General features: G+C 35.4%; 1 long non-coding RNA gene across 1 annotated transcript; it reads right to left on the reverse strand.

Annotated features, from left to right (window-relative positions):
- Positions 1-35,358: 35,358 nt before the first annotated feature.
- LOC309804892 lies at positions 35,359-47,171 on the reverse strand. The gene is made up of 2 exons (XR_014294190.1): positions 44,739-47,171; positions 35,359-35,574 (listed from the first exon to the last, which is right to left on the reverse strand). It is a non-coding gene; the product is annotated as an uncharacterized lncRNA (long non-coding RNA).
- Positions 47,172-72,089: the final 24,918 nt, after the last annotated feature.

Below are 72,089 nucleotides of genomic sequence, written 5' to 3' on the forward strand. Positions count from 1 at the left end.
ATCAAACTAACTCATGTTCATAGACACTGTGGTGGGCACAATTCTGAGATGACCCTCAGATTCTGATCCCTTGGTGTACATGTCCAGTACAATCCCTTCCCCTTCTCTATGGATAGGACTGTGACTATGATGGATTTCACTCCAGTGACTAGGTTGCAATATGGACAAAAGTAAAGTAATTTTGCAAATGGAATTGAGGTCTCAAATCACTGACTGTTAGTTAATCAAAATGGAAATTATCTGGGGGTGGGCCTTACCTAATCAGGTGAGCCCTTAAAAGGAGCTGGACCTTCCTGAAAGGGGAGATTTAAAGCATGAGAGAGTCTCCTGCTGGCTTTGGAGAAGCAAAGAGCCATGGTTTGAACTGTGTATGGAGACAGCCAGGTGACAAGGGACAGTGTGTGGCCTCTGGTTGTTGAGAGCAATACCTGGCTGACAGCTAGCAGAAAAACGGTGACCTCAGTCATATAACCACAAGAAAATGAGTTCTGTCAACCTCAGTGAGCTTGGAATCAGAGCCCTCTCTTGTGGATACTCCAAATGAGAATGTAGTTGGCTAATGTCTTGATTTCAGCTCTGTGAAACCCTAAACAGAGGACCAAGTTGACCTGTCCCAGATCCTTGACCCATGAAGCCTGTGAGATAACAAGTATATGGTGTTTTAATCTGCTAAATTTCTGGTAATTTCTTACACAGCAATGGAAAACTACAGCTACCAAACACTAGTGACTGGACTACATGATAGCAAATTCACACTATCGTTATCTCACCAATAGAACTGTATGAGTGAGAAGGGTCAGTTACAATTGTTTCTAAAGTCTTTCCTCCTTTTCCTATTTTGTGTATAAATCAATGAAATATTACAGCATAAATTAGAGAAGAGTTGTTTCTATTAAAACCAAATAGACGATTTGGAACAAAACCTTGATTTTAGGAAAAACAACTTAAGGTAAAATCTTGGGTAAAAACTTTATTTGAGGTAAAATTTAGGTTAAAAGAAAATAATTTCTGTCAATTAGTTATAGATAAGTCAGCTGTAAAGATTAGAATGGGAGAAAATACCCCAAATCTAAAAGAAATCTATAATAAGATTGGTTTCTATATACCTTTAAGTCCCCTTTGCATTTTAAAGAGCTCTAAGATAGACATATATATTGATATTTAGATATATAAATATATAAAAGGTGTATATATTTATGTATCCCCATTTCAATCAATTTTATTTAATTAGCTGTATGAGTATAAGGGATTTTCCATATTTATTGAAATGCAAGTAAGACAAGTGTTTTGTATTTGAAACTGGAGTTGCAGGACAAAGATACGCTCAGCCTCTAAAACTGGATACTCCACTTCAGGATAGCCATACAGTAGTGAATTGTGTAGTACTTATTACTAATAATAAACTAAGACGTTTTTTAAATGACATGTTGTTTTACGTATTGGAATAGGTCACACATAAAATAATAATACTTTTTAAAAAAATTCAGTATACTCTCTTTAGTAGGAGAAAGTTTTTCCTTGCATATAACCCAAACTTGTGTCTTAATTTCAGCAAAAGGACTCTATTAAATATGAAGATTTTACTGGTCATGTTCAGTATGTACAAGCAAAAAATATATTTCCCTATTTCTATCTATTTATCTATCTATGTATCTATCATCTATCACTTATCCATCTGTCTGTCCATCTATATAAAAAGATACATATAACCACCACACTCAAAAGAAAAAGTTTGAACAATTCAATCCTACATAAAATTACACCAATACATATACATAGAATTCCCTCATTATATTCAGATTCATTTGTGTATTCTGAATTTGAGAATTTCTTCAAATCCTGGCTACAATCATAAATGGAAGGATAAAAGAAAATTATAAGATGACAGTCAGTACTAATTCTTAGAACTTCATCGAGTACTTATAATGAGGGAAGCATTTTACACACAATGGTTCTCAAAGTGTGGTCTGTAGACCAGCTGCACCTGATCACCTGGGAACTTATTAGAACTGCAAAATTTGGGAGCCCCACTTTAAACCTAATGAATCAGAAGCTCTGAGGGTAAGGCCTTGAAATCAGCTCCATAACAAGCTGTTTAGGTGATTCTGGGGCAACCTGAATCTTGAGAACAACTGCATTAATAATTCTCAAAATTAGTCTGTAGGTTCCTTATTATTATTAATTTAATAGATGGGGACATGAAGCAGTGGTATGTAGCTATAACTGTCAGGGTCCAATCAGGGAAATAGGAATCTCTCCATGTATTTAAAAAGAGGGGATTTAATAAAGGAAATTGATTACGTAAATAATGGGAGAAGAAGCTACCTCCAACTCCAGAGTGATGCAGAGAGATGGTACCTTTATCTGGATCTGGGGCTGCCTTGCAGAACAAAAATAGGTCTGCACCTATGGGTGCCCAGTGAGTGACTGGCTGTCCAAATGGAGCCTTGAGGCATAAAATCTACCAGAGTCCACAAGAAGCAGAGAAATATCAGGCTCTTTCCTCTCAATTTGTCCTCTAGTCATCCATAGTTCCTCCCACTGGCTGCACTTGCCCAGAAATCAGAAAGTAGAGGAGCCTAGGAAAGGTAGTTTCCTGCTATAGAAAAGCAGAATAAGAGCAGAGCAGGAAATAGATCTGAGGGCCAATAGGCAAATGGCTCACACAAACGGTTATTTAATTCAGTTTTCCAAAGTGAGTTAGTAGATGGCCGAGCTGGAACTTGAAGCAGGGAGCCTACTCACCAGATTCTGGCTCTCTACCACGCTAAGTGAAAGCAGAAACTACTACCAATTCAGCAATAATGGAAAATACTCCAGAAGAATTCGTGGAAAGAACATGTTACACAGTTCAAATATTGAGATCCCTGTGGCATCGAGAAATACATAAATAGTTTTTACTAGTTAAAGCCTGTATTTTAGATTTCCTTTATGTTTGGTCCAGTCATTGTGGTGTGTTTACAAAGAGGCAAGTAAGACAGAACTCCTGTGGTGGCCATAACTAACAGGAAATGATGTGATCCTATGACACTGGATGGTATGTGAAGATAAATAGGGCATAGTTACCAAGATCTATATTTCTTCCACTTTGATTGATGCAATGTCTAGAGAAACATTTGTGGGTGTTAATTCTGATGAATGTGTGTGTGTGTGTGTGTGTGTGTGTGTTGCACTGTTAGCACACCTTTTAATTGTTAAGCTAAGTGTCCTTGCTCTTCCTGAATTACTTTGTAAGTGTGATTATCTGAGACCATGTTGAAACAGTTTGGGCCTGCAAGAGAATTGTTTTCTTGTACCACTTAAAATAAACCTGGCTTGTTGAGCTATTGTTTTACCCATCCCTCTTGCTCTTTTCAATTTAGAGAGAACTCTCAGAGGTAAACCACAGGAAGGCTCACACATGAAAATTCCCTGAGGTCAAAGCTAGTAGTTGTGCCAACTTGAAGACTCTAGGCATATGACAGCTCTTTGGTAGTTAGTTTTCACATTGCCTGCCAAATGGGAATTTGAGATAAGCAAGGCAAACATTGGGCTTCTTGCAGCTTTACTTGTGAAGGTGAAAAATGAAGATGCTTCTAATTAGCAACAAATGGTTTGTAACAACAGTTTGAATTCCAAGTCCTGTGCTTGGTAAAGCATACATATGGAAATATAGTTAGGCTCAGTTGCCAACGTTTACAATCCATTTCCTTTCTGCAATATTGGAATCTATATGAGTATTAGGGAGATAAAATTATTGTCAAAGTGTCTTCCATATTTATAGGACAAGATAGTTAAGCTTGGGCACCTTTTTAAGATGTATTCAGGCTTAGTTTCAAAGTCCATAATCCACTTAGTTAAGGTAGAATATTAATAGGTGAATGCCTTGAGGTGATTTATTTTCTCTCTTAAAATATGATAAAATTTACATGTTAAAATATCATAAAGCAACTCAAGAATAAAAATTTTTGGTGTTCAAGGGAAGCACATTTTAACATTAAAATAAAATTTGGGTAACAGTTTGACCAAAGGGAAAGAAATAATCCAGAGAAATGGAGATTTGCCTTTACGTCTCTATTACAATAAACACAGCACATGGATTTAAGTTAGCACATAGCAACAGTAATTAAATTTATGAGTGTCCTTAGAGGTGAAGGTTTAAACTGTGAAATTCAGTTCTAAAAATTATTATAATTATATATATATATATATATATATATATATATATAAAGTATGGGATGAACAGTAGTAACATTTTTGAAAAAAGCACTATAAACAGGCCTTAATTTTTTTAGGGTTTTTTGGGATATATATATTTTAAAATTTGTACTGTTTCATTACCCACTATAATTTTCAATACAACATATTATTTTCAAAAAGGCAAGATATTTCAAAATAGGTGGATATCATTGAAATAATCTATATTTACTAATCATATTAGTAAACGTAACAAATGAACATACCTGTATTTATTTATCTTTGCTTTTCAAAAATTTCAATCAGTACGAGTTTACAGTAGCCTCCATAATATGAGTAGGCAAAAAAATACATTTAGTGGTTTGCACATGTTTTACAATTCAATTAAAATTTTTAAGTTTAAATTATTGTATTTGCAGAGATTTGGATTTTCTAATACTACTCAACTGCTAATAATTGAGAACAAAGGAAGACATCATAAACAATTATAACTTTAGGGTTTTATTTGTTAAAATCTCATTTACTACTTTTGGTATATTACAATGACCATGAGCTATGTTATCCTCATCTCTGCAGTTAAATTTGGGGTAGAATATATAAAGACAACCTTTGATAACTATGACACTTTTATAATTGCTTCTTCTAGCCCATTGGGAATCATATTCTTTTGAGCCAATTCAGAGTTTTGTGAATTCATTGCCATATTTAAAGTATATATTGAAATTTTGAATGGTAAACTCACAATTGATAATTAAGGGAAAAAATGATGTGCCTATACCACAGGTAAGTTTCTCTGGGAAGTGTATTCTGAGTTAAATATTGATGTGCAGGAGGTTTATTAAGATATGTTCTTGGAGTCCCCATCTATGGAAGGAAAGGGAAGGAAGCAGGATTGGGCAGTAAGGAAGCTGGGTTGCAGTCTCAACAAAGGCCTCAGCTGAACCTATGCTGAGCTCTGAGATTAAGAGAGTTGGGGGAGGGACTGAGCCTTCATCTCCTCATATTGATTAGTCACTGGATATGGGCTGCCTAGGAAAGAGGGCATCATCTTCTGTGAGGCAACTTTCTTTAGACAAGGCAATAACAAAATGTCTACAGTTGAGGGCTGTCTGCTCAAAGCACTACATACAACTCGGGGGAACCAGCTATCAGTCTTGAAGGGGAATTTGCCTGATGTATCATGCCGTCCACCACAGGCTTCTGTAAACTTTCTGTAGAGAAATTAAGGAAACAAGACCATTTACCATCACATCAAAAATAATAAAATAAGTGGGAATAAACCTACCTAAGGAAGCAAAAGACTTGTACTCCAAAAACTGTAAGATGCTGATGAAAGAAATTGAAGATGGCACAAACAGATGGAAAGATATACCATGTTCTTGGATCAGAAGAATCAACACTGTTAAAATGACCATACTATCCAAGGCAATCTACAGGTTCAATGCAATCCCTATCAAATTAACAATAGCATTTTTCACAGAACTAGACCAATTTTTTTTTTTTTAATTTGGTGGAAACACAAAAGATCCTGAATAGGCAAAACAATATTGAGAAAGAACAGAGCTGGAGGAATCACTCCCTAACTTCAGACTATACTACAAAGCTACAGTAATCAAAAGAGTATGGTACTGGCACAAAAACAGACATATAGATCAATGCATCAGGATAGAAATCCCAGAAATCAACCTATGTACTTTTGGTCAATTAATCTATGACAAAGGAGGCAAGAATATATAATAAAGAAATTCTCTTCAACAAGTAGTGCTGGGAAAAATGGGAAGCTACATGTAAAATAATGAACTTAGAGCATTTTCTCATACCATATACAAAAATAAACTCAAAATGGATTACAGACTTAAATATAAGACTGTATACTATAAAATTCTTAGAGGAAAACATAGGCAGAACATGTTTTGACATAAATCACAGCAATATTTTTTTGAATACATCTCCTAGAGTAATGAAAATAAAAACAAAAATAAACAAATGGGACCTAATGAGACTTAAAAGTTTTTGCACAACAAAGGAAACCATAACAAAACAAAAGACAGCTTACAGTCTTGGAGAAAATATTTACAACCAATGTTTCCAACAAGAGATTAATTTCCAAATTATACAAATAGCTCATACAGCTTAATAAAAAAAAAACTTATCAAAAAATCGGCAGAAGACTTAAACAGACATTTCTTTAAAGAAGACATGCAGATGACAAACAGGCACATGAAAAGATGCTCAATTTCACTAATTATTAGAGGTTCCTTAAAAAATCAAAAATAGAGTTACTGTATGATCCTGCAATTGCATTCCTGGGCATATATCCAGAGAAAACTCTAATTTGAAAAGAAGCATGCACCTAGTATTCATAAAAGCATTACTTAGTATAATAGCCAAGACATGGAAGCAACCTAAATGTACATTGACAGATGAATGGATAAAGAAGGTGTGGTGCATATATACAATGGAATATTACTCAGCCACAAAAAAGAATGAAATAATACCATTTGCAGCAACATGGATGGAACTAGAGATTGTCATACTAAGTGAAGTGAATCAGACAGAGAAAGACAAATGTAATATGATATCACTTATATGTGGAATCTAAAAAAATGATATGTATGAACTTATTTACAAAACAGAAATATACTCACAGACATAGAAAACAAACTTATGGTTATCAAAGGGGGTAGCAGGAGGGCAGGGGGGAGAGAGAATTTAGGAGTTTGGGATTAACATATACATACTACTATATATAAAGTAGATAAACAGCAAGGACCTACTGTACAGCACAGGGAAATATACTTAATACCTTGTAATAACCTATAATGGAAAATAATCTGAAAAAGAATATATATATATATATATATATATATATATATATATATATATATATATATATATATATATATATATAACTGAATCACTTTGCTGTACACTTGAATCTAATATAACACTGTAAATTAGCTATACTTCAATAAAAAACACTTTCTGTAAGATTCATAAACGAAATGTAAAAGTATTGAAAGTCCACCTACAATTTTTTCACTACTATTTTTCATTCACCAAAAATTTATTGCTATATTTGCCAGTCCTTAACTCAATACTTGGCACAGTAATAACTCAATAAATATTTATTGAATGAATGCATGAATACGTAATGGTCACTTTGAAGGAGAGGAAGCACTTGTGCTGAGACTTGCTCAAAGAGGTATTAAGTGCTGTTTTCACTGCAAGTAAAGTTTGTTTAAGAATTTATCTCAACCAATTTGCTTATTTCTACTCCTGTCTCCTCATTTGACTGTGTACTTTAAGAAGGAAATAACTGTCTTTCCATGTTCATAATCATAGAATTTAACAAAATTTCTTGCTTACAGAAAACATGGAATAATATTTTTTGTATCAATGGAAGGTTTAGGATGGTCCATGAATGTTGTGGCAAGTGATGTGAATTTTCTGTTAAAGACAGTGAAGGTATTGCCATTTAAAAAATAAATAACATGAAGAGTTTGAAGTTTGAGGAAATAGTATGGAAAAAGACTGGAAAGAGCACTTGATTAAAAAATTTCTGTGTTCATTACTTGGAACTGAAATTGTTGTAACTTCTTGCCCCACTCTGCTCATCCACCACTTCTTCTCCAAACATAATTCGATAGGACACTTGCGGTCAAGCATTCTATTAGGCCAGAGTTTAAGAGCATTTTCAGTAAAGTTTAATGATCTAGCATTTTTGTTACTTTTTGATGAGAAGTAATTAACATTTATTTAATTATTCTTTTCTAAAATGTTAAAATACAAGAATCACCACTTTAATGCCTCTGCTTTATAAAGCAGGTTATTTCAGAGAATGATGTGATCAGCTTCCTACACAAACAAAATTAGGTTATTTTGCTCTTCTCCTACCCTCCCTGCCACCCTCTTTCATTCTCTCTTTCTTCTAACCCTTATTTCCTTCTATTCCTACTTTTCTACTCCTTTCACCAAACAAGGAACTTGGGATTTGATATTTTTCTTTCCCTTCTCATTTGATATACAAATAGCATCATATTTTAGAGTAGATAAGAAATGATGGTCCAGCAAGCAATGCTTGACAATGTATGTTCACTTAGACATAATATGAGAAAACAGTGTATGATAACCAATACTAATAATGAGGAAGAGGAGGAGAAATCAAAATTTAACTTTCCATTTAAATCAAGCCTACATTTATGTTATCCTAATTATTTGGTGCATTGCTATATATCCCCATTTTTGGTGTACTTTTTTTTTAAGACTTTCTTTCTACTAGTAAATATAAATATACTCATGGAAAATGGGTTTAGGGTAAATTCAATGTTCCCTGCTTTTGGCCCACTAATTCCTATATGAAAATATGGTTGTAAATAAAATATCTCACATTATATTAATTTGTATGTAACAAATATATGTAAGTATGATGTTTCTGTGGTACAAATCATTGAGCTAAAAATGACCCCTCTCAAATATTCATGAACTATCAAGCTGGGACTGAAATTTTGGCTCACAGGACATTCCAGATGTGATGAAGTAGTCATGTAGTGGAGTAAAAAATTTAAAAACAAATACAAAGTGGTATGTCAGGCTGGTTTGCTTGTTTGTTTAACCATCAAACTTTGAATACCCTTGAGTTGTTAAAATTATTTCACATGTCCTAAAAATAAGACTTTAAATTCCCTCACTGTGTGTGTGTGTGTGTGTGTGTGTGTGTGTGTGTGTGTGTGTGATACCAAGGGTATGCAACAGCTCAGTGGTCTCAGTTACAGGCACTGAATGGCACTGGGGTAGCCCAGAGGAGATAGCAAATGGACGCCGAATTGAAATTACATGTTATCTGGATCTGAAATACAGTTTCACACTCACTGCTATAAATGCTAAAAATATGTTCTTTTTTTAAACTAAGCGACTTTTTAGTTTGTTTCTTCACCCATGGTTATATGGCTATACTTGAGCAAGGTATGACAAGTTGTAGACCTTCTTATTTTTATTTTGTTTATTTTAAGCAAGATATTTTCTGAAGTAACAGTTTGTAGAAAACAAAATGTTATTTGCATGTACTTCTCATCTCTTTAAAGTCAAGTTATCAGAAGGCATTTCATGAAAGGGAAAGTTATACCATATTCAATCTGTCCATTTTCATATATGTCTTCTCTCTGATTTAGGATCAAAGAATCAGAAGCATAAGAATTCACACCACTGCAATCAATCATCTCTACCCACTTTAATTTAAAAAGTGAAAGAATTCTAAAACTTACCTATATTTGGTGTTTTAAATATAAATTTGATACATCCTGCCTACCATTTAATTTTAAATATTGTTCAAATTATAAAAGTTAATATGAAAAATTAAACTATTATTCAAATGTTCTTATAACAGTCATCTATAAATGGCTTGGCACACCTTTTGATTTTTATTATTACAGAAATGTTCTAGTAATAGTTTTCTAAAATAACATTTTAGCCAATAAGTGTAATATTCAATATACTTATTGAATATTTTTATTAAACTAAACTTTTTGTAAATTCAGACATCGACAATCCTGATATCCATCTCTAAGAGTATTTAAAGGCAGGATAGCAATCTATATGTACATATACCCTGAACATTTCAATATTTGTTTTTTTAAATTTTATTGAAGTAGAGTTGATTTACAATGTTGTGTTAATTGCTGCTGTACTGCAAAGTGATTCAGTTATACATATGTATATACTTTTTCATATTCTTTTCCATTATGGTTTATCACAGGATATTAAATATAGTTCCCTGTGCTATAGAGTAGGACCTTCTTGTTTATCCATACTATATATAATAGTTTGCATCTGCTAATCCCAAACTCCCAATCCTTCCCTCCCCCCACTCCCTTGGCAACCACAAATCTGTTCTCTCTGTCTGTGACTCTGTTTCTGTTTTGTAGATATGTTCATTTGTGTAGTGTTTTAGATTCCACATATAAGTGATATCATATGGTATTTGTCTTTTTTGTTCTGATTTACATCACTTGGTATGATAATCTCTAGGTCCATCCATGTTACTGCAAATGGCATTATTTCATTCTTTTTTATGGCTGATATTCCATAGTGTGTATATACCATATTTTCTTTACCATTTCAACTGTTGATGGACATTTAGATTGTTTCCATGTCTTAGCTATTGTATATAGTGCTGCTATGAGCATAGGGGTGCATGTATCTTTTTGATTTGTAGTTTTGTCTGGATATATGCCCAGGAGGGGGATTGCTGGATCATATGGCAACTCTATTTAGTTCTTGGAGGAACCTCCATACTGTTTTCCATAGTGGCTATACCAATTTACAATCCTGTCAACAGTGTGGGAGGGCTCCCTTTTCTCCACACCCCCTCCAGCATTTGTTATTTGTCGACGTTTTAATAATGGTCATTCTGAGTGGTGTGAGGTGGTACCTCACTGTAGTTTTGATTTGCATTTCTCTAATAATTAGCGATGATAAACATATTTTCATGTGCCTATTGGCCATCTATATGTTTTCTTTGGAGAAATATGTATTTAGGTCTTCTGCCCATTTTATGATTGGGTTGTTTGTTTTTTTGTTATTGAGTTGTATGAGCTGTTTGTATATTTTGGACGTTAATCTGTTGTTGATCACATCATTTGCAAATATTTTCTCCCAGATCATAGGTTGTCTTTTTGTTTTGTTTTTGGCTTCCTTTGCTGTGCAAAACTTATAAGTTTGATTAGGTTCCATTTTTTTTTTTTTTTTGCTCTTATTTCTATTGCCTTGGGAGACTGACCTAAGAAAACATTGCTACAATTTACCTCAGAGAATGTTTTGCCTATGTTTTCTTCTAGGAGTTTTGTAGCGTTGTGACTTATATTTCAGTCTTTAAGCCATTTTGAGTTTATTTTTGTGTATGGTGTGAACGTGTACTCTTACTTCATTGATTTGGGTGAATATTTGTTTCTTTGTTCAAGTTGCTCCACTTATTCTCCTAACAGCTCATATTTACTTCCGATTTAAAATCTACTCTGTTCTCGCTGCTCCACTTTTCCATCCAAACACTACCAATAATTTAAAAGTCAGCTCAAGTGTCACGTGAGCTTCCTTCCCCATTGTTTAAGGTTACATTTTATTTCCCATATCTAATTTTCAATGCAGTTAGTATGCATAACTTATTTTGGTGCTTAAAATTTATTACCTTAAGGTGCAATGATAATAATAATAGCTATAGCATACTCAGGTGCTACTATGGGTCACGAATTGAACTAGTTGCTCTCAAAAATTAATTCTAACAGCCCTGCAAAAGTAAGAATTATTATTCTCTGTTTTACGGATGAGAAAACTGAGTTTCAGAGAGTTAAGTGATTTGCCAAAACTCACATAATTAGTGAGTGTTAGAGCTGGTACTCACCACTGGCTCCAAAACTCATGTTCTTTCTATTAAAAGCCTAAAAAATAACACATTTATCAACTTAAATAGACTGTAAGATACTGAGTCCAGAAATCAGGTTTTAATTTAAAAAGTCTTTTAACTTATGGGTACACAGCTATATTTATTTACTTTACACCTAGAAAGAGTTGACTTTAAAAGAACACAGTTAATTCTACCATTTTGCACAATTCAATTCATTATTAGTAGAAGAGTACTCAGAATGAAGTAGATGTAGTTTTATGGTTTCCCTTCATTAGCCCAATGATAACAATTTGGTGGTAGATTTTAAGATTCATGTTTCAAATTTTCCTTTGTGCTTTCAAGTGCTTTTTGATGTCTAATGAATTCTTAATTATCTGCACCTATGGGGAAAAGTTCAGGTGAAAATAGTGGTGGACACATAAAATAATTTATACTTATACTCTATTTTAATGGTATACATATGAATAAATACATTTAATATTCTGGTGATTTGCACTAGAACATAAGGCTGAATAAAACAACAAAATTAAAATGATAGGAAGCCTTCTTAGTTTTCTGTTTCTGATCTCAGGCTATGATGAAAATTAAAGATTATCTTTGTTATATGCCTGCAGCACCAGTGTGGAGGCTCCATCTCAGTTCTTCTTGTAGCAGAGAATGGTTACATGTTTGGGAAAGACTTGCCCCCCAGTATCTGTGTCTACCTCTTCTTCCTTGGCACTTTGCTCAATTACACTTCATGCAGGTGAGGCCAAAGGCTTACTTTTGGCCACTTCCAGTTCTGGTTTTTAAAACGTCCTACAAATTCTCACACTTTCTTTTCCTTGTCTTTAGGACTTAATAAATGGCCGATACACTAGATAGAAAAGAATAGACCCCTGAATGACTGTGTGAAGCAGAACACTTCCCAGCCCTCCAACCTGCATTCACTGTCCACTAACAAGTGAGCAACTCAAAACTCAAAACCAAAACCCTTGTTATTAAGGGTTAGTTAGTCTTGTTATTAAGACTAATAACTATTAAGACTAATAACCCTTGTTATTAAGTCTTAGGTTAATGAAACTTAAGGGATATTTGTTATTATAGTTAGTATACCTTGACTAATGAAAACTGAATGCAAAGTCACAGTAAGCTGCATCTATGGATTAACAACAAATGTGTAAATAACATATTTTAGATACTAATTTTCAGTGAACAAAACATGATATTTATTACAAGTACGTCAATGTTTACTGTCTGGAAATAATTATTATAGATTTTACTAGCTAAGGGAAACTAAATAAAAAATTTGATTTTTACTTAATCCAAAAAGAAATTGGACTAAGTACTAATGTAGGTACTGTTCAGTTTATCATTTCCATTTATCTATTTAAGAAATATTTCTTGAGAATCTACTATGTGCTACACACAGTTCTAAACTACAGAGGGATGTCAGTGAGCCACATGGGTGACCATCCTTATCCTCATGGGGTTTACCTTTTACTGGAGAGAGACAGGCCATAAACAACATAAAAACCAGTCAGTTCCTATTATAAGTGATTAAGTGCTATAGGGAAAAATGGATCCTTCTATAGGATTAAGAGTGTGGAGTGTGGTGGGGTGGAGGGGATGCACTTTTAATGGAGGTGGTTAGGGGCAGCTACAGTGAGAAGAAAACATTTTGAGTAAGACTTCAAGGAACTAAGGGAGTGAGCACAGAACATTTAAGGAAACAATCAGAGCAAAGAACCTAAGGGGGGAACATGTCTATTTGTTCAAGGCAAGCAAAAGAGTGTTACTTTTTAGAAGATAAATTTAAGGAGTGCTTTAGTTTGCTCGGGCTGCCATAACAAAATGCCACAGGCTGGGTGGCTTTAAAAGCACACATTTATTTTCTCATATTTTGGACTCCAGAAGTCCAAAATCAAGGTGTGGGCTGGTTTAGATTCTTCTGAGAACTCTCTCCTTGGCTTGCACATGGCCCCCTTCTCACTGTGCCCTCCTGTGGTCATCTCTCAGTCTGAATTGTCTATGTGCTAATCTCCTCTTCTTACAAGGATACCAGTCATATTGGATTAGGGCCACCCTATGGACCCCCGTTTAAGTTAATTACCTCTTTAAAGGTCCTATCTCCAAATGCAGTCACATTCTGAAGATACAGGAGTTAGGGCTTCAACATATGAATTTGAGGGGGACACAGTTCAGACCATAACAGAAGTATTGTGTCCTGACTCATGTAGGTCTCTAAAAAGTTGGGCTTTTACTCACTGGAGTAAAATGAAGAGGCATTGGAGGCTTTGAGCAGAGGAGTGACATAACCTGATTTATGTCTTAACTCTCGCATGTGTTCAGGGTAGGGATAGAGAGAGGGACATGACTTAGGAAGCTATGGATGTAGTCTGAGCAAGAGATTAAGCAGTTTTGACTCACCTATAAACTGCTCAGTATTGGTATATCTGAGCTAGGTACTAGGAAATAATTTTTTCAAATTAAAAATCTTAATATTTGGCAAAAAAACAGAAAATATATTTTACAACTGGGGAAACTGAGGCCTAGATTAAAATAGTTTTCTAAGTTTTCACAACTTCTTAATGGTAAAGTGACTCTTAGGTCAGTGATCTTTTCATTATCCTTCATATCAGTCTCAAATTCAAACTTTTTACAGAAAATTTTATATTCAAGAATATTTGTCTCTTCTCCCAGATTCATGCGTGACTCATTCATTCCCTTCAGGTATCAATTCAAAGGCACCTTTAGAGAAAAATTACCCGACCACTCCACATAAAACAGTAAACAATTCCCTCATCCCTGCCGGTCCTCATCCCCTTACCCTGCTATATTTTTCTCTGTACTACTGAGATCATACATAATTTTAATTTTATTTACTTGTTTATTGTCTGAATATCTCCTCTAGCATATAAGCTCTACAAAGTCAAGGACATTTTTAGGGATATATATGTGTGTATGCATATATATAACAGTATATATGTGTATATACATATATATATATATGTAAACATGCAATATACACATTTATACCTACATACATACACATTTTGTATATAATATATATTTATATATATGTATGTGTATATATAAATGTATATATATATACTATGTATATAAAATAATAACCAACATAAATATTTTATTTCAGTAGTACCCTCCAAGTTTAATTGTTCTCTTATTGAAGATGGAGATTTTTAGAGATAAAGTGCAGTATACTTGAGTTTTGGAATAGTGTTTTAACTTTCAAGTAATGTTTCGAGTGCAATTTTTAACACAATTATTTGACCAGCAGCTCTTTCTCTTCTTTTGGAAACAGACTCTTCTCATCCTTTTCTCCTTCCTACCCCAACTCCTCTGGGGAACTGCTATCACTCCCACCCTCCAGTCTAACCATTTTGTTCAAGGGTATCAGCCATATTCATACAATTTCCTCATCCCCTAGCTTCTTGTTTAAGAGACGACAGATCCAAGTTGGACTAATCAGAGTCTTTCCAATTTTTAAAACTGGAAATGAGAATTATTTCTTTTCCTATGATGAAAATAAAGGACACTACTTGGAAGAAGTTGGTTTGCAGTAAGAAAAATGAGGCAGACCCTTAAAGATTCTGATATGAGAGTATCCTGGTGAGATTCAACTCCGTGACTCCAGTTGTATCCATATCTATGTCTTTTCTGCAGTTTGGTTGTTCTGTCCTTGTATTCTGGAGCTAATAAAGTTTCCTCTTGCACTTTAGTTTGCTTTAGATTTTTATTATTAGCAAATACATGATTTCAGATTAATACACTATGGTAAATATCTATCAAAGCCCTAACAAAGTTGTTACAATTCCTTGTTAATACAATCTGTAACATTTCCCATCATATCTAATAAGGAGATGTGGAAATACACATGAAAAAAATCATCCACAGTTTTACTTTTTTTTCTTACTCTTAACACTTCCAGAAACAACGTTGCTAATACCTTCTTCAAAGGACAGGGAAACAACTTATCCTTTTGGCATGAACCATCACACCTGTGTGCTCCTGGTAAGGATCAGGCACTTGTCACCATGGCTCACAACACATATTTGAACGAGAGTCCTAAAGAAGGGCTCAATTGGTAGAGATAGAACCTTTTTATGAATCTGACCTTTAAACTAGTGTAGTGGGCAATAACCATTAACAGATCAAATATGAGAAATGTCAGGTGTGGAATAAGCCCTGACAGAAAATATTTCATCAACCTAACCCCTTGAATAATCACGGACAGACCTCGGAGGCCATTCTGTAGACACCCTTCTCCTTACACACTGTGATAAGGATGATGGGTTGCTTCTTTTACCACCGCCCTCTTTAGCTCAATGTTCAGCCAAAAGGAGATGAAGTTGACTCAAGTGTACCATAATTCTGAGAAAATTACCGTTGCGAGGTGACCCAGTTTCTTCATTATTGCTGTAGAGAAGGAGTCCTGATAGAGAAATAAACTTAATATCTTTAAGTACTCAGTCCTATATCTGTCTAGGCTCTGTGTAGTGCTGTAATGGCATTGCATATTCTTTTAGCCAGAGGCATCTTCAGCCAGGTTCCCCAAACCTATTTTTCCACTTGTTAAGTACATCTCATAGCTTCATGTTTAAGGTCACTGTAGAGCTGGCAACCGGAAGGTAGATAAAAATAGTTATTGGTGTGGTATGCACAGTTACTATTTTAATACTATTCACTGACCACTTTTTGACTTACAACTCTGTGGCTTTCTTTTGATGCAGCTGCCAATTAACCAGTCTGGTTATGAAAGAATAGTAGTATGCCTACTAATATAACTTAACAAATGACACACTACATATGCAAAGACCCTTACTATTGGCAAAGTAATTCCTCCAAATGCGTTTATTTCCTGACTCGTGACTGTAGCAGCTATAGATCTAGTTGTTGCTGAAATTAGAGATCCCATTATTGACACGTTCGGGAATGCCTTTAATATGGACCTTGTTTCTGAATTGTGGGAGGAAAATCATTGGATATTGCTCTGGCAATGATCCCTGAGCTCTTTTAGTGAACAACCCATCAGCATCCATGGTTCGGAGAGAAACATAAATTGCGTGCATCATCTAGCACCCAATAAACGCTAACAAGTAATGATAAGAAACGTTGAAGTGCAGGTTTGTAACTACAGGGAAATAAGACTGGGTACTAAAAGTGAAGAAAACATTTGAGTTTTCTTCGTAACAACTACTTCTGTCTTCTTACTTGAGAAGTTTTATTTCCTTTGCACTCTTGTACTTTCATCCTGATGACATGGCTATTATTTTATAGCAGTTTCAAGCAGTTAATTAATGAACTGCACACAAGTGACATGACACCACCTTGCCCAATTATCTCTAGCATCTATTTTTACAGTACAAAGCACTGCAGCTTTGTGAATTGTCTCCATTAATAAGTTGGCTCAGGAGGCAGTTACTTTAATAGCCAAAACAATGCAACAGTAGCGCCACACTGGTGACATAGAGTACTTGTAAATCACTATGTGAGCTCTCATAAAGCTCACCAGAAAAGCCTGGTGATATCATGTAATAAAAGGGCTCTTTTCTACTTAGTTAAGCAGCTATTGCTCAATTTACTGTGTAATCGCATGGGCCCCAGGCTCATTAGCTCATCTCATCTAGGATGGGATGTGGCATGAGGGTATGATGACCACCTAGAACCAATGAATCACCAAGGATTGCTTTTTTAAGTTTCCTTGGTGTGCTTTATTAAAAAAAAAAAAAAAGAAAAAATATGTTGCCAGGTTGTTTTATTTCAAATTCGTTCAATCAGCTTTATCTTCACACTGTTTTTTCTCTCTAATTCACCCTCTTCATTCTGGTCACCAGTGTTCTTGGACTTCTAACACACTCACACCAACCATCCGTCTGTTAAATTTGAATGTCCACGTGACTACTTTGGTTTTCTTTGAGTTTGTCACAGTGGTCTTTGTTTAATTAAAACTCATCTTAAGTGTAAAATACTACCAATCTTGTGCCCAGAAGCAAAAATGTTAGTTTTGAGAAAACCACGGGTAAATTTTACAATTTATTTTTTGCATAAGCAAAACTCACCATGGTGACAATATACTTTCCTGACATAAATAATGAAAAAGAACAGGTATGCTCTGTCGTTGATATATTTAGTAGAATAGGTTAGAGTGTTCTTCAGGATGCTCATTCTGTCATTGGTAGTGCTAAGATTCCCAAATTTTGTCACCAAAAAGTATACAACCAGTAGTATTTAGTACATTCTTTGTCATTTTTAACACAATTTTCAACTGCATTTATATTTCTCCAACAAAGTCATTTGTATAGGACTAAAATATTTCATATAAATCATTAAGATTATTCTCTATGAAGCAAAATTGCTTACAAAATAGGAAGTCTGGGATAAAATTTCCTGTTATCTACCAGACTACTGATAAAAAAAAAAAATGCTACACATGTCCCATTGAGTTCAAAATGTGTATGCTCTCTATTATTTACTCTTTTCTTATCATTTGTGAATATTTCTGCCTATTCTCCAGTAAGATCCTTTGAAGCCCTTTATTTACTTTTTTGAACTCTACCTATCTACCATACTCTATCACAGTTTTAAAAAATTTTGTTTATAATAGTTATTTGATGGATACTTATTAAGTGAGGGTCTTTTTCAAGAAAAAGTACCAAAATTTGCTTTTTTAAATACTATTTGCATTTACAAGCAGTCACTTTAGGAAACCATATATTCCAAAAATATTGCTGTGAATTTTTGAAACTCCTCTCTTGAACTTATCTTTAGAACAATTTATAAGACATGTAGGAAAGCCATGCCTCACTTTTATTTTAATTTTAAATCAAAACAAATATTAACACTTAAATCCTTCAGATATTCATTAACTCCCAAGGGATTCTGGCTAATTCTAAAATCTAATCTATGGGCAAAAAACATCTGAAGATATATGTGTAATGAGCCAAGGATTCTGATGGTCAATAAAAAATGACATTAAAATGACAACCACATTGGGATCAACTGATGGCTTTGTAAGAGAAGGTCTTTGAGGGATATAACAATTTTCTATTTCACTTATAATACTTCAGTTAAAGTTACTCAAAACCATTACTTTATGGCAATATCTTTAATAATGATTCCACCATGATCACTGTTATATTTAAATTACTTGATTAAAGGAAACAAGTAAATGTGATACTACATTTGTATACATTATATGCAAAATACCAAATACACCAGATATAAAAAATATTCACACTTAAAATGTTATGGAATGTGTTTCATTTTCTGATATGACTTTAGGAACAAAAAGGCAAAACATGCACTACATGCTACATAATTTAACACATAATTCTGAATTGATTGTATAGCACAAAAATATGATATTTTCTTACATACTAAATATGAAGTACCAAAAATTTGTTCTTATGGTATAAGTTATTTAATTATAACATAAGTGGATATAGATGTGTGTATTTTAACTTGGTTGACCTTTAGTATCTAAACTTTTACATTAGATATACTAGAATGAACTGCTAGTGTTTTATGTGTTTCCCAGGAAATTTCTGGTGGCAGCAGATTCTAGCTTAAATTGCAATAATTTGCCAATTTATTATGCCAAAGCCACATTTAGTATTAATCTACTTGGCCAATACAAATGTCAGGAAAGATAAACACCTAATTTGATTAAACAAATTGACAACTGACTATTTATTGAAGGAGGATAGAATGAAGAAATAGGATCCATAAACACAGACATCATGTTCTGAATCTGATATAGATAAAATTCTGTGCCATTGTGCAGTTTTATATTGCTCTTGGAAAAAATATTACAATGATTTGGCCATGGAACGTTGAGTGGAAGTCTTATAACTATCAAGGATGGTGCAAATTATCTGTGATTTACACACTACTTGAGTCAGGAGTAATAGATTTGCTACTATCAGTCATACAAACAAAAGTGGGGTCACAAAGTAGGTCCTTATATCAGAATATCCATGTGAGTATGTAGTTGTCAGAGTCTGAGACATTATTGGAGGTTTCAGCATATAGTGGGTGATGAGCCCAGGCAGATTACAATTTTTAACACATGTAGTCGAGATCTCCCATTTGCAGCAACATGGTTGGACCTAGAGATTATCATACTAAGTGAAGTAAGTCAGACAGAGAAAGACAAATATATGATATCACTTATATGTGGAATCTTAAAAAATGGTACAAATGAACTTATTTACAAAACAGAAATAGACTCACAGACATAGAAAATAAACTTATAGTTACCATAGGGGAACAGGCAGGAGGGATAAATTAGGAATTTGGGATTAACAGATACACACTACTATATATAAAATAGATAAACAACAAAGATCTACTGTATAGCACAGGGAACTATATGTAATATCTTATAATAATCTATAACGGAAAAAAATCTGAAAACGAATATATATATACTTTTTTTATATATATACACACTATATATATATACACACTATATATATATATATATATATATATATATATATATATATATATATATATATATATTACTGAATCACTTTGCTGTACACCTCAAACTAAAACAACATTGTAAATCAACTATACTTCAGTTAAAAAAAAAAGACATCTCCACTAAGAATGCAGGATGAGAATACAGTAGAGGGAGCAAACTCACACTTATACAGCCCTGCTAGGTGGTTTATGTGCCTATCCTGTTGACTCCTCTCAATAGCCCTCTGATTAGGTTCATTCAACAGATATTTTCAAGAGGCTACTTTATGCCAGGCAATGTTCTAGCTCTTGGGGATTTAACAAGAACTTAAGCAGTCATTGTTCTCATGAGTTTATGTAAGAGTTTCTCAATCTTGGCAGTATTGACATTTTGGGCCCAATAATTCTTTGTTACAGGAGCTATCTTATGCATCTGTAGGTTATTGAACAGCATCATTGACCACTACCCACTAGATGAAAGTAACGCCCCTGCAAGTTGGGACAACCAAAAGTGCCTTTGGATATCACCAAACGTCTCCTAGGAGACCAGATTGCCCCCAAATTGAGAACCACTGATTTACATAATAGTGGAAGGAAGACAAGCAGTGAATCGTTCAACAAATAAGTAATGCACTTTCAAATAGTGAGAAACACAAAATGGGACAGAGAGTCGCTGAGGATAGTGGTGGAGAGGATAAGAGGATTTGTACAGAATATGCAAGTTACTGGAAAGGTCTCTCAACGTGGGAAGTCTTAAGAAAATACTGAATGATGTAAATATCTAAGAAAAGAAGTTAGAGCAAAAGAACTGCAAATGCAACAGCATATGCAAAACATTGGCCTAGAGACGTGTCTTCATTTGCCCAAGGTCATGTAAAACCAGGATATAAGGCAGATATGTCTGTCTCCTGACCCTGTGCTCTTTGCATGACCTTCTATCACCTCACTTAAAATCAAGACAACTGCAATTCAAATATCCTAGAGTAGAAATGTGGTGAGTTCTTCAGGTGGAGGAATGATCTGAATGCATAGCCAAAACACACTACTGGCTGCGTATGGTTAGAGGGTCTGGGAATGGGAAAACGTCGTTGATATTAACAGAGGAATACAGTCAGAAAACATAACTTTTTCACAATAATAATAAGAACATTAATAGGCAAAATATTAATATGATTATCCATGTCCCTCCCGCCCCTTCCTTCCTTCCTTCCACAAAATGTAAGCTATCAGAGACATAGTTTTTCCAAAGAATACGTTTTACAAGAAACCACATTGGGTGGCATACCAATGCAAAATTAGAAAGAACGTCTTTTTATCTGATAATAATTCATCCTAAAATATAGTGTATCTCTGATACCATGAATTATAATATATGTTGCCAAAGAGACATTGCCTTTTATATTAGGTAATACTTGTTATGGATTTATGGTTTGTACATAATATTAAGTGGCCCGGACAGAGAGATTTCACTGAACTCTTGGGAAAGTCTGTAACTTATATTTCCTGCTGACTTCTGTTTTCCATGGTTCCTTATTAAGATTTATGGAATATTTAGTCTTTGATTTTTTAATTATAATTAGCAGGTGTCCCTGAAGTTGTAAAGCAATTAGGAAGCCTGTAGTTATTTTCTTATAACAGCAGTGCTGGTGAACCTGATTTTTCTAGGGGTTTATCATGCCCTATCTCTTCTTATTTATCATTCCAGATTGAATCCCTCAAGGATAGCATCCTAGCTGTGACCAATACCTCAGGGCACAGATGAAGATAAGGAGACTGAAGAATATACAGATAAGTTTATTGCACCTGAAATTTGACCATCAGTGGTAATGTCTAACACCTTACAATATGAGCTTGTCTACATATTGTCACTAAAAGTAGAGGCCCCCTTGTTTTTAAAAGCATGACAAATTTCAACTCTGTTAATACTTGAGGCCTTTATTTACAGAGACCATAAAATGTTCCACAATTTAAAAGACTTTAAATTGTTTTTCCCAATTTATAGAGTAGAAATTTTCCTAATTTATAGAAGTTTTAGACATCTGAAAGACAAAAAAAAAAAATGTATTTCCATAACTAACTTTACAAAGTCCCTTTAAATCTTATTTTAATTCAGGAAGGACTTTTATATTTCTCAGGAAGATTATGTACTTTTCTTTCTAGGAGGGAAAAAGAGCTCAATTCGTCTTTTACAGTATTTGTTATTTATATCAATATTTTAAACTGGGTAATAATATAATACATGCTAAGTATTCTTAATGATGCATTCATTTATTTTGTAAAAATATTTACTTCTCTGCTTCTGTATACCAGATACTGGATATATACTGGTGAGAAAAAAAAAAAAAAAAAAAAAAAGGTCCCTTCTCTCATTCAGTTTATAGTCTAGGAGGGAACACTTTATTTATTTATTTATTGAATACATATTTGTTGTATCAGGCTAGCTTCTGTGTACAATGATAAAGAAGACAGTCAAAGTCCTGAATTCAAAAAGTATATATTTAGTTGAGAGGCATTAAAAAGTAAACAAATATATATGTAATATAATGAAGACAGATAAATCAAAGTAAGCAGATTACGGCATGTGTCTTGAATTCTTGACTTCTACAGTTAGTATCTTTTTGTAAGCTTAAATATTATAGAATAACTTTCATTCTAAAGAATAAAAGGGAAGTATGGGAGTTAAAATAATTAGTCATGAATATTTTTTACTGCTAGACTGTGAAGAAATCAAAGTGATAGAGAAAATACAGGAGGCAGATATATGGGGTGAGGTGAAACATTTTAAAGATGGAAGCTTCTCAAACATGTTTGAATATGAATGAGACAGGAGGGAGAGGAAAGCTGAAAATAAAACAGACAGAGGGTATTCCTAGAGGAGTCAGCCCTTGAGAACGCAAGAACTGACAGAGAGCTCACACATGGGAAATTTTTTTCATCTATTTATTCATTCATTTATTCATTTATTTAATTATTATACATTTTACTCAACTATGTGTTTGAAAGATATGAAAAAAAACACGGTCTCTACCAATGAAGAATTTATAATCTAAGATATATGACTAGAAAATAACTAACAATACATGAAAATATAAATTGTAATCACTATAGGAATTCAGAAGAAAAATCTCCATAGGCTGAAGTTTAATCCATATAAAGTGTTCCATATCTAAAGTCCCTGGTTTTTCACAGGCACTTGATAAATGAGGAATATAGTCGTTTTTCTTGGAAGAAGCTGTACTTGATTTAGTCCTTGAAGAAGGAGAAGTTATAGAAATAAAAGGAAAGGGCAAAGTGTTTGCAGCATAGGAGGAATTGCATGAGCACGTGCAGAAGCAGCAAGGGCATTTTCTATATTACATGTTACATGTTAAGTGTGTCCCTAAAAAAGATATGGTGGAATCCTAACCCCTACATCAGACTGTGATCTGTTTGGAAACAGAGTCATTGCAGATGCAATTAGTTAAGAGCAAGTCATACTAGAGTGGACCCTTAATCAAATATGACTGGTGTCCTTAAAATAAAAGGAGAACAAGATACATAGGGAGATGATATAGGCAGAGATTAGAGTTATGCATCTCTAAGGCAAGAAACACCAAAGATTGCCAGCAAACACCAGAATCTACAAAGGGGAAGAAAGGTTTCTTTTCTACAGGTTTCAGAGGGTTCATGAATGATCCTGCCATCACTTTCATTTCAGACTTTTAGCTTCCAGAACTCCGAGACAGTAATTTTTTGTTGCTTCCGCTACCCGGTTTGTGGTACTTTGCTATGGCGGCCATAGGAAAATAATATACATGACAATTACTATAAATATAAGTATTACTTTAGTTGCATTTAAATTATGGTAGCTTTGTCTTTTAATATTTTTTGCATTTTATATTTCATATGGAAATATATTCTATTTAAATAACAGGAAGACATTTTTGAAACTCTGTTAATTATGTCACATTTTATCCTAATTTTAAAAAGTATCCTTAAATTCAGTAATATTATTATGATAGGCTATATGATAGACTTTTAAAGCTATATTTATAATAATTATATTAAAATATTAAGAACCACTTACAACATAATAGTAAATGATAAGGACATATATAAAAGTGTACATATCAATACTATTTAATATATACACCCATACCTACATATACATACATAATAGAAATGAGTGAATAGGGGGAAAATGACTAGAAGAATCTATAGCAAAATAATGATAGCAATTATAGGTAGGTTTGTCTTTTATTCTTGAAAATAAATCTAGAATGATTTACACATTCCTGGGAATAAAAATCTTCTCATCCATTTAAAAACAAAAAGTTAGCTCTTACTTGTTTACTACCATGATTGATGTTTGTATGCTAAAACTGAACTGATTTAGTAAAGATTGTTAAATGTGCTTATTGCTTTTGACCTCGTGTATATCACACTCAGTAATACCCCACTTAGTATTAGTCTTCTGAGAAAAAGCAACAAAACTCCCTTTTACCAAGTTAGTCTGAGTTCAGAAGTGTGGAGAGTGTGGTGGGGCTTCTGGTATCCTCAGATGGATTCTGGGTCACCCAGCTATAGGGAGAGATGCAAGACAAGGCCATGGTCTGCTGAGATACCCAGGAGACAGCAATTTGCTATCTTATCCCTAGACATAGGGCTGTAGCTATATGCAAGTTGAGAAAGGTATGGGTGGTAGAACCCAACTCACATTGCGATGACTATGAAAGACTCTTGCTTCCTATATATATGGTGCTTTTCTATGTTATTTTTCCTACTTTTCTATGTTATCTCTTTTTCTATTAATGAAGTTTCTGAGAATAGCATTGAACTGAAATATGTGGTAAAACTCTAGATACAGCAAGGATAGACATTAAACAGTTAATTCCAGAATAAACAACATATTATTCCAGAATAAACAACATTTTAGCAAATTTCAGGTGAGGCCTCTCGATACCTAGATGGCTTAGTAACAGATTTTGGCTTAAATAATTAGTTACTACAACTTTAAAAGCAAACCAGAGTTAAAATGATTACAGCTCTGTGTTAAATTTAAAATGCATTCAAAGAATAATTGGGTTTTAGAACATGAAGGGACTGGCACTTTGAATTATCTAGTGAACTCTATTTTATATATAATATACTGGAGGCACAGGGAGGTAAAATAACTCCTTAAATTTCCTTAGAAAGTTTGTGTCAGATCCAGGATGGAACAAAGGCCATCTGACTCTCAGATGACGGGCTCTTTCCATTATATCATGCTCTGCTGTGATGAACTGTCAGAGATATTCAAGCACAGGCACAATGACTGTCAGTCAACCTGAACATAATCCACTAAGTTATGCTAATTCCCATAAAAACTAAGATGACACAGAGCTGAAGGAATCCCCACTAGGATTTTGTTCATATAAATTTGCCCTTTTATGGCAAATTTATCCTACTCTTTGGAATCATTTTGTCCTCTTATGCAATTCCTATTGTCATGAACCCAGAAATCTCTAGGATTAGAGGAAGACAAAATGAGGAAAAATGAAACAGAAATGAAAGGACTGTTCTTTCCCACATAAGCTAATATTTCTGTGATGAGTACCTATAAAAAATGAAACGGGAAGACAGGCGATGACATGCTCTGGCATCCAGTTAAGTTTCATCAATACTGGGTGCTGAATGGAGAAAGGGCCTATTCGTTAACAGGTCAGAGGAGGAGGAAATTTGCATGTAGTGCTACAATTCTGGTAACAAGAGTTTTAGTATTCTCAAATAATTTAGCAAATGCAAGAAGATCATGGACTCAATGAGGCTTTAAATGTAATCGAAACGTGAAAAAAATCCACTGTTTTGAATATTCAATAACTGTTACTACTATTAATTTCAGTTTCAATTTGTTAAAAATGCTTTAAAATACTCAAAGAAGACAAAAATACTTGGTTCCTTTAGAAAAATGGGTTTTTTGCTTAATGAATGAAATACCAAGGAAAACTATTCGAAGGGGAGAAGCAGCTATCAAATTGCTGGCTGGAATGCTTGTATCTGTAAGGACTTTTGTTTAATAATCAGAAGGCCAAATTTAGGAGTGAAAGAAGAGAAGCAATTTGGGTAATCCCTTGCAAAAAAACGTTTTTTAGAGTTTTTTTTCCCCCTTGGACAGGAGACTAAACAGGTTGTAGGAACATATACTTCAAAGCCATCCTCCAAATTTCTGCCAGGGTTATTTTTTTCCTGGATATGTAAATTTCATTATCTCATGTCACCATTAAAATTCTTCTGTGACTCTCCATTCAAATTCAAAATAAAATTTAAAATAAGCAAGTCAAAAGGTACAAACTTCCAGTTATAGGATAAGTAAGTACTAGGGATATGATGTACAACATGATTAATATAATTAATATTTGTAATGTACATGTGTTATATATGAAAGTTGTTAACAGAGTAAATCCTAAAAGTTCTCATCACAAGGGAAACATTTATTTTTCATTTTCTTTTCTTTTGGTATCTCTATGAGATGATGGGTGTTCAGTAAACTTATTGTGCTAATCATTTCATGATGTATGTTAAGTCAAATCATTATACTGCACTCAAACTTATACAGTGCTGTATGTCAATTAGATCTCAATAAAACTGGAAGGAAAAAATTAAATTAAAAGCATTTAAAATTTTAGAACTGCCTGACTCTATCCACCAACCAAGATTTCTCTCCCATGACTAGAAGACATTTGGATTTTATACACATTAGACCTTCTGTCACCCTTATAGGCAAAACACTCTCATACTTCAGTGCCTGGACTCACACAACTTTCCTCTGCCAGGCATCTCCAGCTGTCTTTTTCTGCCTAGTGGCCTTTCTTTCTTTCTTTCTTTGGCCACACCACTCAGCTTGCAGGATTTTAGTTCCTGGACCAGGGATTGAACCCAGGCCCCGGCAGTGAAAGCGCTAAGTCCTGGCCACTGGACAACCAGGGAATTCCCCCTTGTGACCCTTCTTTAAAGCCCAATTCAGTTGTCTACTGTGGAACCTTCCCTAAGTTGCTCTGAAAAGTCTTGCTTACTCTGTGCATATGTAGCATTTATACATGACACTATGGATAGATCCTATGACAAGGGACTTCAGTTATATGCATGTGAGCATAGAATTTATGTGTTAGTCATCTTTCTATCTCCAGCACCAACTCAGTGCTTGACACATAATATGTGATCAATGGATGCTTTAGGAATGTATAGGTTAAAGAATGCACACACTTGTTGAAGCCCAACCCAAACAGAGAAAAATATGTGTTTGGGGTGGACTTCAACACATCTTTGTGTTGTGTGTTTATCTCACAGACCTTTGTAGATAGATGAGTGCTATTAATCTAAAAGCAACACCAAAGGGAACTTTAAAAGCAAAAAGAAGTCACACCTGAAGGGAATATGATAAAAATAGAAACAGCTTCCTAACATCTTTGTCTTAAGCATTATTCCATGTATAGAGTAGGATTATGGGCTGACAGTATGCATTTGAGCCTCAGGACTTTAAAAAATAAGGATATTTCCAAAGGCAATTGTCATTGCCATCTTCTTTTGGCCCTTATGCTTCTTTTTCACCCCAACAGGGCTCTGATCTTCCCTAGATTAATTGGTCCCCATCACTGTTTTCTAAAGATGCTCTACTTGTGGAGAAAAGTAGGTGACTCAAGTGAAGTGATCCTTCAGAAATGGATAGCATGATTTGATCCAATATCCAAATGTCTTTCTACTACACAGCAAATAGAATTGTTTTGCTCTGGTGAGTACCTAAATGCTGCAATTAAATGAAATGCAGTCATTTATATACATTTTGCTTCAAGTAACAGAATATCCATCTAAAATCTCTTTAAGAAATAGGAATTTATGGGCTTCCCTGGTGGCGCAGTGGTGGCCTGCTGATGCAGGGGACACGGGTTCGTGTCCCAGTCCAGGAAGATCCCACATGCCGCGGAGTGGCTGGGCCCATGAGTCATGGCCACTGAGCCTGCATGTCCGGAGCCTGTGCTCTGCAACGAGAGAGACCACAACAGTGAGAGACCCACTTACCGCAAAAAAAAAAAAAAAAAAAAAAAAAAAAAGGAATTTATTTATCTCATATATGAAAGAGCTCAAAAGTAGGAAAGCATTGGTTTAGCTATTCAAAGATGCTAAAGGCCAAGGCTGTCCTCTACTTTCTCTTTTCTGTCTCCTGAACGTTGGCTTTTCACCTTGGTCTATTTGCTTTATTATCTTAAGAAGCTCTTTCAGGTATTATGACTTTGAAAAGCAGAAAACTGGAATCATCATTTGTTTATGATGGAAATAAAGTCCAATTATTGTTCCCAGCCACATTAACAAACAGCAGTACCCTCGTCAACTGGCAGCTTCCACTATTACAGACATAAACTTTGACAGACATATGGAATATTTTACAAATTTAATTAATTTCCATTATGGCTGTTGAAGCAAAACAAGGCACAGAAATCTGAACTTTTCATACACCATCTAATATGGGGCCTTATAAAAATGATGATAAATAATTTTTCATAAGTTAATTTTGCAAACATGAAAGACAATGGTGATAATTATATGGACTGGAGAGGATTTAAATTTTTAAAAGAAGCTGAAATTATTGTATGGACAGATATTTACAAAACAAAAGCTAGGTCTCAACTGCTTCTGTTATTATGATAAAATTAAAAGTAACTTTGCTTTAATAAGATTTTCTAAAAATTAATTTATTACTTTGTTTAAAATTTTCCAAAATATTCTCAAGATGAAAATCTAAAGCCACGAATTATAGTGAATTAAAATAAATCAACAAAAGATATTCAATGAATTGTCCTTAAATTTTTAAAATTTGTTTTTTTTGCCTAATTTTAAGGGAAGTGTCTGGGAAGACTAACCCAGACTGGAGAAAAGATCTTTTAAGCACCCCCAGTGTAATTATAAGACCTCACTTTTCTCCTTCCTCTTTAAGAAGGCATGTTTGTTTTTTTCTTCCTACAGATACATGACTTAAAGTAATTGCTGTTCATAGCTTGAAAGAACAAGACCTTTACTACTTAATTCTTTCCTCCCTCGAGGTGGCCTCTTGCTTTAATAAATTGAGGGTTTAACCCCAATATTTTTTTTAACTATTTTTTTTTATTTGGTTCAAGGGTAAAGGGTAGAAAGGCAAAACACAGCAGTCTATATTATTTCATTGTTATGTACTAAATTTACCATCATAGACATATAATACACTAATAAGTTATTCTATTTCTCATAAGCAAAATCATAAAAAAGAGATAATAGTAAATATCTTGGAGTATATGTTAGTTCTAAAAATTTTTAACATTACTCATTAAGAAAGTGAAAAAGTATATTTTTATAGTGATAAATTCTCAGGCATTTTAAAATCAAAACATGAAGTCTATGACCCTTCACTTGCATCTGGAATGGGCTTAGTAATTTGTTTGTAACTCTAGGAATGCTACAGAAATGATGCTGAATGGCTTTCAGGGCAAGATTGGGGAAAAGTCATGCAACTTCTGCTTGGTCCTCTTTGGTTGCTCACTCTGGGTAAAGCCTGCTACCATATAAGAAGTTCAACTACCTAGAAACTACCATGCTGGAGTGGTCTCATGGGGGCACTGTGGCCAGCATCAACTGTAGCCATGTGAGTCTGCCATCTCTACCTCCAGCACAGTCAAGCCTTCAGATGACTGTAGCCCCAACCAAGGGCTGACTTGTCAATGCATAAAGGACTTGAAGCAAGAACTATCTGGCCAATTCCTTCATGAATTTCTGACTCATATCTCATGAACCCATTCAAATACCTGCCATAAGCCACTACTTTTAGAGTAATTCAGCAACAATGCTATTAGGAATTTTAGTTAAAATTATTTGAAATCAGTTTTATAAGAAGGAAAAATTGTAGAGCAAATTTCTTCAAAATACATGCCTTTCAGGAAACAGAGACAGTTCACACAGGCTCTAATTTAGTCTTTACTTTTACTTTGGCTTATGTTATTTTGGGGAAGAAGTATCTACACCTGATTTGTTCTTTTTTATGTACGGGGGGATTTAAGTTATCAAAGTCATTGTAATCTAGTCATAAGAAAGGAGATTTTCTGCTTTCTTGACTATTTTCTATGTGAGATAAGACAGGGCCAAACATTAATATGAACTCTCATTAAGAGATTCTTCTGTTATTTTAAAGTAAATTTATATAACTTATTTTTGAAATTTCTAATATTTTTTCTAACTTCAGATGCAGTTAGACAAAACACAAAATTGAGCCTAAGTATCAGCAAACAAATGAAAGTGATGAAACTTCTTCTCAGAACTTAAAAGATTATGAAAAGCTTTAGTCACTGGTCATAGGAAGAAAGGAAAGGAAAGATTTGTAGGTAGTTGGAAAGGGAGAGATCAGAATTAAGGATCTCCAGTTAGAGCCATCATATTCTACAAGAAGTAAATAGGAATATATAGAGAAAAGTATATTATGATCAATAAACATATATTCATGTAGGCATTCAATAAATATTAGTTTAAGTTGTCAATGATCGAAGAGATCTCTGAAAAGGAGAGAAACATTTGGAAATATATATATATATATATATTTGCTTCTAAGCATCACTCTTTTCTTGTTTTCTCTTTGCCTCTCTGAACCCCCTTGTGAATCTTTGTGAATTCTTTTTTCTACCTGCTCCTTCCTGCTTTTTCCTCCCTCTTCTCCCTTCGTGTTTTTGTTTAATTCTTTTTCTCTCATATAACAAAAAGTCTGGGTCTTAAGACTGCAGCAACATTTCTGTATTGTCTCCAGAAATGACTCAGGCTCCTTCCATCTTCCTGTTCTACCATCCTTAGCATTTGGCTTTCAGCCTCATGGTCATAAGATGGCACTTCACGTAGAGACTTGATTGTATCACTGTTCCTATTAGGAGGAAGGTGGAAGGTGAAATGTGTGAAGAAAGCTGTCTGCTCAGTTAAATCTCTTTCAAAAGCATTCTTAAATCCCATCCAGAAGACTCTTGTTTATAGAATTTGGCCATAAGGATAACCACAGCTACAAGAGAGTCTTAGCAAGTAAGTAATAGCATCTGGACACAAAATCATCCTGTCCAAATTAGAGCTGTAGAGGTTAAGAAAAAGATGAAAAAAGATATGGGCAGGAAAAGAACAGCTTCTCCTTTATCCTCCAAGGTGGAAATCTGAGTCATCCGCAAAATTTCAATCTCCTTTAAGTTACTCTTTGGGACTCTTCTTCAGAACACCAATTACTCAACAGTTTTTATCAATCCCCCATCAAATCTGCCATTCTCTATTTTTTTTTTCTTTTCATTGTGTTGCTAGAGTAGACTGAATGGTAGCCTCCCAAAAGATATGTCCACATTCTAATTACTGAAACCTATTAATGTTGCCATATTTGAAAAAGAGTCTTTGCAGATGTAATTAAGTTAAGGATGCTGAGATGAAGAGATCATCCTGGATTATCTGGGTAAGTCCTAAATCCAACAATCCAGGTATCTTTATAAAAGATGCACAGGGGAAATTTGAAAGATGGAAAAGTAGAAGGTCATGTGAAGGTGAAGGCAGAGACTGGAGTGATGTGGCCACAGCCAAGGAAAACCAGCAGCTACAAGAAGGTAGAAGAGGCAAGGAACAAAATCTCCTACAGAATCTCTAGAGGGAGCAGCTCTGCCAATACCTCTGGCCTTTAACTTCTGGCCTCCAGAATTGTGAGATAATAAATTTCTGTTGTTTTAAGCCACCAAGTCGATGGTAATTTATTACAGAAGCTTCAGGAAATTAATATAACTATCCTAATTTGTATAATTTTTTTGGCCTAGCTTGTAGCAACATTGTGAAATTGTCTCCCTCCCCCCATTCTTGCCCTAGTTCCATCATTGCAGTCACTAGGTTAGTCTTCTTATAATACACATGTGATTATTACTTTGTGTTAAAACCTTTAAATTGCTTCCTATTGACTGTAGGCTAACATTTAAATTCCTTTATATGTCATACAAGTACCTTTACAATGGAGTCCCCTCTATCCATACAAATTTAGTTCCTTACACTGTTAACTTGAAACATGCATAGTTTCCTGCAGTACTATGAATTCCCCTGCTATATAACATGATTTAATTTCTCTGCATGCATCATTTCGTCTGCCCAGAACACTATCTTTCCCTATTCAGTAAGATTCATCTTTTTGTGTGCCAATAAGTGCTTATTCTATGATCCCATGGTACATAATATCATAGTTTTTTAAGCTCGATTTAAATGTGAACAGTCTTTGTAATTTTCACTTTAGGGAGTAGCAGCTGCATAATAAGTACTTAACAAAAATTTTGTGAAATAATAAAGAAGTGATGTAAATTGTGGTCGTTAGAATTGGGTGTTACCGAGAATGCAAATCCATGGAAAAGCGAGGAAAGGTCATTGGCTTCAGCTAAAAGGAAATGACTAGACACCTTAGGGATAGCGATTTTGGTAAAGATTTAAGTGCTGATGGCTGATTGCTGGAAATTAAAAAAAATAGCCAGTGTTTAGGAAGTAAATAGAGTAACTATGGATTCTGAGTTCCAGAAATCTGGCCACAGAAAAAAGGAAAGTTATATGTGTCTACCATTTTAATTAGCCTCTGATTTTATATTCATTTTTAAAAAGAGTTTGCATTATGATTTATGGTTCTGGACATGTGTTGTTACTGCTGCTCTTTTTTCTGCCTGATTACCTATTCCTTCTACCTTTGCTAAGAGTATCCTGCTTTTGTTTAGAAGAATTGCCTCTCCCTCATTTTATACAGTCTTAATGAGACTGGAAATCAAGCTGTCTTGACTTATACTAATTGAGGTATGGTACGTGGCCCAATCTTGGCCAATAGATTCTCATTGTTGGTACTTTCACTCCTGAAACAATCAATAGAGAAAATGGCCTAAGTATATTCATTTCAATGGAGAGCCTAGATGAGATAGCTGAGTGGTTCCTGACACTTACACCCTCACAGTTGACCTTTTTCCTGTCTTTTTTTCACAACCTGGTTTATCTTTCCATTGATTCTTGGAACTACCTGTTATTCTTCCAACAAGTTTTCCTGATTATGCCAGCCATAGTCAATTTCTATAACTTGCATCTAAAGAACCAAACTGCCCTAACTTATTTAGCTGACATTTTTATTGAGATTAATGAATGGGAAACAACCTTAGAGAAGGAAAAAAGGAAAATTCTTTAGTGGAGAGAAAAGCTAACATTTGAATGATGGCTACTATTCTTATCATACTACTCAATGGCTCATATTAAGAAAGAAAAAAAGTTTCCCTTTTCTTGGAGAAATTGAAAGAGTGAGTTTAAAAAATCATTTCAGACGTCTTTGTAAAAAGTTAAAATGTCACAGATCCAAGATTAATCAAATTTACACAGAGAAGTACTTAGAGGAGATCAACTAGATAAAAACTGTGATGTTTGTCATTTCTAATTCCAGTAATTAAGTGCTGCTCTTGTTCTACTTGAAAAGGCCTCTGTGGAATTATATTAATGGCATAATGGAGAGTCAAAGAAAAAAAATCAAAACTATTATGAAAAAGAATGGTATTAAAAAATTCATGAGCTGGAACCTTCAGAAAAGGAGAGTGTTTATGGTGATAGGTGATCAGGATTACTGGAATGATATGTGGTCTTTTGTCCAGAAGGACGTGCCACCTCTTATATGCCTAAAACCTATAAAATGCATTAGAAACATTCTCATCAGGAAGATGAGAGTCGAGTGCTTTAATTTAAGTTCTTCCAGTACAATCCCACCATTTAATTCTTATTTCTTCCCCAAAAGATGATTGCTTAATCTAAGTTATAAGATGATTATTTTTGAGACAGTTAATGTGAGCATTATGGCTAAATAGTGTTAATACTTTATCATTTTTTGAAATGAGAAAAGTATCCTGCTTAGGCCTTAGAGGTGTGAACCTAAGAATGGCAGTTATTTGTCTGTATTACCCTGATTTGTCTGTCTTCTGCTCAGATATCAACATTCTGACTAGCAGCTCTGTTCAGTCCTTTGTGACAGGGCCATGTAGAAATGGAAGGCAGGAAAGTCTAGAGGGATTCAAAGAAAGACAATTTGGAAAAACTGAATTAGAGCCCTAGGAAATCAAGTAATTGTATGACCTTAATCAAAATACTTACCTTTGTTATTTCTCAGTTTCTTTATCTCTGAAATGGAGATTATTTTGCCTAATCTTTTTATCTCATAGAATTGCTGGGAGGAAAAGAAATAAAGTATGAGAAAAATTTTAACTAAAAAAAATAATTCTGTGTAAACGCAAAATACAGTATTAATTGAGTCACATAACACATTATTATAATAACTTAGGTTAGTGTGCCCCTCCACAAATAATAAAGCACGTGAATTTGTTAGAAATCATAAATTAGATAAAAATTAAAAACAAAAATATATTCAAAAGCAATAAATGTGATACTTATAGAACTTAAAAAGCTATTATATACACATACTCTCAAAGAAAAGTGAAACGCATCCATCTTGCACATCCTGGGTAATTCTTTTTTAAAAGAAATTTAAAATTTTAAAAACAAAATTAAAGAAAGAGAATTTCTAGAAATATTGGTAACAATATGTAATAAGATGTTTATCCTTTTTAGATTTTACTATGAAATTTTCCTTGTGTCTATAGCCCATGTTACCACTGGTTTTTACTCCTTCTACATACGATCCATTTCTAATAGTCATAGTGCAGATGCTCTCATGTGAAACCCAGAGTCATCCAACCCAGCTATGTGGCATTTTCTGTTCCTGTTCTATAACAAGTTGTAATACAGAAGGTGCCATATGATCTTTTTTTAAGTGTATATTTATTAAGATATACCAATGCATTGAAAAAATTCGTGTGGTAGGTTAAGTTGGCTGATACTGACTGTTTAAAAAATATGGTCTGTTTTTTAATAATTAAATTTTAATGGAGCCATGTAGAGCATAAAAGATAACTCATATATGTTGTCTACTTGAATAATATTTCAAGGTACATCTTTTCATTTTAATGCTTTTATTGATACTGTTACAGTTTGTGATTTCCCCACAGCTGTTTTTATTCCGTGAAAATCATTCATCCCATGAGCATGACTATAGCTCTAAGCATTTTATAATAAATTGTTATGATCATTAAACACATGTAGTTAAGGACTTCTTTGCATCTATTTTCTTGTTCTTCGTTTTAATTTTTCATCATCTTTATTAATTTTATATATCAAATATAATTTTTAAATCCCCCAATTAACAAGTTACATATGCTCTGTGCACTGAGAACTATCTTCCCACATTGTTTCCACACACTGTGCACATCCCCTCCCTGGTACAGATTTCCCAGCAGCACACTGGCTCGCTTTCTGCTCATGTTGCTGATTGCCTCCCATTCCTGCCATATACTGTGGTCCGTGGTGATTTCTCATCCTCCTGCTACATCTTCTTTTCTGGTCTCCCAAACAGTGTTCCAATTACTTCTCCTCCTCTGTAGCTCCCCTGATCATCTCTTCACCTTGCTTCTGCTGTCTTTTTGATGTAATGCCTGTGATTGTCATAAGATGCTCACTTTCACAGTTGGCCCAGGTTATTATTCATTCATTCATTATTCACTCAATCCACAAGCATCTCTTTAGGGCCTACTCACTATCAACATGGTACTAGGGACTGAGGTTACAAAGATGAACATGACACAGTCACTTCCTTCAAGGAATTTCCAGTTGTGTTCTAGAGGGGAAACATCAGAATTTTAAAGCCTGAAACAATTGTTTTCATTTAAAAAATTCTGAACCCCAAGCAAAATTTGCTTTGGAAAATATCTCTTATGAGATTCATCTTAGTTTCATGAATTCCTAAGTGACATATGGCTTGCTCTGGTGAGAGACAAAATTTCATGAAACTTCAGTTCAAGGCTATTGACTGCTTATATGTAACAATCTGTGAGTACACACTAACTTCTTTCACTTTTGCATTGTATGTTGAACCTCTGGAAAAATCAGTTCTTCATAAATAATGCAAATGAAAATCAAAGTTTTACAGGAAATAAACCACTATAGTGTATATTATATTTGTGTCAGTAATTTGCAAAATTAATTCTTGGCTTTATCTGACACAAGATTGTGAAGCTGCATAAGATTCAGATTTGTTTTTTAAAAAAAGCTTACACAATTTCTTGGGCCAGGTGTCCCACAGGACAGCATTTCTGAGGTAATTACAGAAGAAGCTAGACCCCAGGAATTATAAAGGTGGGTAGACTCAGCCCAATATAAACAAAGTATAAAATCTAGACTAAACAACAAAATCCACAAACAATAACAATAGCAACCTTGCTGTGAATTTTCAGAAGGTTTTGGGGGAATTTTCCCTTTTTCTGAATCAATTTACCTTTATAAAAATAAAATTTTAACAGAAAAAATAAAAATTCTATTTCATAGATTGTATTTTACATGCAGTGATCCCAGAGACCCTATAAAGTATACACATAGAGCCAGTATTCAGTAAGTGGAACAATGTCACTCAAAGTCTGAGTAAGATTCCTACTTATAATGGTTTCTTAAAAAAGGCCAGATGGGAAACATTTTCCATGATATTAATGAGGAAATTCTATCCTTGTTGGGACAAGAGGGTGGAAGGGTGAGGGGAGAGGAATTCTGTATATTGTAAATGGCTAATTAAGCTGGAGAGAAGCAAATTATAAAGACCTGACAGAAATGCCACTGCAATGGACCTCATAATATAACAAGGAACTAAAAAATTACTGCAAATGTAGAAAACAGTAATAGAAACAAAGTGTCCAAAACAAGGAGACTAAGAATACCCATGAACTGTGCTGTATGATATTAAGTTTTGGCTGCCACAATTTTCTGATAGACTTTGACTAACTAAATGCATCCAGGGAAAGAAAGCCAGAATGGCAAATAGTCTGAGAAACTCCTCTCTTAAAGGAACAAAGAATTGTTAGCTTGGTAAAGAAAACATCCTAAGAGGATTTCAAGAGCTGTCTTAAAATATTTGAAGGAGTGTAATCTATAAGAGGGCAGACCTATGATTTTTTTTCTCCAAAGGGTAAAAAAAAATGAAGCCCATTGAAAGTTTTACTGAGGCAGATTTCAGTTCACTGTTTTTTTTTCAATTAAAAAAAGAGAAAGAAAATAAAGGGATATTTATTGTGCGAATATCTTTCTCTCTCATGAAAGTCAGGAGTCTTTTTAAAAATTGTTGATCACATATACACAAATCTGGTTTTCTATAAATGCGTCGATGTGATCATACTAGAGTTGTTTCTAGTGCAGTGTTTTCAAGTTTTCTTTCTCTGTATTGCTTGGTTTTCTCCTTTTCCCTCCTTCTCTCATTGTTATCCATGTTAAACACCTAGAATATTTATCTTCCTTCATTTATCTTCATGCTTATACAATTATATGTAAACATCTCTCCATATATAAACATGTGGCAGGGAGTGCATTTTTGTTTTATAAGGATAAGATCATATTTTACAAACTTTTCCGAACCTTCCTTTACTCATGCAACAATAACTCATGGAAATCCCTTTCTTTTTTGTTTAATGGAAACATTATATTACATGGGATGAATGTTCCATAATTTATTCACCATTGCCCTATTGACACACATTCATTTTCTTCCAGGTTTTACCCAGTTACTGGTGTTAGAAATATCCTTGAGCATATAATCTTAAATCCTGATGCTTTTCCTTAGAACAGTCTCGGAAGTAACATTTGTTAAGTCAAGGGATATATGTATTTTTAATTTTTAACAGCTATTTCTAGTTTCTTTTCAAAAAAAACCTATAACGATTCACATTTCCATCACCAAAGTATGAGAATATTCTTTTCCCCTCATGCCTGGCAGGAGTGGATGTCACTCATAAAGTTCTGACATTGTTACTTATAAGGCTATCTATCACCTTGTTGCTTTCTTTAATTTGCATTTCCTCAGGCTCTAGTGAGTTTGAGCATCTCCATTTTTTCACAAATTGCCTCTGAATATCCTTTGTCCATTTTTCTATGGAGTGTTTATCTCCTTGTCAATCTGTAAGAGTTGTTTTTTTGTTTGTTTGTTTTGTTTGTTTTTTTTTTTGCGTTACGCGGGACTCTCACTGCTGTGGCCTCTCCAGTTGTGGAGCACAGGCTCCGGACGCACAGGCTCAGCAGCCATGGATCACGGGCCCAGCCGCTCCGTGGCATGTGGGATCTTCCCGGACCGGGGCACGAACCCATGTCCCCTGCATCAGCAGGCGGACTCTCAACCACTGCGCCACCAGGGAAGCCCAAGAGTTCTTTTTGTGTTAACCCTTTGTTCATCCTTTACATTACATGTAGTTTTCCAAATCTGTTTTTATTTATTGACTTTTTTTTTGAACATTTTTATTGGAGTATAATTTATTTTTTTTTTATATTGGAGTATAATTGATTTATAATGGTGTGTTAGTTTCTCCTTTATAACAAAGTGAATCAGCTATACATATACATATATCACCATATCTCCTCCCTCTTGCCTCTCCCTCCCACCCTCCTTTTCCCACCCCTCCAGGTGGACACAAAGCACCTAGCTGATCTCCCCGTGTCATGCAGCTGCTTCCCACTAGCTATCTATTTTACAGTTGTAGTATATATATCCATGCCACTCTCTCATTTCGTCCCAGCTTACCCTTCTCTCTCCTTGTGTCCTTAACTCCACTCTCTATGTCTGTGTCTTTACTCCTGTCCTGGCCCTAGGTTCTTCTGAACGATTTTTCTTTTCTTTTTTTTTTTTTTTCTTTAGATTCCATATATATGTGTTAGCATACAGTATTTGTTTTTCTCTTTCTGACTTACTTCACTCTGTTTGACAGACTCTAGGTCCATCCACTTCACTACAAATAACTCAATTTCGTTTCTCTTTAAGGCTGGGTAATATTCCATTGTATATATGTGCCACATCTTCTTTATCCATTCATCTGTCGATGGACACTTAGGTTGCTTCCGTGTCCTGGCTATTGTAAATAGAGATGCAATGAACATTGTGATACATGACTCTTTTTGAGTTACGGTTTTCTCAGGGTCTATGCCTGTAGTGGGATTGCTGGGTCATATGGTAGTTCTATTTTTAGTTTTTTAAGGAACCTCTATATTGTTCTCCATAGGGGCTGTATCAATTTACATACCCACCAACAGTGCAAGAGGGTATCCTTTACTCCACACCCTCTCCAGCATTTATTGTTTATAGATATTTTGATGATGGCCATTCTGACTGGTGTGAGGTGATACCTCATTGTAGTTTTGATTTGCATTTCTCTAATGATTAGTGATGTGGAGCATCCTTTCATGTGTTTGTTGGCCATCTGTATATCTTCTTTGGAGAAATGTCGATTTAGGTCTTCTGCCCAATTTTGGATTGGGTTGTTTGTTTTTTTGATAGCAAAAAAAGCTGTAGCTTCCCCCCAGCCATCCCCGTCTCCACCCGTGAAGGGGCTTCCTAGTGTGTGGAAACTTTTTCTCCTTCACAGCTCCCTCCCAGAGGTACAGGTCCCATCCCTATTCCTTTGTCTCTGTATTTTCTTTTTTCTTTTGCCCTACCCAGGTATGTGGGAAGTTTCTTGCCTTTTGGGAAGTCTGAGGTCTTCTGCCAGCATTTGGTAGGTGTTCTGTAGGAGTTGTTCCATGTATAGATGTATTTCTGGTGTATCTGTGGGGAGGAAGGTGATCTCCATGTCTTATTCCTCGACCATCTTGAAGGTCTCCTCAGTTCACTATTAAGAAGATTCAACTGTTAGAGCCATCAACAGAATCTCTGGGAGCAGATCCTGTTACAGCAGGCTCCACTGGTTCCTGGGGGCATTGCCAGGTTGGGCCTGAATGCTCAAAGCCGAGACAAACACTGACATATGAGGCTGTATTAAGTAGATTATTATCTGTCTGGCTATGATGGAGAAGGCCAAAGAATTTGGGCAAGGTAGTAAATAACTGCTAAAAGCTTTGGTTAATAGACATGTGACAGTTTATTTTTTAAACTTAGGAAATCTTTTCCTGTTTCTTTCCTTTTTGCAATTAGGATAAATTCTGCACATTTGAAGTTTTCTACTTGGGGTACCTATATTAAGCAGTTAGAAATAAACCTATGTGCTAACTTTTTTGTATACTGCTAATGTATTTAACATAAAAAGTTTCCATGAGACTATCAATTAATCGATCAACCAACAATGGAGTCAAGTAAGTAGGTATTAAGCCTCTCCATCTATGTAATCAAGTTCCTGCCTTTGAGACATTTATAATCTTATTGCAGAAAAATCTTAAATTCATAAATCAATGAGAGGTCACTATAAGATGTTAAACTGTTTAGACTAGACTAGTGGTTTCTCCTGTTTGTTGTTTGCTTTTAAGAATCTCATGCACATTTAAGTTGTTTCCATGTCCTGGCTATTGCAAATAGTGCTGCAATGACCATTGGGGTACATGCGTGTTTTTGAATTATGGTTTTCTCAGGGTCTATGCCCAGTAGTGGAATTGCTGGGTCATGTGGTAGTTCTATTTTTAGCTTTTTAAGGACCCTCAATACTGTTCTCCATAGTGGCTGAATCAATTGACATTCCCATCAACAGTGCAAGAGAGTTCCCTTTTCTCCACACCCTCTCCAGCTTTTATTGCTTGTAGATTTTTTGGAGCTTAGGATTGACATATATACACGACCGTGTGTAAAATAGATAGCTAGTGGGAACCAGCTGTAATGCACAGGATGCTTAGCTCAGTGCCCTGTGATGACCTAGATGGGAGGGATGGCGGTGGGGCAGGGGATGGGAGGGAGGTCCAAGAGGGAGGGGATATATGTATACATATAGCTGATTCACTTTGTTGTACAGCAGAAACTAACACAACATTGTAAAGTAACTATACTCCAATTAAATAAATAAATAAGTAAATGAATAAAAATAAAATAAAATAAATTAAAAAAAAAAAAAGAATCTCATGCAGAAGTGCTTTCAAGATTGGGTTTTCCAGAAGCAGACACTGAGTGCTGAGCGGAAGTTTTGTGGGCAGTGTATTCATGAAGGGCTAATGACCCCAATGAAAGAGAGAGTGAGGAAGAAAGCCTTGGCAAAAGAAGGAAGTCCGCATTGCAGGCTAGACCAAGCCTTCCCTCTATCCACCAGGGGCTGTAGTAGATAAGGTCTACCAAAATTATCCAGCAGTGGGTGACGTGGTGAGGCTTTTATACCTTTGCCTTGAATAGCCATCAGATATACTCCTAGGAGGGATATATCTTTAGCCAAGGTAGCTCTTTACAACTGAGGCAAACCTTGAAACCTTGATATAGACCTGTGTCCCACAAAGAAGTCAATAAATAAACTGATAAAATTGAAGCTTCTTTCCTGAAAGCTGGGGTAAAACATCTAGAACCTCACCCTGACAACTATGAAGATCATTCAAAAAAACCCAGAGTCCCATAGAGCATAGTGGCAGAATAATAATAGCTAATTGTTTTATAGTGGAGAAGCACCGCACACTCTTCTAAGTATTTTACATGCATAACTCTTTCAATCCTCCCATTAACTGTGCAACATACATACTACTCACTCCATTTTAAGATAAAGAAACAGGCACAGAGAGGTTAAGTAATCTGCCCAAGGTCATCCAGACCTTTTGGCTCCAGAGTCTATACTTGAAACCACTACACTCTACTCTGCATATATGTCTTTATTTAACGTTTCATGGATGAGGCTTCAGATAAGAAAGAAGGTATGCTAAAGTGTGTGCCTTGATGACTTATAGTATTAGACTTGGCATAATTTTCATTATACAGTGGTGGGCCCAGAGGCACAGCAGCTGGGGACCATAGTCAATTATACGTTCTGCTGCAGGAGACCTGAACTGTGAATGTTCATAGACACCACAATCTGTTTCTTCTTAATGAACTTTCAGCTGGACCATATTCCTTTGTCTTCTTTGCTGTTAGGTACAGCAACTGAGTTCTTACCAGTTGAATGTGAGCAGAATTGAGTTACAATTTCCAAGTATGACCAATAAGAATATATCCCTCACAGTCATGCATTTCTTCTTCCAAATGATTAGAATGGAGACTTCCCCCCAAACAACCTTGAAAGTCATGTATAGAAGAACATGGTTCAGAGCAGTTAGACCAAAAGAACTAAAACTGAGTGAGAAATATGTTTCTCTTATATTTAGGTCATTATATATGTTTTATTTTCTTGATTCTGCCATCTAGCCTACCCTTAGATATTCTTCCCACTCAGAGAGTTTCAAAATATCTCCAATATGATTTTTATATGCAGAAAATGCTCCTCACTTACAGGTCAGGACAGAGGTTCTTCCTTTGCCACACTGACTTATCATTAACACTTACTCTTTGGTGAGGAAATACTCCAAATTAGCATTGGTGAATATATGTATTATTGTAGTTCATGTGGCTAAGCATGTGTTTGGTTGATACAGCACATCAGACTCTGTGAAGAGGATCAGACTCAAATCTGGCATAAATTTGGGGGTGGGGGTTGGAGGGGATGTGTGAGGCGGTAGGGTGCAGAGATAAAATGAAATATGCCCAGCAGCTCTGACGATGTTTCAAACTGTCCCAGACAGCTGACCACCAGATTCATGCTGGTTACCCTGAGGGCTGTGGTGAGAGAGGTATAAACGTATCACTGTGGTGAGCTCTACCAAGCTCAGCCTACCAGCTGAGCTTTGGGTTTGGAAAGTTTCAAGACTGTTTAACAAATGGCAGGGCCTTTCTGTTGGCTAGAGGTCCAGTTGAACAACTCAAAATTAAAATGAAAAGACCTGATACTTTTTATGGAGTACTTGTCACAAATTAATAAAATGATAATTTTTCTTAATATTGTACCACAATTAATGATTATGTATTTGCTCAAAAATATTTTTTTTGAGTTCCCACTCTGTGCCAGGACTGTTCTGGGCACTGGGGATATGGCAATGAATGAAGCAGAATAAAATCCCTGACTTTCAGTTCTGCTCGGAACTGAAATCTGGGTGGGTTGTATAATGGTGAGAACTGTTATTCTTAGACCACTAAATAAGGTGGAATTTTCCTGACCTAAGATGTAGAAGTTCAGAATAGGTAAAAACAAGAATGAAGCAAATGATTAAATGCATCTTTGGGGAATACTGTGCATTACAGCAGTTTTAGTTATCCACCCTGGAGCTAAGTGGCAATCTGGAACTACTGAGAAGCATACTTACAGATTCAAAGGTTTATTATGTTTCACAAGGCAGATTTGAAAGAAATATGATAAATAAAATTTAAGAAAGAGCTGAGATATACAAAGAGAAAAGTACATTCAGGTATTTAAAAATAATAATGCCTTTACTACTTGGCTTGAAACAGAAAACAGGCAAAACATGTTAAGGAGAGAAATAGCATTTAAAGAAGAGATTGTTATATATGTTACAAATGACTTGTAGAAATTCTAATGAAAACATCGTAAAACAGATGACTACATAATTTATAATAGGATTATATTTTCAAATATACAGAGAGACACAGATTAAACTTCAAATATGTGGCACAATTCACCAATTTGGTTTTTTTGTAATATAACAATTAGCATGACTTGTAAATTTTATCTGTAAATATTACTTGTGTTGAGTATCATTGTAAGATCAAACTCCTCACAAGTGGAAATCATGCCAACCCAATGGAGTAGTTAAAGATACACATGGCCCATGTATGTTTCTGATTCACTTCACACATTCACAAACCTGATTCCTCACACTTTGCTATATGAATAAACCTAATTCAAAGGGAAATGAGTAGATGAATTTTTATGCCTTCTCCTTAGGCATGCTGTAACTGACAACAAGGGAAGGCAAATGGCTTTTTTTTTAAGAAGGGTTCATTTCTATTCTGAGCTATTGTACTCCAACCTGATTGCACTTGTTTAATTTAGTTTTACCTAAATTTGAAATTAATAATTAGTTCCTGCCTCATTCCTCCTGCACCAATAAAACAACTCTCCATGAAACCTCTTGTTAAAACATGAAAACTACTGATCAAATGGAATGCTTTGTTCCTTGCTACTTTTGCTGGCCTACAAATAACTCCTAATAAAACTGGAAGTAGTGAGTGTTTGTGCAACATTTCTCACTCAAATTGAATATACTCTTCTTTTATTTGGTCTGGAGAAAACAATAGTGATGGAAATTCTACAGAGACAGATTAATTCAGAGGTCAAACAATAACAAAATAGGGAAGAGAAGTTAATGAAGCTTTACCATGTGAGGCAATGCACAGAAGGTCCTGGAGAATCCATAAATTTAGTGAGAAAATCATGAGTAGTTTGTTAATGACACAAGGGCTTTGAAATTGAATTTATCTTGTATATTCAGCTGTTTGGGAAGTATATCATTTATAAGACATTCTTGTTATTAATATTTTCCATTCCATGGACTCTCTTGACAAACTACATACTTTTTCACCACATTAATTTTAAATTTAACATGAACATCTGGTTACTGCATTTATTCATCTGATTCTTAACCATCCTACTCTCTCTGATTTTCTTCTTTTGCCTTTCCAAGTAGCCAAAGGGGACTTGAATTTGGGTACTGTAGATTTAAAGTTATCAAATGCCTATTGTTCAGATTAGAAAGATGATAGCTCCTTTCTTTATTCACTCAATCAATCAATCATTCAATCAACATGTGTTCTGCTGAACATAATGTTAGTCCAAAGACAACTTACTTATCTTATTCCAGTCTCAAGTGGCCTTCCTTTGTGCTCCCAGACCATTGCTCATTGTTTTTTTTTTGTTGTTTTTTTTTTTGCGGTACATGGGCCTCTCACTGTTGTGGCCTCTCCCGTTGCGGAGCACAGGCTCCGGACGCTCAGGCTCAGCGGCCATGGCTCACGGGCCCAGCCGCTCCGTGGCATGTGGGATCCTCCCAGACTGGGGCACGAACCAGTGTCCCCTGCATCGGCAGGCGGACTCTCAACCACTGCGCCACCAGGGAAGCCCTCATTGTTTTGTTTTGAGTTCACCCAAAAGCAGAGGCTGAGACAAAGCTTGATGCAGGTAGTTTGTTTTTGAAGAGAGAAGGAAAAAGAGAGTGGGACCTGGAAGAAAGAAAATTTTATGTAAGTGTGCATTATTGAGAGTGCCACAGAAAGCACCAGGTACTTAATTCTCTTGGAATATCTGAGAAACATGAAGAATGTTTCCCAGAATTGTCCATTTGAAGGATGGAAGCTGGCTTCCATTATTCACTGCCTGCCTTCCTTCATTGGTTGAGAGTTGCCCCTGGGAGAATTAACTCCCCTAAATGTTCAAGCAGAGGCTTCCATTGTGATGGAGACGTTCCTAAGGTAAAAAGCAGAAAGATGGAGGCCAGGAGCTTAAGGCAGATCCCTGCCAAGGCAATGTGAGTCTGAGCTCACGTGGAAACTTCTGCATAAATGAGGCTGAATTTAGAAGTAGGCTCAAGTGATGTGAAGATGAGGTATCAGGGGAGTCAGCTACATTCTTCAATGGAGCACATCATTTATTTCTTAAGTGCAATTGTCCATCTCTTTCACTAGACTGAGACTTATTAAGGGTGAGGTCCCTAGTTTCTTCCTCAGTGCCAAGAAGTGTGCCTGGTTTATAGCAGAGTTCCCCAATTCTTCTTAAATAAAAAGTGAAATAATACTTCCCCACAATGGAAGTACAATAGAACTTATTGTGTATATAGTATTACTTCTTTGAGAACTAAAATGAAATTCATGTTTACTTAATTACGGTATGTTATTCATATATACACGTTCATTTATTTATGTATTATGGTATAAGAGACCAGTCTCAAAGAAAAATCTAAGCTACACACCTACTTAAATTATCTATTGATTCATGACAAACCACCCTAAACTTAGTGGATTAAACCACAATAATGTATGATTTTCATAATTCTATGGGTTGCCTGCACAGTTATTTTGGTTCATGTGGTGTATTCTGGGATGCTGGGCTGACTGGAAGATCCAAAAATGCTCCCATCCACATGGTCAACAGTTGGGGTGAGCTTCTGAGGGCGAGCTCAGTTGGGTCTGTTAGCTGGAAGCTTCAGTTTTCTCCACTTGGGCCTCTGCACTTAGCTTTCGGGTTTCCTGACAGAATGGTGACTGGTTTCTGAGAAAGGGTGTTCCAAAGAGACACTTAAGGTCTGGCTTTGAACACTATGCAGCATCACTTTCTTCACATACTGTTGGTGAAAACAGTTCACAGGGCAAGTCTGAATTCAAACAAAGGGGAAATCAACTATACATCTTTATAGAAGAATGGCAAAATCTCACTGCAAAAGAACACACAGGATGAGAGATAATGTTGTGACCATCTTTGGAAACATAATCACTATAACCAGTGTGTACCTGGATGTATTCAGTCATATTTATATTAAATGGAAAGACACTTGAGAGCAGAGCACATATCCAATTCATCATTATATCCCTAGAAATGAGCACAAGATATGACAGGTACTGGTACATAATATATGCTTATTGAATACATATTTGGAAGTTAAGAAATAAAAACCTGCCAAAAAAATGATTCTTTGACTGTGAAGACATCGGGATGGAAAATAGCCCTCCCATTAGGTATCGATTTCTAGACCTGCAATCCTCTGGTAGGGATCAGTTTTCAAGGACCAGGTCTGACCCTACCAGGGAATACACTAGAGAAGAAAGGAAATCACCTTGTCAGAAAAGAATTTAAAAAGGAAAACTTGAACCAGGAATGTGGGTTGGGGATGAGAAGAGAAGACCATTCATAATTCCTCCTCAGATCTTCCTCCTTTGGTTTATGTGGAGGGGAGGGGAAAGGGAACTATGGACAGGAGTCAGGAAGAGAGGTCAGGAACCAGGAAACAAGAAAGAAAGACTGATGTGTTTAGTTTGATAAATTAAGGGCTCTACAGTGGTGTTCCTCTAGAACATAGCATTCCCAAGCCCATCATAAGTTTCTCATTTGGGAATAGGGAGAAAGTGTCAAAGCTGGAGGGAGAGTGAGAGCTCTACATCTGAGACTCCCAGAACCAGTAAAATGAGCACACAAACTCCACAGAGAAGCCTGCTTCTCAATGATGTAAGAAGACGTTTTGGGTTCTCAGGGAAAAAAAATGTTATGACACTTTAGAAGGGTCCACAAAATATACCCCAGATGAACCACAATGCTTACTACTGTGGTGGCTAACTTTCCACTTCTTTCTTTCCTTTCTGCCATTGAACATTTCTGAGGGACAAAAATATCTTGTGACTTAATGTGGATTTATTTATTTAAGGCATGAATATTACTTTAAAGACTGCCTTTCTGGAGCTCATCTATTTTACATCTATAAAGATCTCTACTACACTTAGTAGAGAGTATCAACAACTTAGTAGAGAGTATCACAGTAAGCACATAGGTGGCTCTAAGCAAAATCTATGCAATTTTTGGAAAACTTGATTTATCTCCAAATTTTTAATCATATTGGAAGATATAACAGTGCCAAAGTGATAATAAAAGTGTTAACCATTTGAAAAATTGCAAGTGACAGAAAGTCTTGAGATATGTTGCTTTTTAAAGTGTACTGACCTCTTTTGAAGAAACAATATATTTATTAATACACCTAAAACAGATATTGCTCTCTGCACGTTAGTCATTTGCAAGTTTTTCGGTTGCTTGTTTTTAGTACCTTAAACTTGTTCTTTCTCTTTTTTGTCACAAAGCTTAAATCACAGCTTTATTGCTTTGCTGTGGTTGAATTGTTCTTTTAGGGTAAGATTTTCCCTTACCAACAGCCCTCTGTGTTTCTTCATTAGTCCCCTCTCTGGATGATCCAGGGTGGCCTTAGATATGTCATGGATTAGGTAATAACAACTTAATAGGTAAATCACCTGTCATTTGCCTTTAAACAATAACTTAACCCAAAGGCTCTAGATGTGAATCAGTTTATGGGCAAACTATGGCATCTTTCAATCTACACTATATCGATACCTATCTAATCTGCATAAGGAAGGCATCTTGTAGAGTGATACAATAAGTTAGGGTTTGATGGGCAAAACTTAGTGACTTTTCAGTACATTTGCCAACCGCTCCAAGATTCAGATTTTATGAAGATATGAAGATAATAAAAGCACTGAAATCATAGGGTTTTTGTACCGATTTAAAAAACCATATAGATAAAGGATTTGATAGAACTCTAGGCATAGTGAAAGTTTTAAAATATGAGCTATCAATATTGTTTTCATTATGTCAAACAGTGGCTCAGAGCATGGTTCTTTCTAGATAATCTTTGAAAAATTGAAATACTTCACTTCAAATGTAAGTTTTAATTTGATCAATTTCTGGATAGCTTCCTCTGACAAGAGATTTACTTCAACTTAGTTTCAGTTTCCTCATCTTTAAAGTGTTAAAATAATATCTCATAAGCCTATTTTAAGAAATAATGAAGACAATATAATAAAATAGTTAATCTAGCACTTGAGCACACAAACAATGGAAATAATTACTCGTTGTTATGTAGATGTTGCCATTATCAGTCAGTAATATAGGATTCAGACAAATTTAGGACTTTTGGATTATTACTGTTGAAGAATTCTAGTATTTTCTTAAAAGTGTTCAGGTGCATGAAAGAAATTATTAAATTTTAAAATAAAAATTACAAATTAGATAGTAATAACTCACTTATGTTGTTTCCTTCAATGAAAAGAAAGATAAACTTACAATTATTAATAGTAGACAAAAAGAACAATTAAAGCAAAATCTAGTTCGTCAATTGTCATTTCCTTCACCACCAGCAAAATTTTGAGCCTCATCCCCTTTCTGTCACTATAGGAAAAAAATAAAAAAATAAAGATAGTATGTGTGTGTGTGTGTGTGTGTGTGTGTGTGTGTGTGTGTGTGATATTTTAAGTCAGGCAATTTGTTTTCAAGTCCTTGAGAGTAGGATACAGTATTGATTTCTTTATTGGAATATCTGAAGTGTGACCTTAAAAAGGCCCCCTAACAAAACAAAGGATATGGAAGGCATGGTTGATTTTCTTGCTTAGTACACTAAAAGTCATCTATAAAAGAGAGGAGGCACTCTACACTGAAAATAATCTTGCTTTGTTCTCATCCTCTTTCTTAAACACCTCCCCCCCTCTCCCCCACACTAACTCATCAGTGTTAGCAGATATTGTACTTTATTTCTATTTGATGTATTTTCAATATGGTGCTAGGCTTTCTTCTTAGCTCCTTTAAGAATTTTTCCCCAGAATTTTGGGACCAGCATTTTAGCAGCAAGTTAACTTCAATTAATTTCAAAAATAAAAAGTTGAAAGGGAGCTTCAAGATGACTTTAATTATTTTATAATGGCCAGTGTTAAAATGTTTTCACCTGGGATCGTATTTAACCCTCACCACAGGATGAGAACTTAGGCTCCATACAAGATTCATTTTAAAGGTGAATTTAGTGAGGCTCAGAGAGTTGAAACCACTTGCCAATGGTCTTTCATCTAAGAAGGGGTAATGCTGGCATACAAATATAGGTTTGGTTATCTTCAGAGTTTTTGGAATTTTGCACTGTGTGTTCATGATTTTAGGGAATTCTGTTTCAAAGATTGTTTATTTAAAAAGAAGAAAACGAAAATTAATTTTTTATTAAAAAATATAAAAATATTGCCCAAGACTTATTAGCGACTGAAATTCTCTTGTTCAAGAATATTAAAGAAAACCTTCTCAGGTACACCTTTATAAATTGGATTTAATCCCAAAGCATGTTGCTTCAGAACAGGCTGTGAAATTCGAAAAACCTGAAACAATGGAGATAATTCATTCAAATACCATAGCCAGCAGTAACCCAGAAATGATGAAAGGCCTTTAATTAAAAAGCAAAAAAAACAGAACCTGAATTCCTATTTTTTAAAATGGGATTTTTATTTTGTCCAAATAGTGTAATATTCGGATTGAAACATTTTTTACCTAATTGTAAATCTATCTTCAGACAAATCCTCTCCAAATCCAAATGGCTCTTAAATCCATCTCCCCTTCACTAAGAGCGCCAGAGAGCCAAATACGGGAAAGGGTAGGGAAGCCATCCTGTTAATGTGTCCCAAGGTTTTGCTGAGAATGTTCCATCCCTACAAAGGGATTGGCTTCTTCAGATAATTTTCTTAAGTGGCATGTTGTTGTCTTAATTTTCACATGTCCTGCATTAGGACGTTTGCTTTATTTATGTGAGTCATCTGTGTGTTTGCACTGGCTCCTAGTTAGCGCCTAAGTGCCAGCTGGTTGCATTGAAATATTGATTTTAACCCATAAAGTCCTGTATGGTTTGGGTATTGTCTGCCTTCACTAATATTATTTCCTAGAAGCTGACATGAACTAGAGAGAGCTGTTTACTTTTTCTAGATTATCTATCTATCTATCTATCTGTCTATCCATCTATCTATCTAATCTATATACCCTATGGGCAGGGGCAGATCCAGGTCTTGTGGGACCTGAAGCTTATGCAATCTGTGGGGACCTCTTTAAAAAATATATAATTACAATAAAAATTATACATAAAATTGTAAATGAAATCGTGAAAAACTATACATTTTTAAAAACCTAACCATAAACATAAAAAAATCCAGAGAAATAGAAATTTTTTTATTCATAAACTACTGGAATCATTTCTGTTTTATATTTTACTACATTTTTTCCTGATATTTGGCTGCCTATTCTTTGATTACCCCTTCACGTGACTACATTTTATATTATTATTTACCTTAGAAATAATAGTAAGATAATTCAATCTTTTCTCAGATAATCCAGTCTTTTGTTGATTGAAATATTTTATTATTGATAGTTTTAGAAAAGTTTATTTCAGCTTCATACCTTATTACTGTATTTTAAATACATTATTCTTAAATACATTATTAGATTTTAAATTTTAAATACATTTTAATACATTATTAGAATTATTATCAAATTTAGAAAAAATATCCCTCAAGATTCTCTTATATATGAGCTGTAAGATATCAGAGCATTTCAAAGGTTCTTATTCAGTAACTAATGTTAACTAGTTTTAGAAGCAAACTCATTGATTGTTAGCTACTTCCTGCTGATATCAGGTGCCATAGGATACTTTCACATAGCTCTCCAAACCTCTGACCTTGCACTATCAGTCACAATCCCAGGGGGGCAGCAGTGGGTGTTCTGAAGCCATTCCTGCGACTGGGTGGATAGTTAGCAATCCCTGAACTATATACAGAAGTGGCTGCAAACCACCAAACCAAACTAAACAGATTCATACCTCTACCTCACTTTAGTTATGCCTGTGCCACACCAAAGCCACCAGGCAATAGATGAAACATGACTAAGAGGATATTGGAGTGTAAGAGTATAGCAAATATATTAAATTGTGGTTAAATAGCACTTTTGTCACTTTCTAAAACTATGTATAACAATGTGAACACACTGTTAGAGCCCATGCAAGGGCCTTGGAAGTATATGACTCAAATGAGCGTCCATCTCTGTCTAGGGAACCCAGGATCAGAAAGCCACTTCAAAAATACTATTCCCCCTATTAATGTAATCAACTCTACATTCAGACATAGATTTAGGCTACTTTGGACTTAGATAAATCTTGAGATTTTACTTAAATTTTGAGTGTAATAGCTGTTTCCACTTACATTTTTACAGTAGATTGTATCTAAGGAAAAAAAAAAGTGACCTGGAAGAGGCAAAGGACTGTGGAAAAATCAACTGGCTCTACAAACTTTGCAGTGATATTTTCTATACCTTTGGTCTTATCTGGCTACTTGTGTGAACAAATTTGATTAATTTCAGTAGAGTCCGTACTAGAAGAATTTAGAAGGATTGAGTGGTAGAATTTATAATGGATCAGCCAATACCCTCTGCTACTAGACATTTAAAATAGAAAATTAAGAGCCCATTCTCATCTATTGGTATGGTCCTAGATAGTAGTGTCATCTACACATATTTGTTGCTAAGTTAAAAACGTGAATTGATCTTATCTGTTTGTTTTGTTTTTAGTGACTCTTTGAATGCAAGCTAGAAATTTTGTGTATTAAATATGAATTTTCCATCCCTTGCCTTATCGTTGTTGGGGAAGGAAAAAATCTGTAAAGGAAAAACAGAACAAAACAAAACTGGATAATCAATGTGCTGTCCTAAAATAACAATTGAAGCCTAAATCCTATCCATTTCTACCTGAAGTTAGAATTCTTGAGAGCAGGATAAATAAGGATTCCCAGAATATTTCAGACGACAGCTGGCAAGAGTCAAGAAAGATGTGAAAAATCATGACCCCTGGTTGGTAGTAGTGCAGAGAAATATGACAGCAGTAAGACACCAGGCTGGCTGGATGGCTAAGGGTTCAGGTAGCCAAGGTGCAAAACAAGGCCGGAAAGACTGTGTAAAAATTGAGATCACCAACCCGTTATCCTGTTCCAAGTGGGGCTTGTTCAGGATGAGGGGGCTCCCTGAGGAGGCCTGGTTGTCCCAACTTGGTGGTCTTAGAAGAAAAGCACTCTTGAGGCAGTAATGCTAAAAAATCATAACAAACAGTGTTTGGAAGCACAGGACTTTGGTTAATGAAGAAATGGAAAATTGAGTCTTGTGGAGATGAATGCTGGCAGCACCAATCACAAAATACAGCAGAGTGAAAAGAAGAGTCTTTTGTTTTTCTGATTAGGCTAAGATGAATGTCTCCTGGTACCATCATCCTGCACAAACAAATATGTAAATCCACACAGAATAGACAAATGATAAATAAAGAACAGTAGAGATAGATACTTCAGAGGCCTGCTAAGTTAGAAATTGACCTTAAGTGTGTAGAGGGGGAAAATGTTAAATAAATAAATATTTAAGTAATAGGCTGTTCAATATGCTTTTCCCATTTAAAGCACTGAGGCATTTCCCTTCCCCTCTCTTTGCAGGTGGGAATGGAGGTGTTCCTACACAAATCAAACCAGGGAGAAAGCTACGAACCACTTGAAAGACAGTAAACTGCTTACCAGAAAGGAATATTGACATTTACTCCAGTGGGATGCTTTTTCTGCTTCAGAAACTCATGGGCCCTTCTCATGCTGCTATCAGAGGAAAGCATGGTGAAGGAGATCTTGCAAAAGCTGATCTTTGTCTAAGTTAGGGGTCTATAGGGACAGTCCTTGACTCTTTCTTTAATAGGTTAAAGGGAAAGCCCTGTCTGACATTGCCTCTGAAGACAGTGGGCCCCAGGATTTCGTGGGTCAGGGTTCCTATGGGTCAGAATGGTCAGTTCAGAAAGCAATCAAGCCTAGCCTTCTTGAGAGGACCACATTCAAGAGTAGAGCTACAAAGTGGACTCATCCTAGAAAAAAAGGGGTTATTATCATAGGAGCAGAAATTAAGGGCTTGGTCTGTAGAAGTCAGCTGAATACGAATTGGTTCTGTTGGAGAATTGCTGAGCTAAGTTCTCCCAGAAGTAGAATAATCTACAAGGCTGCCTTGTCAGAGAAGTAACTGATATTTTAGTACCTGCCACACATTTGGGAGCAAACTCAGATCACAGCAGCACCAGTCAAAAAGATCTTGCCATTTCCCTCACTTTCAGTTTCCCCATCTTCCTTTCCATCCTTGGAGGATGCAGGAATTCACCCTTTGCCCCTTATCCAATGCTGATATATGGAATCTGAGATCCAGGTCTAAACTCAGGGAAAAGGAAAAGCTTTAAACTAGATGTGAAAGAAAAACTCTGATTCAATCTGATTAGACTTCTGATATCTAAAATTGCTGCTCATCCAATACCTGAAAGCTAGGAGATTTACCCAAGATTCATCCAGGGGGTAAGAAAGAAGATGTAGTAGGAAAGCAGTTGTAGGAGAAAAACAAAGAGGAGGGAGTCTATTTTATCTTCTCCAAATAAATCAGATGATATAAATAATTCAAATAGATGATAACCTAATTTTTCTCTTGAATCAACTGCCCACTAATCTCTACTACCTCCTCTGGTGGAAGGTGAGACCATATACAGAAGACAGGAACACAAAGCACTCTAAGATATGAAAAGAAATGTTGGTGGGATAGGTGGAAACAATAGAAAGGAATGAGAAGATGAGTAGGAATTAGTATTTGCAGGAATAGAGAACACTTTGGTGTCACTCTTTTGATGGGGGGTGAAAATATTTTGCATGCAGGAGGAATATGAATAATCTGTGACTAGAGGACAAATTGTTACTGCACACAAGTCCCTTTGCAATATGACATTCCTGAACCTCCATTAAGGAACAGGATTTAGCAGGTAAATTTTGGCTAATACAATATTTACAAATGTAAAGAAAGCAAAGTTTAAAACACTTGCACTTTGGGGTTTGTCCTGCTTTGGCTCTTTTGAGACTGCCCTGTGAAGAAGCCTGGACATGTTTATTGGAATAGGAGAAAACAAATCGCCCTATTGTGCCTACAGCTCCAGGCTGTAGCCAGCACCAACCACTAGACATGTGAGTGAGGGGATCTTAGTTCATTCAATTCCAATTGAGCTGCCAGATCATGGCAGCTACATGAGTGATCTCAGGTGACACCAACAGAAGAATTTTTCAGTTGAGCCCAGCCCAAATTGCTGACTTGTGCAATTGTTAGCAAATAAAATTGTTGCTTTGTCATGAGGGTTTTTTTTTTTTCCACAGCAAATGATATCTGAAAGAATGAGCATATATTTATCTCATAGAACTGTTTACTGTTCTGTTTAATTTCTGTCTTTCAGCAAGTTGTAAGTCAAAAAACCTCAATGCTTTGAGATCACTGTATATGCAACCAATCATTTCAGTTATAATACTTACCCACAGATTTTACTGGGTTGACTCTTCCACTGAGTTGAGTCCTCTCAATTCCACTGAGTCTTCCAACAGACGCATACAATGGACACGGGAAATTTTCCTTCTTTATGAATAGAGTCCACTGGTATACAAATTGTGCATATATAGAAACTCTGCTGAGGTGAGCCAGAGATACAAGAGTATTTCAGAAGTTACCTATGATAAACTAAAAAAAAACCAACAAATAAAGATAAAAGTTAATTTGTAGGGGGGTTGATGACAATTCTTACATGTTTTATAAATAACAATCCTTGAAAGAACACAGTTTAAAAAAATGAAGAAATTCTTTCCAGACGCAACAGTAAAACATTTTCTGAGGTCATTGATTTGTGCACATAAAATGATTCAGGAGGATGGTGGGAACTAAAATTTTGAAACATACCCAGGTGGTGTAGTTGTCTGCATTTTGTCCTCTCTCGAGGAAATCGCCATTCTGATCACAGACAATCTTTTCTTTAAGTTAAACATTTCATTCTCTTGGGTGTTTGTTGCTAATGGAGACAGAATTACCAGTCTCATCTGGATTCAATACATTCTCCACACATACTCATCAAGTACACTATTTTCTCAACAGAAGTTAAATTTTAACAGATTTTTGGTGACTTTTGACACATTGTCACTTACAAGGGACCTTCCTTCAGGAGACTGTACAGAGAGACATTGTACAAAATTTGGCTGTGTCTGGTTCACAAATAGATAAACAGATGTCATCTATAGACTTTTTGCCAACAACAACCAAATGACATCATGCACATCATGTGTTTGTCACAACAAAGTTTCTCTTGTTTTCTTCTCTTTTCTAACCAAGTTGTATTTGACATGACCACATATCAGAATGCTCCTGCTGCCTCCTCACTTTCTGTCCATAAATATATATGTTTAAATACTTTGGGACAAATGTGCCCTTCACAAAGCAAAGCAACATTTAGAGAGGATTAGTAAGCCTTTGAGATGCTATGCTTCCCCTACATCTCTACCCTACAATTTGTGTTTTTGAGCTTTAATACATTAACTCTCTTGACAGGAATGATGAGTACAGTAAGAGTTGACAGATTAAAGCAGGATAATTGGGAGGTGGTGTAGACTTCATTGTTGAAAGTTAAAATGATATAGTAAAAAGAAAATGGGCTTTGGAACCAAACTTGGATTTGAATCTGTACGTGGGTTTCCTTTCTACATTGAGTTCAATAGATGATTCAAGCAAATGACTTAGTCTCTTTGATCCCTCTTTTTTCACCTAGATAATAAAGGGGGGGCACCTACGTTGAAAGTTTGATCATAAGGATTAAATTCTATAACAAAGAAGAAGCACCTCTGGCATTTAGTATATGATCAGGAAATGTGAATTACCTTTACTACTTTGAAAGCATACAGTATCGCTTCTTGGCCTTTTGGCTAAGATCAAGTGAAGGCAAACAGTTGCTTAATATTAAAAAAATAACAATATGAGAAATTATTTTCATTCTATCTATAAGCACAAATGATACAACTCTAAGAAAATATTCACCAATGATTACTGTTAATTTACAATGTCACATCTCCATTTGTCTTTTTGCACAACCTGCATGTTCTGCCAATATTTAAGCCATAAACCATCCTGAATATTTCACAGTGGCCTGAATGTGTTTGGGTCAGAGTTAGGCCTACTGTGCAGCATACTTTTTCTACACTGTGCAAAAAACGAGGGAATAAGCCAACAGACATGCAGAAAGTTTGCTACATGGCAAGGGCTAAACTAGGAACATCCACATTTCTAACCTCATTTAAGCCTCATAACAACAGTGGGAGGCCCATGTTAACCCCCATTTACAGTTGAGGACAATAAAGTTTTGAGAGGTTCAACAACTTGCTCATTATCACACAGATCCTGTTTCAAAATCCCAATAGTGTGTAAATTTTTCTTTTGTTCACAGAAGCATGGTATGATTAACAAAGCTCCCAATAAACACATTATTCTTGGAGAGTAACACTTTCTATCTCCCAGTGCCATGATATGTTAGATTTTGAAATAATTTTAGAAATTGTCTATATGACTTTATCATTTTGAGTTGTAATAAATGAGACAGTTGATAGGTACTAGCTCAGGATTATATCAGGGCTAGAGCTCAAGTGCCAAAAATCCCAGAAAAAAATAGAAGGAAAACAAAGCACATGGTAAAATTTTTCACCTACTTTAATTTTAGTCTCTGTTTTACAGAGAAGAACCTCTGTAATACCTTGAGCCCTTTTGAATTATAGAATCACAGAATGCTAATTATGGTATGGTGGAATTTGAGTGGTCATTTAATCTAAACGCTCACATCTTTCAGATCTGGAAAAAGGAGTTCCAGTAAGGAAAATTCACTTGTTTATATCACCAGCTAGAAGTAATAGTGTCATGAATATAAATAATACCTTTTAATTTCTAGTCCTTTGCTACTTAAATTACACTCTCCTATCCCTTTCATTAAGCCCTGATATTTGGCCTATAAGACAAGACTTCATGGTAACTGAAGTCTAGTACATCAAAGCATTTTTTTCAACTAAACAAACTCTGACAGTCCTTGAAGGAAAAATTCAAAGTTGATAAAAAACTGGAAGGTGTCCTTTATGTTTATATCTTTCACTGTATTAAGCATGCTAGGCCAAAGTAATAGATCAAGATGTATAATGACTCAAATACCATATTTTTTTCATTTAACATTCCAGGATGTTCATATCTTTCCAATTGTCCAAGGTAGATGACAAAGTGGTGGATAATGGACCTCAAGGAAGGACTCACTTCCACATCAAGGATCTGAGTTAACAGCATCTCTGCCATTTTTAACACAGAGCTACCATGGTCACCACAGAGCTTATGTCCACCCAATTCAGCCAGGGCAGAAAGCACGTAAGATGTCATTATGGGAAAAGCATGGCAGTGGAATTCATTACCTTCTTGCTTTCCATCATCTAGAATTGTCACATGACCACATCTGCAAACAAGGCTGGAAAACATCATCTAACTGTGTTCCCGAACATGAGAAAACAGAGTTGGGTGAACATTTATTAGACTTCTGTAGGGCATTCCGATCCATTTTTTGGATCCAAGTATGTTTCTTTTTTTCTGAATATATTTTTCTGAATCTTTGTGGGTCTCTGTAAGTATGTGACTTGCTCTGCTTAAGGATGTCTTTCTCAATATATGTTTAAATCTTTTTCAGGATATTGTACTTCTCTCAGCATAAATATGTTCTGTTTTTTCTCCGTGACTATCGTAATATGTGAACATGGCTCCTTCTGATATATATACTTTCTGCAATTCGGAAAATAGGCTTTGTTAAATACAGGAAGCTGTAGGGATTAAATGATTGTCAAACAGTAACTAAATCTCTAATAAGACCTAACCACCATTCGTGGACTGTTGAAGCATATCACAGATTGCTTTCTTACATTTGTTGAATTTTAAGCATTACAAAACCTGTCTTTTGCTAATAAGAACTTATCAGTGCAGCTTATTTGCATAATGAAGCTAAATATGCAGTTAATTTGCACATATAAAAATGTATTAAAAAAACATTTTCCCTTGCACACTGGGGGAGCTGTTAAGTTGCACAAATAAGAAACGTTAACTCAAAGACAACCAGAAAAGCCCATGGATATACAACTAGGACTAATTGGTATTTGGTTTATAGCTACATGCTGACAACGATTAAGCTAATTATAATACGCATGGTGCTAAATTGCTATCTTTTTCATACATTTTCTGAAACAGCAAGAACTCCAGAGAGGTTCTGGTTCAAAGTCTAGTTATTCTAAACAAGAATAGAGTTGAGATCATTTTTACAGTTAACCGATTAACACGCTTCAGCACAATTAATGTAATATTCAGAAAAACATTACATTTTATAATAAGGAAATCAAGTAAAGGCATATTTAATTGGGTAAACACCAATAAAGTGTCCAAATGTTTTTGTCATATTTTGGACTTGAAAAATTGAGGTGTCAGTAATGAATTGTAAAGTAACATTTTGAGAGAAGACAAGAGAAAAAAATGTTCTGGAAGGAATAGGGTCAGTATGTATTGGCCATATAACAGAAAGGTAGGAATCGATGCCAAGGACCTTTCATTCTTTCAAAGAGAGTTGGACCAAAATAGAGATAGTGGTAGAAGAAGATTGCAAATTAAAACATTGTGTTTCAATGCAGATAATAATTGTCCTTTGAGCTCCAGAGAGTAAAGCTAAACACCACCAAGACCCTTGTAAACTTTCAAACTGTAAGTAGTTCATTCCAAAGTCATTAATGAATCCATTCCATAATGTTCTATAATTTAGATTTATTGAAACCATATGTGAGTTCTAATCCATTCAAACTACTGAAATGTACCAGAAACAGAAAAGGAAGAATTGTCTCTATAATCCTTTTTGGGATGAAATGTTTTTCAGTAATTGAGTTGCTAGCTTTACCATATAGTAACTTCCCTCTAATAAATATCCAGAACTGGGTGTTTTCTCTTTTGTATAAATGTCTGAGCATAAAAACTTTAGTTATGCAAATGATTATTGTGAATAAATGACATTATTGATATCGGGGTTACAGAGTACAAATGAAAGGGGCTGGGACCTCCCTGGCAGTCCAGTGGTTAGGGCTTCGCCTTCTAACGCAGGTGGTGTGGGTTCGATCCCTGTCAGGGAGCTAAGTTCTTGCATGCCTCTCAGCCAAAAACCAAAACATAAAACAGAAGCAATATGGTAACAAATTCAATAAAGACTCTAAAAATGGTCCACATCAAAAAAAAACTTCTTTAAAAAAATAAATAAAGTAATTGAAAGGGGCTATAAAATTCAATTGTGGAGAAAGATTCAAAGAATTTATAAATTGCAGAGCCTTTCACTGAGTCCTGACATGTTTTTTCAGCCCCAAGTGATATTTATATGATGAGAAAGAAATTCAGAATTTTAGGAAAGATGTGTAAAAGGATTAAATTAGACATGATAGAGTTCCCCATTTCCCTCACCTTCTACCCTTACTTTCTTCCATTTTTCCCCTTCCTACTCTGCCCTCTGTCCTCCCCCTCTCCCCCTTTTTTAGTTTTTGCTACTTCTGTCTCCTGAAGATTGACCACCCAACAAAACACAAGGCTTACAAAGGATGGCTCTCAGAAGAAGTATGCTGGCAGTTATTGGGATGGAATTGTACCAGTGTTACTAAGAAAGGGGCAGGAAAAAACAGAATTATCTCCAGCTGCTGTAACCACAATTTTTGGAGTAGTTGAAGACAAAAAGTGTAACCTGAGCCAAGCCACAAGGACACGTACTGCTCTCTTCCCCAGACCCTATAAAACTCCACTTTTACTTCAACTTGGAGAGTTACCTAGTCTTCATGTGTTCCCTCATGCACATTAACTGAATAAAGTCTTTATCTTCTCTTTGATGCCCCTAAATTATTTTCTTTAGACAGCTGTTTGGGCCAGTAGGAGATGGCATTTTTTTTTCATTTTTGTTTTTTGTTTTTTCCTTTCCTTTGACCCTTGCCCTACTTTATATAAGCCTTGGGGCCCTGCAAACTTGTTTGTTTAGCGTGTTTGACTTAAGAGTTAGTTTTAAGTTTATATGTGCTTACAATTATCAAATTATGAATGTTGAAACTATTGAACGGTAATTTACCTATGGCATAGTATCAATGAGGTTATGAGAATTAGCTTATTGTTTCTCTAATGTTACTTGAGTAGTAATTATTTATTAAAAATTCAAAACTGCAATAATATCAACAGAAAGAAAAATCTAGAATAAAGAAAACACATAAATGACATATCATGAGTAAAACAACAAACAAAAGTAACCCAGTTCATTTATAAATGAATCTGTGTAAAATCTGTGGAAAAATATAGAACTAAGTTTAGGAAGCAGTAACATTTTAGCACCACCTGTACTGCTGGGAAAAGTAAAGAGAAGCAAGAGTTAAGGAAAATGACTTGAGAAAATTTTATTGTGCACACAAAGTTCCATACAGTTTAGGAATGTTTAGAGAGCATCATTATCAGTGGTTACCAGGTGAAACATATTTAGTGATACTTAGTGTCTCTTTCATCCTACAAGTTATGGACAAATCAAAACCCAAAAATCACAAGAGCAAACTCTGTATAGATAATGACATAATCATTAATATTTAATATGCTTAAGTTTGTCCACAGATAGGCATTGCACTTTGGAACACACTAGAAATGATAAATTGTATAATCCCCATTTGAGGGATGATATAATTGAAAGAAAGGGGATAGTAAGTGGCTTGCACAAGTTCTGCAATTAGTCTGCAGGGGAATTAGTACTAGAAGTCAGATTTGGGGACAATTACAGACATAAGATTCAGCTCTTGTAGATAAATATAGTATGAAACCAGATAGCCTCAACAACCAAGACATTTTTTTAAAAATTATGTAACTTCCTGACTATCATAGTTTTGATATTTAAATCTATTAGAAGCATCAGGACATAAAGGATTTATGGTCTGCAAAGAAAACAACCAGGCTGGATATATGCTCAGTGAAATTTACTACATTTGGCAAATTGTCGGGAGGAAATAGTTCCTCTACTTAACATAAGCTTTGTGTGCTATCTGCTGGTATTACTGAGCATATGGTCTGACAAAATATACCACTATTATTATAGATGAAAATCATGTGAGTATAGTCTATTTTCTTTTTCTATTCAACCACTTGTATTATGTTGCAGAGCACCATGGAGAGCTACTAATAGAAGAGCCCTATTTGGCCGTGTGTTTAGATGACATGCTAGTCAAGGGTATACCTGAGTTGGAACACCTGGCAAACTAGAGGAGATTCTAAAGCATCCTTCTAAGGCATATTTACATCTCAGAACAAAAATTGTGAGCTTCAGTTCCCAAGAATGTATTCCTTGGGTGGCTGAATCATTTCTATTGCAATTTGCTTGAGCAAAATTAAATTAAACCTCAAAATTTTAATGGTGGTAGAGGTGAAAAAACGAGATGAAGAAAGAATTACAATTAATTTTTAAAATTTACTTAGACAAACATTTTTACTTGATCTCTTAGCAACACCTATTAGTACAACTTAGGCATCTTGTAGAAATATTCTACTGGAAGAGGCTACAGTGAATTAAATAAGGTCCTCAAATTCCCTATATTCATGGCAAAATCTTTTCATTTATATTACTCTGTTCCAAGTTATATGTATACTCGAAGCAGAAAATTAAAATTGGCCTTAGACAATTAGACAAATTGAACGCAATGTTTTTGTGTTCTTAATAATGAACTAAAGCACTTATTTTAAGGATATAAAAAAATCTTGTAAATAATTCTGAACAGACAGCATTTAGGAAAACTAGGTTCTAGTTTAAACTAGATTGGAAGTTTGCAGGTGACCTCATTCAAGTGTAAAATTTATTGACAGGACTTACATGACTAGTAGTAAAAAGGCAAAGTAGCCCTGGAAGTTTCAAATATCTGAGATTTCTCATTGTTTATGTATTTTCTAGAATTGGTAGGAGTGATTGATAATCCTTCCATACTTTTTCCATCAGTGAGGACAATTGGGTATAAAGTATTGAATTCCCTGCCCTTCTATATTACGCAGTAGAGCGCACACTAAAAGCTAACATATCTCTTTTATGATTCATGTAGGCCCATTGGGGTGGGGCAGGATTCAAGTGCTTCTCCACTCACTAATTGGGAGCCATTGACTTGAAGAGCAGACAGGCCTCTTACCAAGTGGAAAAAAAAAATGTTGTCCTTTTCTCAGTATAGATTTAGAATGTAGTTGGAAGGTAAGTTAATATCTATCCTGGCAGATGTGCTTACTTTAATAGTCCCATTTGTTAAAGCAAGTAGAAGACCAGAGTTGCACTGGTGAGAATTTTAATCAGGAAATGCTAATTGTAAGCCTTAGTTCCTTCATCCATGGGGCTGATGTCCATAGTCAAACTTCAGCATTGGGTAGTGATGGATATCATTATCATTTGAGCAAACTTGAGCCTACAGGACATTGACATGGCATAATGTATGTGGGTACTACTATTACTACTACTAAAAATAATAACAAACATTGTGCTTATTTCATGACAGACACTCTTCAGGCATTTGTATATAACAGTCTGTTTAATCTTCACAACCATCTAATGATAGAGGTACTATTACTATACTCATTTCAAAGATAAAGAAATGTGAGCATAGAGAGGTTAAATTAACTTGCCAATGGACTCAGAGTGGTAAAGCCAGGAAATTCAGGTAAGCAGTTAGGAGCCTGAGTCTATGCTGTTAACACTCTGCTATGTAAAAATATAATAATGGTGATGAATAAGAGTGAGATTTGGAGGGAAAGATCTGAGGCAAGAGGTTCTTTGAGAAGGTACATGCACATAAAAAGGTGAAGAAAGTGAAGATTAGAGGAGGTGTCCATGGAAGGCTTCCTTTTTTATGGAAGTCCTCAGTATTTAGACTCCTTCCATATTTAGACTCACAAAAAGTCAAGATTTTATGAATTTTTGGTAGAATTTCAAGATTTTCCAGCTTATATGGAAACTCCCTTTTGAAATTATCTTAGCCTTCAGTAAATAAATGCACATGCACATCAAAATCTTGTATGGTGGCCTTGGGGAAACTAAAAGGACAGTACATTGTACTCTATATCCTTCCCAAATCAGGCCAGTGGGATAGCACCCTGTCATGTGGACCATGACATGAGCTTCTGATGGTCATGGAGAGTAGCAAACAACAGCTCACTGCAAAGCTAGATCTAGAATAGAACAACAACATTAGTGAAAAAGCAACAGGAAACGACAACATCAAATCTTTCCTTTTTTCCCAAAGATTAGGGAAACTGAGGGAGCTCTGGGCTATGCATATTAAGGAAATGTGTTACATAATATTTTTGTTAATTAAACCACAAGTGCTAGGCACTAGTAAGTGAGCTCATCCTGAATTTTTGGTATTTTTAGGGGTTCTGGTAAATAAGGGGAATAGACATGCTCTCTAAAATTCATTAACTATATACATTTATTAAAATTTTCCAGATACATTTTTATAGAATTCATTAATTTTTTTACTGTAAGTTAAATATAGATAATCCTGTATATACCCTACCTACTTCACAGAGTTGAATTTAGTTTAGTTTCATTCAGTTTTGCTTTGTTCAGAATAAAATGAGATGCTATAAATGCTAGGGCACATAAATGTAAGTATACTATAAATGACAATGAACTGGCAATACTTCAGAGATCATTTTATTGTTCTTCATTGGTAAGCTTTGATATACTGAACTCAAACATAAACACAAGAAGAATTTTTACTTTGAACCAAAGTTATTTTTGATGTAAGAAACAGAATATTACTTTAGCTTGTCCACAATAAGATCCATGCATAGGAAGGGAACTAGGTTATCTCATAGAGCACAAGAAGGGATAGTCTTCATAAGAGACAGAACTAGGAACAAAAAAACTCCAGGAACAAAGTCAGGTCTCTTCTCTCTTCAAAGTTTCTTTGCTGTCTGCTTCACCTCTTTTTTTGAAGCAAACTTTGTAATACATGGCTAGCCCTAGTGTGTACCATGTCCTTCCATCAGATGACCGATGTAAGCTGAACAATGAATTTTACATTTAATTATAAATGTACAGGAAAGATTATTTGGTTAGCCCAAATTGATGGAGGTATTATGCCTTGGTCAATCAAATGTGATGGGTGGGAAGGTGGGATTTGGGCATTATATGAGGTCATATTGGATAAACTTGATGTAGAAGGACCATCCCTGAGTGGCAGCATTCAAAAATACATGGGGTACGCCACAGACTGAGCAAGCATTCTGAACAATAACAATGAAACCTAGAAATTATTTCTGAAAAAAAATCTTTCTCTCTTTACACACACACACACACACACACACACACTCACTCATAAACACATATGGTGTTGGTGAGCAGGGGTGGGGTCAATTACATTAGACTAGGTAAATTTTTCTTTTTGCTACCTGACTATATATGCTCCCTTGGAACCAGGAATTAGACATCTATTAATGTAGCCTCAGTTTATAGCTGCATTTAAAATAATAATAACAGTTGCCTATGGTAGATTAAAATTTTGTTCAGCAAATATTCACTCTGTTCCTCTTCATTTCCATGATAGGAACATATATCCTATCCCACTGATGTTGGGCTTGTCTATGTGACTTGTTTTACAGTGCGATATCAGCAGACAACATATGAGCGGGGGCTTGGTATATGCTTATGGATGTGGGCTTGTGTTCCTGCTTTTGACAGTGAAGAGTTTCTACTTTGGTACCTATGATTCAAGGTGATGAGAGACATAGAGTAAAGATTTGGACTCATCCCACAGCTTGAAATCAAGCCCAGAGCAAAGATTGGCCAAACCCAGCTATGCTACAAGCATGTGAGGAAGAAATAAATGTTTGTTATTGAATGCTACTGAAATTGTGTGATGTTTGTTAGTCAGTGAAAAAATGACTGATACACAGCCTACTTACCGTATACTAGGTATATTATTTCACTGATTACCCACCTTACACTGTGGGCTCATATTAAGTTTGTTCTAAGTTAAAAGACTAGTGAATACTTTAAACTTGTCTGCTTTAAATGTGTTATTATGTGCATTGTCACTATGCCTCTTTTTTTTTCTCTCTTTTTAGGTTGACTAAAAGTCATTCTGAGTTCAAATTCTTGTTATGTCCAAGAAAGGGTTTACTATATTTGTAGCTGAAATGCATTCAATCCTAATTCAGAATTAATTACCTATTAATTATATATACATATCTCTATTTCAAACACTGAAAATTTTAAACAATTATGGGTAAGGTTTGTAAATAATAGAAAAATGTCAGGTAGAGGGAACTTTTAAACACTTTTTTTGTGGCTCTTTCTCTACTTACTGCTTCCTGGCTCACGACTTTCTTTGATGGTTAACCTAGATTTGTCTGGTAGTCAAAGATGTACTGACCTTCAGAGGTAGAGCAACTGATTCACCACTTTTATGTTTTACAAGTAATTTTTAAAATGCCTTTCTAAGGAAAATAACTTCAAAATCAGCTGTATCAAAGAAAATAATTTCACGAGGAGATTTTACAAATAATACATCTCAAATTGGTGCAGCATAACTAAATAAATTTAGGTTATACTGGATTTTTGCTTAGTGGAGAGATAATTTAAAGCACTATCTAGGGTAATTTTAATAATATTTTATTTTAGGAAGTTTTGTATTTAAACAAGGAGAGTAAGAATAAGGATTAGTGATTTTTCACAAAGACATGCTTCTCTAATAAGCATCAAGTGCCCACAATGAATTTTCTCTACACTTACGTGTAATCCTCTTGAACTAGATGTTTAGAAATCCTTGAAGAAAATCACTTGTGTTGGGCATTCAGAAAATAATATGGATTTCCTTATTAAAGAAGATATGACCTATTTTTTAAATTTAAGGGTGAGCCTAAAGGTAGAAGTCAGTATAGGGAGAAAAAAAAGTAAAAGTGATTTGCAATTAAGTATTGTTGATAGTGCACACATTCTTTTCTAAATGCATTCAAGAGAAACAATGATATTTTCATTTATTCATTTACATGTTCACCCAACCACACATAAAACCATACAGATATATGTGTCTGAAAGATCAATTCTTAACATCTATGTCTTTCCAACAGTATTTGACCATTAGAGAACTACAACTTCCTTGTAGTTGCTGGGGAAACAATGACAGAAGTCAAGCCAGGAATCAATTAAACTAAGGAGACTCTTCCATATCTTTGTTTTCTGGGAAGAGAACAGGTGTTTAATAATTTACATAAATTACGCAAAATCTAAAGCATTTACAGTAACCGGACACTTAGCAACAGACATGAATGAAGAGGTAACTTGGCTCATGATGTTCTATTATATCAGCGCCTGCTAGCACTGCTATTGCTATGGGTCTGTCAGCATTTCCATTATAAACACTATTTTTCAAGGTGTATATTTCAGTCCTAAAACCTACCTTAATGTTTTGTGTGTGTGTGTGTGTGTGTGTGTTTAGGACCATAGTAGACATGGCCCTGGCCTGATAATATATTTTATTTGTAAACTAAATATTTTGTATGTGTGAAAAATTATTTGAATTATATTTAAATTTTGGAAACCAGCTAGTAACCGAACTTAAACTCTTTTGTTTAACTAATACTCAGAAATGACTCCAATGGAAGAATATGCTTTAAAGATGATTTAAATTCTGCAGCATAAATTTGAATCTTTGGATAATGTTGCATGAACTGCACTGGAGACTTTATCTTCCTAAAACAATAGAGTTGATAATTTCAATCAATAAATAGTTTTGTTTTGTTTTGTTTTTAGAATTTTCTATGTGCTTTGTCATATGCTAAATTCAGTAAGGAATACAAAGAATAAAACCACAGTATCTGCCTAAAATAAGCAGTCACCTTAGTTGGGAAATAAAACATAGTCCATTCTAACAATAAATGAAAATGATAGCTGTTTATATAACTACATTTTATGCTGATACAACAATAGAATGTTGAATTATTTGTTGTAGTAGAATGAACTGCTTCAGTATAGGTTTTTTTCCCCCTTGTAAATAACTTTCAGTAAGTTGGCCAATACAAGAACTTTTAAAGCTCAAATTCACAACTAATATGCTGTTGAATTCTTGCCAGATATGCGGGAGCCTTAAAAATCCCTGGATAAATAAACCTTTAGGAATAAGACACTTTTTGTTCCCTGATATGGTACTGAAGCGTTTTAAAATTCCCTTAACTTTACATGTTTTAGACAAGTAAAACCTATCCCATGTGTCCTGGGAATTTTAAACTCATTTAACAAAGATAAAACCCTAGTGAAATTCAACTCTTCAGCTGCTCTCTACCTGTCCCTGTGCAGCCAACCAGAGCTAGAGGAAAACACACAACCCTCACGACTAGTCTCGGCCAGGCATCACAAAATGCATCCCGAGTCTCTTAATTTTCCCACTCAGGACTGTTTCCCGGTTCTTTTCTCCAGCCTCAACACCTCCTCCCTCATCCACACTCTCAAGAAGAAGCTTGTTTCCTTCCCAATTCCGTGAGAGAATTCAAGCATTCAGATGATAATGACTGCTACCCACAGCTAACCTCCTACAAAGCCTCTGCACTCACAACACACTCTGCTTTCCTACTTGGTTCTGGAAATGAATAACATTATATCTACATAAACCAATCCCTCCCTGTGTACACTAGCTTCAGCCCCCTCACACCTTCTCAAAGAAATAGCTCCAGCAAGTCTCCCTTCTAGCTCCTGCATCATCCTATTTTTCGTACTCTGCTGGAAATCACCATTACAGTATACACATAAAGTTATTTCCGCCATAAAAAAAATCAAAGCCTTTTTCTTCATCTCTTATCTACCACCAGCTACTTTTACAGGAACACTCAAGGACTGTCTCAAGTTACTGCTATGCAGTCCCCTTTTCCTGTTCTCTACATTATCTATTAAATGTGACTGAATATGTCTTTAGCATACACTACTCCAACAAAATTGCCCTCAGTCCTGCCACTATCGCCTTTTATCTGCCAAGTCCAATAGCCAAATGTTAATCCTAACTGGAACTCTCAGGGGCCTTTGATCCAGCTGATCACTCCCTCCTTATTCTTTTTTCTTTTTTCATGAAAAGGCATTTTATTTTAAATACAGCAGTGTCCCTCCTTCTTGATACACTTTCTCCATTTGATTTTCAGTATACCACACTCTCTTGGAGTTCCTCCTACTTCAATTTTTGTCATCATTTTTAATTCTTCTTTTTCTTAACCTCTCTTGCCCAGTCTTACCCAGTCTTCAGATAAGATCTATATGTGAATGATGCATACATTATATCTCCAGCCCAGACTTCTGTTTTAAACCCCAGACTCATGTATCCAACTGCCTACTTGATTTCTCCATCCAGTTGTCTAAGACAATGCATATTCATCATGTGCAGAATGAAATTCCTGACCATCTTCTAATATTTAGAATTCTCACAGCCTTTCCCATTTCAGTTGATGGTAATTCTTTCCTCTACTTGTCTAGAGAGAAAGTTGTGAAATCATATTTGATTCCTTGTTTCTCTCATACCACACACACACACACAAATCCATTTCACTCTATTTTCAAAATGTATTCATAATCTGACAACTTTTAACCACTACTACATTTCAACTGCTATCACTGTGGGTAGAGCCATCACTAATTCTTACCTGGATTACTGCAATAGCCTCTGACCTGGCTTCTGTGTTTGCTCACTTAAATCAATTCCCAACACACAGCCAGACAGATTTTTTTTTTTATATGTAAGTCAGATGATGCCATCCTTCTGCTTGTGACACTGAATATATTCTCACTTGATATAAAGCAGGGCCAAAGTCCTTAAAATGGCCTGTGAGATCCCACATGTCTGCCCCTCTCAGTCATCTCCTTTCACTCTCCCTCTTTTTCACTCTTCTCCAGCCATGCCCACCTTCTTCTGGTTCTTGGAAAATGCTAGCCGTTCACCTGCAGTGGGCCCTTTGCACTAACTATTCTACATTTTGGAACGCTCTCCCACTGAGTTATTTTCATTGCTCACATCCTCATCTCCTTTGAACTTTTGTTGATATCTCACTCTTTTAATGGGGCCTATCTGACCCCTAATTAATACTACAACCTGGCGCCTACCTCCTAGCATTCTTGATCCCCTACTCTACTTTTTCTCTGAACATAGAACTTATCATCTTTTAATATATTTATTATAACATTTATTTTGGTTATTAGGGCTCTGTCTCCCCCAACAGAATGTAAGCTCTGTGAGGATGAAGGTCTTTATAGTATTTACTGATGCATTCCGAATTCCAGATATAGTATTAAGTCATGTTATAAATAGCAAATAGATATTTGTTTCAATAAATTATGGAATTAAAAATGACATTGGGACAGAGAGTGTCTGTGTTTGGAATCACACATCGTGAGAATCAAGTAGCATAGTGATGCTGAAAAACACCTTCCTTATTGCAGAGAAAGCTTGCCTAAGAGTAGTGCCCACGTGGGAGAAAGTTAAAACAGGAGACATACTTCCAAGAGCATCAGGTGAGCACAGCCACGTAGCTGTATCCAAAGCCAGCAATCTCCTGGGTAACATGAGAGAAGTGAAACTAACAACTTGTCTTTGTCTTCTTTTTCTGAATCCAAAGAACAAACACATTTATAGATCAGGAATATTGAAATGAATGTGTAAATTGAGGCAAAATTAGCTTCTTCCACAGTACATGAGGGAAGTGAGTTGAACCTGTGAGACAGAGTTTGCCTGTGCACAGCCAAGAATTATTTTGCATTTCTATCATTTAACTACAATTTAGAGTTTTAAATAGCTCTCATATAGTCCGATAATCCAGTGGAGTGTTTTGCAGAGAATGTAATTTTCCATGGACACCCAAATTTTCCCTATACTTCTAAAAATACCTTGGAATGTCTGTCACACTGATAAAATAGATTAATTTTACATTAAAAACATGGATTAACACTTGTATAAGTTTCCTGTTGCTGCTGTAACAAATCAGCACAAATTTAGTGACTTAACACAAATTTAGTATTGTACAGCTCCAGAGGTCACAATTCCAAAGTGAGTCTCACTGGACTAAAATCAAGACTTGCCAGAGTGGTGTTCTGTTCTGGAGGTCCTAGGGGAACATGACCTTACCAGATTATAGAAACTGCCTGCACTCCTTGGCTTGTGGCAACCTCATCTGTCCTCAAAACTAGCACGATAGCATCTGCAAATCTCTCTCTGACTCTGGCCTCCTCTCCAGCCTTTTCCACTTTAAAGCACCTTTGTAATTACACTGGGCACAGACAGATAACTCTGGACTTTATTTTAAGGTCATGTGATTAGCAATATTAAGTCCATATGCTACCTTAATTCTTCTTTGCTGTGCAATATATCACAAATTCTGGGGATTAGAGAATGAACATCTTTGAGGGCCATTATTCTGCCTACCATAATACTGAATTAGAAATATTGAATCTTTAGAGATTTTATCTAGTTATGATCAGAAATACTATGGTTCATTATAATCATATATAACTTTATGCTTTTCAAAATTAATCCCTAAATGAGAAAAGAAATGCACAGATTATGCTATTTATTTACAAACAAATTTTAAGGCATCTCCAGTGCCCTCATATTTGTGTTCATAAAATGCAGATATGCAATTTTGCTTCTGCTTTAAGGAAAAACTCCCTTCACTTGCACCCTTGAAACATGAACATAAAAGTTCATTGCAGGGCTTCCCTGGTGGTGCAGTGGTTGAGACTCCGCCTGCCAATGCAGGGGACATGGGTCCGTGTCCCCTGCATTGACAGTCCCCTGCATCGGCAGGCGGACTTTCAACCACTGCGCCACCAGGGAAGCCCTGCAATGAACTTTTATGTGCATGTTTCAAGGCCCAATTTAAATTTAAAAGCCCAATTGCATTTTTTTTTTCAAGGGCCAATTCAAATTCTGCCTCCTCTCTAAAGTCTCCCCAACTGTGCGAGTTTGGGTTTCCTTTGAAGCCGAACCTGGGATACGAACTGAATGTATGAGGCATATTTGGGAAGTCGTCCCACGAAGCATGAGTAGGCAAGTGAGAAAGGAAAGGGCATGAGTTCATGCAGGGTATGTTAATGATCAGGTACCTGTGTAAGCAACTGAAGCTCCATGTTTCTGGGTCACCTGGGAGATTGCAGAGAGCATGCCTCAGAGTTGCTCCACCTGGGGACGAGGAAGCTAAGCCATAACCCCTGACTCATACCTGCCATTAGCTGAGAGCTGCTAGGTGGTAGGGAGAAGATCATTAATTCCCTAGCCCCACCTAGGGAAGAAGTTCCAATGGCCACAATGGCAGTCCAGCTGCATACAGTAGGGAGCTATGGGGGAGAGGGTGTGGGAGTGGAGGCGCAGCATGATTCCTGAGGAAATATGGGCAGCACTATGACTATGTGATATGCCAACAAATGTCCCTAATTATTTGCAACTATCTCTGGGATTTGCATAATAAAAAGGCATACACACAGCTACATGTACTCTACTAATCTCTCCCCCCTATTAAGGCCAAGAGAACATAGCAGTAATGTCCAGAGCATGGCTTTATGGTCAGGTTGTTTGGCTGCAAAAGCCTGTCCAAAATGCTGTGTTACTTCGAGCTGGTTGTTTAAACACTTTGAGTCTTGGATTACCCATCCTTTCTGTAAAACCTGAATGGTACTATTTTATTTCCAGGCATTGGGTTGATTATAT

This window comes from Mesoplodon mirus, assembly GCF_964341445.2.
Source record: "Mesoplodon mirus genome assembly, chromosome: 5".
Taxonomy (NCBI): Eukaryota; Metazoa; Chordata; class Mammalia; order Artiodactyla; family Ziphiidae; genus Mesoplodon; species Mesoplodon mirus.